General features: G+C 33.2%; 1 protein-coding gene across 2 annotated transcripts; it reads right to left on the bottom strand.

Annotated features, from left to right (window-relative positions):
• Positions 1-759: 759 nt before the first annotated feature.
• Positions 760-30,401, bottom strand: LOC132760422 (sodium- and chloride-dependent glycine transporter 1-like). 2 transcript variants are annotated; one of them, XM_060752401.1, is made up of 16 exons: positions 30,289-30,401; positions 14,959-15,073; positions 14,541-14,672; positions 13,574-13,783; positions 12,814-12,868; positions 12,156-12,288; positions 11,422-11,556; positions 10,167-10,270; positions 9,399-9,523; positions 8,552-8,664; positions 7,250-7,387; positions 6,292-6,391; positions 4,986-5,113; positions 4,524-4,791; positions 3,779-3,832; positions 760-2,811 (listed from the first exon to the last, which is right to left on the bottom strand). In XM_060752401.1, the coding sequence occupies exons 1-16, from the start codon at positions 30,301-30,303 to the stop codon at positions 2,732-2,734; spliced, it is 1,905 nt and encodes a 634-aa protein (XP_060608384.1). In that variant the 5' UTR covers positions 30,304-30,401; the 3' UTR covers positions 760-2,731. The 2 variants fall into 2 exon arrangements, with proteins under 2 accessions (XP_060608384.1, XP_060608383.1); XM_060752400.1 differs by having other exon boundaries at positions 3,779-3,838.
• Positions 30,402-52,769: the final 22,368 nt, after the last annotated feature.

Genomic DNA, 52,769 nt, shown 5'->3' on the forward strand with positions numbered 1-52,769 from the left:
ATCAAATAGCCCTATGAACCAGATTCATAGTCAAATCAATTTCTAGTGCTTATAAACATTCTACACTGTTCTAGATGACCATTGTGGAAAAAACACCAAAGATTTACATAGAAAATGGTGCTGCTATACCGTCATCGAATTCACATGTTTTCAATTACCAATTCTGATGAGACTCGTATATCATTGTTGGATGATTCGACTGTTACTTATAGTCGGCTTACAGAGTCACTGTTTGAGAATAAACAGCTTTATACAAAACCAACACAACTTTAAACTTTTTTATTAGCAGTCATTTGTTCTCTTTCTTTAAAAAGGTTTTTGATTGCAAAAAATGTTGATGAAATTCAAACACTATGCTTTCCTGTCAAAACAACTTTATCCATATGAGCCGCGTCACGACAAAACCAACATAATGGGTTTGCGACCAGCATGGATCCAGACCAGCCTGCGCATCCGCGCAGTCTGATAAGGATCCAGGCTGTTCGCTCACCAACTCTATTACAAGTAGAGAAACTGATAGCGGATTGGACTGACAAGTTGTTCACAACTTGGGCACGCGAACTATTTTATTTGATGTTTCACATAAGTATTTAAACAACGCTAATAACACTAAAACATTATGTACGACAAAAAACTGTACACATTTTTGTACCTTTTCATAAAGCTAATTTGATTTAACATACATACATGCTGTAGTTGTTCAATTCCAGTGGCATCATTTTAATGTTGCTTTTGTCCAAATTGAAAACAAAACACGAGTTTAACAATATTTACAAACTTTATTGACATATTTTTTGTATATTTATAATTTCTTTTTACAAAATGAACACTTAAGCTAGGCAAAATGCGTATTTTTTTTAGTTTTTCTTGAAACAAGATGTAAAGTAAAAATGTAGCAAAATATTAACGGTTCTCACACATAAATCGAAAAACTCACACATAAATCGAAAAACATAGTTACACTTTTTGTCAATTACAACGAATTGAAGATTTTGCATTTACTTTAGCTCCTGAAAGTTCGGGTAAAATCGTCTATTTCCGTATTTTACAAATGTGAGCGGTAAATATTCGGTACATGAAGCAAGTTAAATGTACACGTTCTGGAATCAGTACAGTGAATTCCCTTTATGTCCAAGAAATGCTTTTATGCTTGAATCATTTCATTTTCGATGTCGTTATAGTTTTGTATGGAAGTTATCTTTGTTAACATTTCTACTACTTTTATTTTTAGTTCTCTCTCTTTTTCGGAATAGTCAAGCCAAACTTTGAGCAAGACCACCTGTATTTTAAATCCAGGGGTCTAGCTGACCACGTGTCAAAAAAGATGTGTTGTGGCCTGTAGATATGCATATCAATAGATTTATAACATGTTAACATGTGGCCTTTCACCTAATTTTGGTGAAAATAATTGATGTTTTTAAGCTTTTTATTTTGGCGATACGGGGGACTACCGCCCCCTTCGCCCCCCAACAGAGGCCAACCCCCTGATGTATCATTTTGATGGGGCGGCACCGAAAAAGTGGTCACTTTTTTAAACAACATTTGTGAGCAAAAAGCCGACAAAACACGTCTCTATGAGGGAAAAGGTTAAAAGCGAGCAAGCAGAACATATTATATATTAATTTGTGATATGTTAATTTAAAACTCTGAATTATCAACAAAAGCAATAACACATAAGCGCACGTGCATATCCACGCATGCGTATTCGCTACAAAATACTTACATATATATTTATATAAATTTATTAGGAGAAAACGTCTGAATAGTATACGAAGCTACTAATGTTATAAGTGTAAACTTTAAATTTTAACTATAATTTGAGCTTTGGCATATAAATGTACTATGTATATAGCAAATAAAAAGAAAAGAGATCGTCTTTTATTCAAATTATATACATTACGTCATTCGTCTGGTTTGATTGTTGAATAAAAACGATAATGTATAATTAATATATTATTTAGTTATGTTGGACCTACGACAAAAAAACAATAAATCGTGTATTTTATACAGTTGAAATAGTGGTGTTAAACCTACGAAAGAGAAATATTTGTGCATTTGCTATAATTTATTTAGTGGCGTAAGACCTATGACTACGCCAGTCAAGTGTATGTATCATACAGTGCAACTATTCTATAACCAAGTATTGGTGGTGTTAGACCTATGAGAAAAGTCTTTCACACGATGTGATGCTAATAAAGGCAGTGGACATATTCGAACTTTGGCCTCGAGGATTTTTTAATTGTACAGACACAGTGTTTTAAAAGGTCTTGATATTTTTCAATATTTCTGTCTTTGTCAATGTGATCCGTTCTTATTTGAATGTAACATAGCTAGGTGTTTACACGAAATCAAACATTTTGATAGCTTTGTATGTATTTATAACTCTCAACCGGAAGCCCAAAAAAGACAGGGCGTTACAAAATCTAAATGGATTACTGACATTTTATTTGGCATTTTATCGCTTTTATCAGTTATATCTTTTATTCTTTTTTGTATCAACAATATATTTATGCAGTTCAAATGGCAAATTCAACGTGCTTTTTACCAACATTGATCCACCCCGGTAACAGCATTCGTTTATTTCTGTATGTAAATATATTCTACCCGTTTGTTATCAACCTATTGGCTATGGAAGACCAAACACGTGACCATACGGAAATTACCGAATGCTATTACGGGGTCCGCGACCATTCGTAAATATATGTCACGTGTTTATTCTTTATGACGTCACTCAAAATTTCTCGGTGGTATAGCCCTCGTTGTCAAATTGTGTTAATCCATTGCCAAATTTGCCGTTAGTTTCCTCTAGCCCTGGAAGACAAAAATTGCACGTAAGTGAATGGTTACACAGAATAACTTGCAAATAACTGTCTTTAATAGTCTTACATATATTTGCGTTTAAATAGCTGATATTTAAAATATGAAAAAAAGTTCTGCTGGCGTAGGAATACTTGCTGAAATTTCACGAGCTTGTATAATAATTTACAATGCAACAACGCCCCCCTGTTGTCTATAAAACAAGAGATTTTAAACCATTCCAATATCAGATCACAACTAACATATAAATCTCTCTTCAGGATTGTTATTTTAAGCAAAATTTATTGTTTTTAAGTAAATAACCTTTGACATAGTTGTTGACATATTTACAAAACGTAAACTTCAATCTCTTTTTTTTTTGTACTATTTTTTTGGAACAAAGAATAAACAATACATATGCGTAGGAGTACAGAAGATGAAATTTCAAACACTTCCTTTTTCTTAGAACGAAACAATTGAACAATTTCTACAAAGGCAATACACTTACTAAAATAAATGAAATAAAACCAAAATTGTCAGAACAGGACAAATCAACCACGGTAATACTGCATTGCAGAGCTAAAGACATGTATACATAGAAGGTACTCGGATGAGTTCTGTTTTGCACGGTTGGACTGGAAGCAGTTTTTTGTCGAGATTTATGTAGTGTTTATGAACAGGTCTAGGCAGTCCAAATCCAAATCCAAATGATCCCTTGGTTGTTTTTTTTTTTTTTTTTTTTTTTTTTTGTATAACAATTATATTCTGTGAGAAAATTACCAAAAAAACGTGCAGGCTCAAAAAAGCGCAAATACAATCATCAATTCTGAGTATATTTCTTTCTTATTTGTTACATGTCTTTCTGTTTTAATTGTCCCAGTTGATCTATGAAAAAGATTCAAATTTTAAGGGTTTTTTTAGGGGGTGGGGTCATACCACAGTGGAGTTCCTTCAAAAATTTGGAACTTATATAAGGACTTACCTTTTGATGAGTCATAGCCCAAGTCACTATTCGAATCATTCATTTTGAATTTATCTGAAACTAAATTCATTAATATCTTTATTTTAAATAAATGTCCAAATAAATGTATTGAATCTATTCGAGTCAGTTTGGCTTGGTGCTAAACAGCTGCGTTAAGATAAACTATACATGTTTATTATAGAGTTTTGAATTAAAAACATTTATTCTTACGTTGATCATATAAAAAAATAAACAAAACTAGCAAAATACTGCTCTGGTTATACTGAGGGCTTTATTTTTTTAACCAACAAGCGTCTACATAATTTTGAAAAGAACTCAGATTTTAGATTGGTAAATATACTTTTCGTCTAGCAAGTGATGCTAGAAAAATTCTGTTAAGATGTATATAACAGCTTATTGTACATATCTGGCCAGTTTTATATTGATGTGCATACCAGTTTGTATATAACCAAGTGAAAAAGGTGCCGTAAAGGTTCATAAGCCTGCAAGTCTACCTATGAATTTGGGCTCAAACCAACCCTACTAGGGTAACGATAAGGGTTTCCTCTTATGACACCAGTACTTGTTTGTTCAATAAAATTGACCCGAGAGTGGTCCTAAAAGGCTTCAAGCTTTGTTCACAATCGAACTTAAACAAATACACAAATATTTGAAACCCCAAAACACGATATATTATTACTGTAAATAATCTGTGATAAAAGATAAACTTTAATCAAGGCCCTACATGGGTTTCGTTTCCACTTACCGAATCCTGATGGCGTCATCTCTAGATCACCATAGACTCCAGCTCTGTTCTCCTTCAACGCTGGTCCCCATGTCGGTTTCGGCGAGTTTACATCACAGAGTACTCGCCAGGCTCCATTGCGGAAGAAATATGCCAGGAACCAGAATGGAATGCATAAAACGGGCGTAAGAACGATCAGCCACCAGATGACGTCTGCCCATTGCGGAAAAACTCCAGGATCTTCTTCGTGTTTAGTTTTGTACTGTATACATTTGAATACGATCACGGCCTATAAAAATAATTATAATTAAAAACTTGCAACGTGATATTAAATGGCTGCAATGTATTTTTATGTACGCTGAAAAAATATGTGTATTTATAAACAAATGATAAGTTACTACGTCATCGCGCACCTGCAAAATGCTCCCAATCGTACGAGACGAAACAAAATAATTGGATCGATATTGCAGATGATAAACTTACCAAAAGACAAAGTGGCGTGAAGACCATCCACATTGGGCCAAAGTAGACGAATGAAAACTTTGAAATAGATCTCAGTAAGGGCGTGTCACCAAGCATCATCAGTATGTCTTTTCTGAACCTAACAAATCCTGGAAAAAGATATGAGCCGCGTCACGACAAAACCAGCATAGTGCGTTTGCGACCAGCATGGATCCAGACCAGCATCCGCAGTCTGATCAGTATCAATGCTGTTCGCTTACAAGCCCTATAAAAGGTAGAAAAACTGATAGCGAACAGCATGGATCATGATCAGATTGCGCGGATGCGCAGACTGGTCTGGATCCTTGCTGGTCGCAGACCCATTTTGTTATTTTGTCATGACGCGGCTCATATACGACTAATCATAATTAACAGAAATAATTAACACACATACGGATGGTAAAATACAGAAAACTTATAACTACATTTGTTTACAGTCGCATTATGTGGTTAAATACATATCTCTACGGTTGCCTCCCTTTAGTTCGTAAATCTCGTAATATTATTTTCTGTATTTTTCTTAGAGTATAATTACGGCTATCATAGTAAAAGTGATATGCTCTTAAAGTAAGGATAATTATATCATTTGTGTCTTAGAAGGTCCGAGTTCAAAACTTATCATCCCCGTTAAGAAATAAACTGAATTTCCATATAATTTTCATATTAACAATTCCTTTGACTTATCTATACTATAAATCAAAGGAACTGTTAATATGACTTACCTATACTATATGGGGGGCGTCCGTGGCCGAGTGGTTAAGGTCGTTGACTTCAAACCACTTGCCCCTCACCGCTGTGGGTTCGAATCCCGACAGGGACTTTGGATTCTTTCATGTGAAGAAGCTATCCAGCTAGCTTACGGAACGTCGGTGGTTCTACTCAGGTGCCAATTTTCGTGCCTGAAATAATGCACGGAAGGGCACATTAGGTCTTCCTCCACCAGTAAAGCTGGAACGTCGCAATATGACCTATATTGTGTCGATGTGACGTAAAACCCAAAACAAACAAACCTATACTATAAATTATAGGCGATTGCGATGACTTGCCATGTAAATAGACAATTGCGATGACTAACCGTTTATTGTGGCATTTGCAATGACTTACCGTATAGATAGGCAAGTGTGATGATTTACCGTATAGATATACAATTGCGATGATTTACTGCAATCGTTGCAATTGCATATGGTGACTTACGGTGACTTACCGTATAAATAGGCAGTGATTTTTGACTGTATAAATAGACAATTGTGGTAACTTACCGGATATAAAGGCTATTGCAATTACTTACCGTATATATAGGCAATTGCGATGACTTCAAAGAATCCAACAAACAGTAAAGGAAATCCGCCAGTTGCGTTGTCAACAAGATCAAGCAAATGGAATCCGCACTTAAATGTAAACATTAATTTCACCCATAAAAAGAATCATACAACAATAAAAAAATAGTGTTAAATTAATAAATGTTCGATATGCAGAAGAAACTTTAACTTGCGATAGCAGACACATCAATCTTCGCAATTGCCGAGACGTCATTGCTATTAAAAGTTATAAGGGCCTTCTAAACTTTGTTTTTGTCGAGAACAAATACAGGACCATTGTTTGGTTCAGAGCATAATTATTAATTTACGTTTGCACACAATCTAATTGCTTGACAGTTGAAATCACATCGAAGAAGATAGAATGTTAGTAAGGACTTGATAAAATCATTGTTTATTAGGGAATAATGCAAGTGCAATTTATTCGTTGATGATTTGGGGAAAATAGTTAAGAATTAAACTTGTAAGTTAAAAATTTTACAGTATCGGATATTTTAAATGAGGACAACAACTATGATAATATCTAAATTTAGTGTTCGCCAATTTTTTTAAGCCAATCACCGACGAGGATTTTTCCAATTCTCAGGTTTCAAATCTTAATAGAACAGATTTTATATAAACTGGACGTTTTATATTGTAAAACGCAAGTGGGCGGAGCACTAAGCCGGTTAGAGTGCATATTGGATGTTCTTCGTAAATAAGAAAGCTACAGTCGCTTTGCAAGCTCCGCTCCTTTTTAGCTTTCTTATTTACGAAGAACACTTAATATGCACTCTAACATATACTTGTTTTTATTTAACACAAGAATTCACCCTATGATACATTCTAATATAAAGGGAGACTATTAAACACATGCTAATTGTGAGTGAGTATTGTCTCCAAATTCTCAATGAGTTATCCCCCTTTTTTACTTGATGTCATATAACTTACCCCAGTACACATCGGCAGGCCTAACACGAATCCAACGATACAGTAAGAAGCTCTGAACAAGATGGCTTTATACTTTGACCTTCGTATGGATGGAAAATCATCGAGTACTCCAGTAAGAACTGTCTCAACGATAGAAAACTGTAAAACAAGAAATCAGATTTCCTAATTCTTTTATTTCAGTAACTTTATCCCTTAACGATTTAATTTCTACCGATTTTGACCAAGGTCATTCAGTGCATATATTCGAATATTTCGATAAGTTAATTTCATTGTAACTTTACCGAGTCTTACAGTCTTTACCGTTTCGTAAGATATTTACCGTTTCTTTAAAACTTTACCGTTTAGTTAAATATTTACAGTTTCGTTAAATCTTAATCGTTTCGTGAAAAAGGATTATATTTAAAAAATGTATCTATCTACATCGTTCTGTATTTGCAAAGCTAAAACTGTGACATTGTCGACCCGGTTATTACACTTCAAATACTCGATATTGAAACGCTTCTGATAAATACTATTTACTTGGAGAAAATTTATACACTTTACCTTTTCATCATAAATTTCACCCAAGATTTTAATGAAATTTACGTTCTTCATTTTGTACAACGGTTCGTTGCTACAAGATGGTCAATTGTAACATCAAATGAGCCGCGTCACGACAAAACCACATAGTGCGTTAGAGACCAGCATGGATCCAGACCAGCCTGCCTATCCGGGCAGTCTGATCAGGATCCATGCTGTTCGCTTACAAACCCTATTACAAGTAGAGAAACTGATAGCGAACAGCATGGATCCTGATCAAGCGCCTTTGAACATTTTATTTTTTGAGAAGGGCGCTATAGAAATGTGGTAATTATTATTATTATTATCAGACTGCGCGGATGCGCAGGTTGGTCTGGATCCATGCTGGTCGCAAACCCATTATGTTGGTTTTGTCGTGACACGGCTCAAATTAGTAAAAAGTATGCAAACGTTTTAGTAACATAAACTGGTCTTTTGTACAATAGAAATTGCAATACAACTGCATTTTTATCATCTAAATGTTATAATACAATAAATGTTAACACCAAGAATCAATTGTCCGGAAATGAAATATTTGGAGATGTTTTGACAATACCGATATTTCAAGTGATAAGTAAATACTATTAGTCATAGACGGAAACACTATAACAGTAATAATCGAGTCAGTGAGGAAAATTAGTTTGTATTGTATCGACTTCGTGGTGATAAAAATTACCTAATCTCATTAAAAAAAATTACACACACACAGATCACGTGATTAACCTCTCAGGTCACGTGACTTACCTCAGAACTGAATCCCAGCATCATCATCATAAGAAAGAAAAGAACGGCCCAAACCGGGGACGCTGGCATTTGCGCAAGAGCTTCTGGGTACGCAACAAACGCTAATCCAGGTCCTTAAATCATAAAATACAATATAAAATACAATCACTTTATGTTGAAATGTAAACATATAATATTTCAAGTTTTAAGTTGACACGAGGATTTATGGAAACGCAATATTTCAGTAATAGCACGTGAAGATGACATTTATAACACTGAATTACAACGATTACTTTTGGAAAAGATAACATTTAAACAATTTAAGGCAAAAACTTTCATCCACATTCACTAATAAAGCCGTGACTTTGGTAAATGTACGGGTAAAGGCACTAGTATTTGAAAGTGTTTCATTTATCTGTCTTTGTGAAACCTTCCAGAAGTATTTTCAGATTTCGTGAGACTTTGCAATTATAGTATTATCCGACTTCGTGAGACCTGTCAATGGTATTATCAGATTTCGTGCGACCTTACAATATTTTTGACATATTTTCGTGAGACCTTACACTAAACTTTTCAATGTTTTGAGAAAATACAATAGTATTGTCAGATGTCATGAAACTGTCCAAAAGTATTATCAGATTTCGTGAGACTTTTCAACAGTACTGTCATATTTCGTGAGACTTTGAAAAAGTACTGTCAGATTTTATGAGACCTTAGAATAGTACTGTCTTATTTTGTGACATTTCACAATAGTATTGTCAGATTTCGTGAGACCTTAAAATAGTATTTTTAAATTTCGTGAGATTTTACTGTACTATTTCGTGAGACTTTAGAATATTAATTCAAATTTCGTGAGACTATTGCATACCTCCGGCAGCGACGTCCTTCACTGACACGCCTTTTTGATTCGCCATGAATCCGAGTGAAGCGAAAATAACAAATCCGGCATAGAAACTTGTTAGACAGTTGATAACTGGTACAAGGAACGTATCTCTAGAAAAAATCAAAAATGAAAATTATTTAAAAAACAAAATCATTTATGTCTCGTGACTTCAAGTGGCTGATTTTTGTTGTTGTTTTTTATTATTATTTTATAGAAAATACATGGTTGATGTGAGCAAAAAAAAATACAAAATTCTATCCTAATGTTCAACATAACATCTTACGTCTTTGGCATATTTCGTAACTTTCCGTATGTAAATAACTCACAACATGACTACGATCAAGCCTTGTTAACTAAACACTAATCAAATAATACTAAAACACGGAAAGAACTGAAAAACGAAATATTAAAGGCCCATCATGCTTTTTTTATTTCCCTTAAGTTTTAGCTGTATAGTTTCGAAAAAGTTACTTATGGGTCAATTATCTGAACTATGTTTTGCTCTGCTGCACTTTGGTAATTTGTATAGTTGTAGTGTATTTTGTATGGAAGTCGAAATTCTACTTTTTTTACATTTTCTACTTTTATGACAAATCATTTCACATTCAGAAGAATTTTCTGCAGGTGATAAGTATCTAACATGTCCTAAATTCATTATTTCAACGTGACAAAACTAATATATGTCCTTTGCAAATAAATGAAAACATATTTCTGGGGGATAATGTGCCTTTAATAGAAAGAGAATAATGTTACCTGAGGACATTATTCCGGAAGTTGTTGTAACTGGCCATAGCAATAAGTCCTCCGGAGCATGCGCTTAGCGAATAAAATATCTGTACAGCCGCGTCCGACCATACCTGGTGTAAAACATAATTGTTATATGTATATTGGTTGTAATAAAGATTTTGACAGATATAATAAAACAGCAAAATTCCATTTTTTTTTTAGAAAAAAGAGAGATTTCTTAGAAAATTGACAGTAGTCCTGTAGATAAAACTATATAAACGTCATGAAGGGACGTCACAAACATGCAGTATTATAATGTTGCTCATTCATCATTAAACAACAACACGGTATATCATACACGAGTGATTATATTATGTAATATGAGATGGAAAGGAATTCATTGTTGGTTTGAGTGTAATGCTTGCTTTCAAATCTATACATATTGTGATGTAAAAAGATACCTGCTTGTAAATTTGCTTATTTAAAAATGAAATAAGTTTAAACTAAGAACACGAGATTTTGTGCCTATGTGTAGCAGTTTCTTGGGCGGGTTTTGTGATTTATTTCACAGTAATATAGTAAATATGTAATGGCGACTTTCCAACATAATCTTTGGTTGAAATAGAAGTAAAAACCCTTATCCCTAAAAACAAGACAAATAGGATGAAAATATATTTTATCTTGATTTTCAGAAAATTGGACATAAATTAATCATTAAGCAGATGACATATTTTGGCAGACGACAATTTTGATTCTCCCGGCATGCAAAGGGTTAACACGTTATCAGTTGAAAGTATGAAGTCTTCAAACAGCGTTATTTCGTCGCCTCATGCTTTTTTTTAATATTAACTTTATAAATAAGATCACAACGTATTATTTTCGAATATTTTCCAAAAAGGATACATTCGTAATATTTCAATAGAAAATGTAATCTGTAATCTTGTGGTTAAGGACGAAAGTATGATGTGATATTTATACAATATATCATTAGGCCTATATATATAATGTCTTCGTGTATTCGACTTTGCATGAACAACTTATTAAAACTCATTTAGAAAACGAAATACTCAGCTTAAAACAATATTCAGGGAACACTCGAATTTATATCGTTATATCCGGATATCTTCACAGCCGAAATTCAAGCAATTTGAAAACTAGAGTCAGAATCACGTCAGCAGCTTCGTTATAAGCAGTATATCGTAATATGCGATATTGTTATAAGTGGAGTTCATAGTAATACAATAAATGACCCATAAATTGATCGAAATGCAGAATAACATACCTTTGCTTCACCAAGCTTCGTAATATTTGGTGTCAGGTAAAAATCAATTCCATCTTTACTTCCATCCAAGGTGAGGCCACGAATCAAAAGTGCAGTTAACAAGATATAAGGAAATATGGCGGTGACGTATACAACCTATAAATAGCAAGTAAACAGAAAATGTACGAAAATATACAAACAAACGAACAAAAAAAAGCACTCGGATATTCCGGACAGGTGACCAATACGGCATCTATTTATTGTCGTATTGTTTGATTTAGTTAAACGTCACACCGACACAGTATATGTCATATGACGACTTTCCAACCTAACCGGTGCAGCAAGACCTCAGATACACTTCCGTGTATTATTTCAGACCATCACGGGCACCTGAGTAGAGACATCGACATTCCTAGCTATTTAGTACATTATGCTATAAAAAGTACGATTTGCAATTTTGCACCATACTCTTTTCTTACAATATTTAATTTAAATTCGGCTACGTTTCATAAGTAAATGATATATTCATGCATTATAGAAATCATTGCCTTTATGGTTCCCTTCCGTTTATTAAACCCGAATTTGGGTTCTTTTGCGCATGCGTAAATTATAAAATTTCATGACAAGCTCCGGATGCCTTCCATATTTAGACCGTATTTTATCTGTGTATCAAAAATGTTAGTACGTACATGTATTTTGTATTCTTTCATGTGAATGCCTATTTCATTGAAGTAAATCGTATTAAAACTACTTACCTTCCCCAAAGATTTAATGCCCTTTGTTAGCACAAGGAATACTATCGTCCATGCCAGAAGAAGGCAGAGTGTGAGCTCCCAACTAATTCCTCCCGTAACGTCAAGGCCTGAAGTCTGACGTAGCACTCGGTTTCTGTAATTCGATATCATTAGATTGTAAGTATATTTTATTATGAATATCTGTGTAATGATAAAATGGTGCGTATTCATACTGGAAACGGTATTGTAACAGTTATCCACAACAGACAATAAAGCCAAAATCATTTTTTTAAAAAAGAACAATCATCGCTTCATAATTTTCAAACTTTAGAAAAGGTTTTTACTAAATTTATTTTAAATAAAGATGTCGAAATTTTTTAAAAATGAAATTTACATAAAACTGCGATTAAGGACTGATTTTTTCAATATTTTTTCAATAGTTATTTTTTTGCTTGACTAAGCATTAAGCCTAAAACTCCAATTTTGTCCTCCTTTTATAAAATTAAAATTACATATACCTTTGCAATGGGGCAAATTACTTTCTTTGTTCACTGCATAATATTTTACTTCTAAATACATTTTCAAAAAATTTCATGAAAATTAGCATGAATCTTTAGAATGCATTAGACAATAACATACTTTCTTGAATGTTAACCAAACATTTGAAACTCATACTTACGAGAAATACTCTTCACTTGGATTCGTAACTTTGCTCTCATTAAAAGTGTAATTCACTGAAATCAGAGGCACATTACTAAATCATTACTGCATTATCTTTTATCAGATCAAAGTACTGGAAGCACTGATGGAAGGCGACTTTTTGCATCTTGAACGATTATTCATCAATACTGTTTAGTTCCTATTTTAAAGAACTACTAGTATTTGTTTATGACGAAATATGTTCGGGTAAAGTCGTTCGTGCAAAGCTTCACGAGTCTACATTCTAGTGGTCCCAACTTAAAAGTTACTATTCACGCTTTTCTTCTGTACTGATAAAGGGAAGTAACCACTTCTTACGCCAATTTTGGTGCACAAGATAAATTATCCTAGCGGATAAACATTATTTTATCTTTAGAATCACGTGATCTGAACATGTTTATTTTACGACACATGTTTGAATACAGGACCAAGAGAAAGAAAAACAAAATTATTTAAGAATATAAAACTGAATGTTTTTGCCATAACTGGTATATGTCAACGCTGAACGAATTTTTCTTCCGAGCGCTATATTTATTATAAATATGCAGATTTCCTCAACATTTACAAATAAGCAAGTACATTCAGTAGCATATGTAATGATAATCATGTGAAGGTAAAATTGAGTAGGTGTGCTATCTAAAATAAATATTAGCGACTCAAATACCTACTTCCTCATACGTAAGTATTATACATATTTACATTTCAGGTCACATGACAACACATTCTGATGTATAACTTACAACAATCTTGTCTGGTTGAATTCCAAGGGTCAGGGTCACTTTTGTTCATCGTATTGTCACGACACAAGCATGACGCCCAATCCGGGTCACATGACGTCCACAGAAGCGTACTGCGCATGCTCGCGAAAAAGTAATATATGCAGACGGCAATGATGACGTTATAGTATAAGCTGATGAGTGCCGACACTATTATCATAGAATATCCCAAACCTGTAAAACAAATCATACATGTTTCATAAACGAATTATGCACTTTCCGTTAAAAGAAAATAATAATACAGTTTAAGTGAAAATGTTCAGTACTGGATACACAACCTTTTACGTTCTGTTTTAGATGTGGACAGAAGTTTGTTAAATACTTGTTAGTAATATTCTGGAGGAGAGATATTTATAATTTTTTTCACTTTTTTTAAATTGTAACCTCTGCAAAGCGGTCGTCTATAAAGCCACCACCTCTTTACAACATCAGTATCATTTTCTCACTTCAAACTATATTTAACCTGCACTGTAGAGCAACACCTCTCAGATGCAACCGCAAACTTCATCTACCAAGGGGTGTTGCTCCTACCGAGGATGTTCATTGAAATTCATAAAAATGCTCTTTTTATCATCGCTGTATGCTTTCCAGAGACAAACATAAATGTATATCAATGAGATATCAGTTCTCATATCTCAATGGCTCAAACTTAGTGAAATATAAAGTTTAATTCCTCGTTCTGAACATTTAACAGCATCGCAAAATTTAACGCACACCTTAAACGTAAAATTTCAAATACGCAAGTAAGCGTCATTTTGGCTTCATATTTCGTCCAACTTACGTCATCTTCAGAAGGATGTGGTCCATATTTATTGTAACAAACAAATATTTTCTATAAAGATTTTTTATGATAAACCTAGATTCTAAGTCACATGACGTCCACAGCGGCGTACTGCGCATGCCCGCGATAAAAGGATAATGGTGTATGTACCTTTCATTGCAGGGTTAATAATCCAGATCTTAACTGGCCCTAAGCTGGCAAACTGGCCGAAACTCAGCTCAAGGTAAAACAGAGGTATACCCATCACAACCAAGCAGATAAAATATGGTATAAGAAACGCCCCTGAAATAAAAAAGAATTACATGCAAAGAATATAAAAAAGCACATGATTTCAGTTATTTCAAAAACAGTGCTATAGGTCCTACTTCATTGTATGTTCTTTTAGTAAGTAAACGAAAATAAATTTCGTGATTTGTGAAAATGTTGAAATTACGCGCGATTTCGATCATAATATTCACACTTGTGAGAATTGTCTACGAATATGATGCAACCTATATATAAACCTTTTTTTTTTCTTATTAAATAAAGATGCACACATTATTTAATCATGATTTCAAAATGTACTTACCGCCGCCATTTTCGAAACACAGATACGGAAATCGCCAAACATTTCCGAGTCCAACAGCAAAGCCAACCAGAGTTAAGATAAACTCCACGTGACTGCCCCAGTTAGCTCGTTGCTTCTGTAAAGGATAAGAGAAACTATTTAATATTGTAGCTGATTTGCTTTTCATCTGCCGTGTCTTTTCTTGTTCGAGGTGTTATGCAAAAAACACTGAGTCACGATAAGGGTAAAATTTGGTCTCTCGTTCGTGTTTTGATTTAGCCTTTTCATATTGTTGCAATGTCACATATTCGTTTTCCTGTAGTACGGGCGCATGCGCGTTGCAGTTGCACATATGCCTAAGTAACAATGGATGAATTGATGATCACTAAAGTATCCCTTTTCAGGATTGTTATTTCCTCGACATATGGACGCTTATGTCAGTTAAAGGAACATTATGCCTAAGAAATCCATATTTTTAATAGTTTGAAAAGGTCAAATATCTGTATAAATGTATAGTAATATTTTAACTATTGATTTATAACAATCCTATCAAATGTTAATCAACTAAAGACGGAACGGGCAATTGTGTGCTGTAAATGTAGCTTAAATGTAAACAAAGTAGTATTTTCGTTTCCATACACAATATTAAATCAATATAATTATACAGATTGCCAACACAGCAGAAGTAGCAAAAGATAATAAATCCAAATGGCAAATGGGTACTTTTTGGTCCTTGTAACAAGATTTCAAAAAAAAAAAGTTTATGGAAAACAAAATTGATAGCATTTCTATAACAAAATGGAAATTGAAGTTGCTCGTTGACAATTGGCTAATTTATTTCAATATACAGGCTAGCAAGATTTGTCTTTTGAGTTATAAATCATTATTTTCAACTGTTCATTCTGTGGAACTTTAGTTTAAATTATTGAATAAGAGATAATATTAAATCTAAAAAAACTCTTGTCAACTTTTTCAGACTTCATTTGAAGAGCTGACGAATGGTGACATTTGCCGGAAGTAGTTATTACGAACTACTTTTTGTGCGATTCGTCACATTTCAAGCGCACGATAAAAAAAGATGCAATTGACCTTAATTGGGGTGTATGAACACGTATAGATACCGATAAAAAGTAAGTTATCACATGTTTGTTTACATTTCGTTGAGGAAGACCGACATGAAAAGAAATATATGTGTGTCACAATCTGAGATAACTGCCTAACGACCAAAGTATATATTTACTAACAGTACAGCGTAAATCATTTTAGATAAAGGACTTCAGCTGTTATATTAAGTACAACGGGTACTTGAACAGAAAGAAGTAATTTTGTTAATCCTGCTGAAGAATTGCTGAGTAAAATTCTACTGCTTAGCTACAAGCAGTTTGTTTATTAGTACCAGGTGTCCTACTGCATAGGTGACAAATAAAGTACTTTGTTTATCCTACAAGCTAAATGCTAAATTGATCCTAGTACGCAACTACTTGTTGATGCTTCTTCATACCGACTTTGTTAATCCTTCTTCATAACTGCTTAGTTTGCCTTCTACATATAAATAGTTTGTCCCTCTACATAACTGATTAGTTGGTCCTTCTACATATCTAATTTGTTTATCGAACTGCATAATATCTTTGCTGATCCTTTTACTAAACTTTTTTGTTGATTCTACTACATAACTTCTTTGTTGATCCTACTTCATAATTCCTTTGTTGATGCTTCTACATAACTCCGTTGTTGATTCTACTACATAACTTCTTTGTCGATCCTACTACATAACTTCTATTTTGTTGCTACTACTTAACTTCTTTGTTGATGCATCTACATAATTCCTTTGTTGATGCTACTACATAACTTCTATTTTGTTGCTACTACATAACTTCTTTGTTGACTCTACTACATAACAGCTTAGTTGGTACTTCTACATAACTAATTTGTTGATCATACCACATAACTTCTTTGTTGATCCAATTTCACAACTTCTAGGTTGATACTACTACATAACCTATTTGTTAATCTTGATACACAACTCCATTATTGATCCTTCTACATGTATAACTAATTTGTTGATCCTACTACATAACTCCGACTGTTGAAGATCCCAATTTAAATTTTATATGCCTCTAATAGCTTTCGGTTCGAGTCCCACTAGGGATTGTAAAATCTGTCATGTGCGCTCAATTCGTTGGTTCTTCATGAAGGAGTATTTTTTGAAAGCGGAGAACCTCTTTTATTATCGTAGCAGTATCGGGTAAAGAAGATCTACATGTCAAACATATTACATATAAAATTTTGTCAGATGTTCTTCCTATTAAAATGTATTTGTTTTTATTAATGATGAAGTTAAAACACATATTTAGGACTATATGAAACGATTACATTAATTGTCTGAAGTATTTAGACGATTGTCAATAATAATCCTTGAATACCATTAAAATGTTATTGAGTGGTGCGCAAATTAAACATGCGCGTCTGAACACGTGATTTCATGGTGCAAAGTTGCGTCATGCGCGGTGTATGCGCGACAAACTAAAAAAAACTTTCAATAGTTTGCCCAAATCCAAATTTTGATACGCAAATATAGACGGTATTACGGAAGACTTTGCGATGAACCTACAGTCATGTAAAGGAAGTTGACGGACGCCAACAAAACTGTGTATTTGAATACACACCGTATTACCGGCGGCAGTGATAGCAGATCACTGCAGTGATGGCAGATATCTGAAAATTACTGATCGGTACAGGTAGGTTATAAATTTGGTTGGTTTAATTATATTACACAAATACGGCCCATATCATTGCTATAAAACTATTGTCCATTGAATGGAGATACTGTAAGGTAATTTTGGACTCGTTTTTTCCTGTTTTAAGACTATTTTGAGCAGGTTAAAAGTGACAGCCTCGGAAAAATCCGTGAAATTGTCTTTTTTCTGTTCAAAATATCTCAAGTTTTAAGTAAATGGCAGGATTTCTTGTTATCAATATAGACGTTTAGCCATTGGGGTCACGCAAGCCAAATATCTACCCCGTGAGTCTTTTCTTGAAAGTTTTACAGACGCTCAATCTTGTCCGGTCGAAGAAAAAATGCTGCCGTTGTAGGCAGATACATATTATAAATGCTGCCGTCGATGGCAGAAATACCATGAAAGTGGCTTACATTCTGACAGAAAATCAAGTTCAATCTTTTATCAATTCCTCTTTTCTTTGCGTCCTTTTAGTCGGAATTGAGACGTTAAACTATCATTTCTAATATTTTCTCAAGATAGAAAAGTTATTAATGCGGTGTGCATCGAAAAAAGCTTTTTAGCAACATGCAGTTACAATACAAAAAGTGATGATTTAGTACGACAAAATTTTACTATAAATAGAGAAATGAACATGAAAAACTTCATTTTTCTATATTCATGCATGTGTGCTTGAACTGTTCATATGAATTGAAAGGTAAAAAAAGAGAAAAAGAATATAACAAATAAAAAAAATCTAGTTTATTTCCTATAAATACAGGATTTATTTTTATCAAGTGATATGAATCATCGAAAGGTCCATCTTAATAAGTTGTCATGGCTACAACTAAAATGAATAAAAAAACATATAGTTAGATGGGAGCACGTGATGTTAGAACTGTTGTTAATAGTTTAGCATAGTAAATGTAATTCAAAGGCAAACTACAATTAACGCTATTACAGACATGAAAATTTAAAGAAATGAATCCACATTGTCGTGTTTTTCAACTTGATAATATAGGAAAATATTTGAACTGTCAATAATATCTTTCCATTTTACATTAACATACATTGTTTTATGATACACTGATGCCAGTTGCGAGGTTAATAGTCTCCCCTTTATTACATCAATTTTATAATTTATAATCTGCGCCGATTAAGTAAATTTCAGCCTTTATTTGTCATAAAGCGATGAACATTATTACCTCGAGAAAATAATGTCATATGCTAGCAAATGAATATCCACTTAAAGAAATTACTTGCTGTAATATGCAATTGGCGTTATGTCTTAAAAAGGGAGTGCGCTGCTAAACTTAAGATACATATAGTATTGTATACATATAGTATTGTATGCATGTAACTGACAGACACACATGCATGAATATAGAAAAATGAAGTTTTTCATGTTCATTTCTCTATTTATAGTGAAATTTTGTGATACTAAATCATAACTTTTTGTATTGTAACTGCATGTTGCTAATAAGCTTTGTTTCGATGCACATACCGCATTAATGAAAAAAATCAAAATCTACAAAACAGCAATTTTTCTTCAAAATTATATGTGAGGCCTTGTTTTAACATGGAAAAATGCGTTTTAGGGTAATTTCGTTTTTTTTCATCAGTTTCTATTAACCCATTACCAGATATATACGCCTTTCTACGCCTTTTTCACCCCCCCTCATTTTTTGCTTTCTCAAATGGTGAAAAAATGCCTTATTTAGGCCCCAAAACACTTGTTTTTGTTTGATAAATGTTGTTTAAAAAATTGACCACTTTTTCGGCGCGGCCACCCACCCCCATCCAAAAGATACATCAGGGGGTTGCCAGAAAGGGGATGTGCCCCCTTCTGTCTGGGGGGTTTGAAGGGGGGCTGAGTCCCCCTCATCGCCAAGAAAACTTTGGACTTGTGGGAGGCTAAAAAAGGTCCCAGGTCAATCATAAGGTAACGTGTAACCAATGCTGAAAAGCCATTGACTCTATCTCAATCCATTGAGAAGTGGCAGCACTTTGAAATCAATTTTGATGGAAAAAATCAACTCAAAATAGTGATTTTTGGCAATTTTGAGATGTCCCCTAGTTGCTATGGTAACAGGGTAACAGGAAATTTCAGACTGAACATGTTGTTACAAAGGCAATGGTCCAGTCAACATTTGTGCCAAGTTTGATTAGTATTGAAGCAGTTTTTATAGTTTTATAGCAACTTGAACTTGTAACGGGAGACCTTTCAATGAAAACAGCCATTTTTCACAAGATGCTCATGGGGTAATTGGTTAATAACTTTTCTATCTTGATAAAATATTAGAAATGATAGTTTAACGTCTCAATTCTGACTAAAAGGGCGCAAAGAAAAGAGGAATTGATAAAAGATTGAACTTGATTTTCTGTCAGAATGTTAGCCACTTTCATGGTATTTCTGCCATCGACGGCAGCATTTATAATATGTATCTGCCTACAACGGCAGCATTTTTTCTTCGACCGGACAAGATTGAGCGTCTGTAAAACTTTTAAGAAAAGACTCACGGGGTAGATATTTGGCTTGCGTGACCCCAATGGATGAACGTCTATATTGATAACAGGAAATCCTGCCATTTACTTAAAACTTGAAATATTTTGAACAGAAAACAGACATTTTCACGGATTTTTCTAAGGCTTTCACTTTTAACCTGCTCAAAATAGTCTGAAACAGGAAAAAACGAGTCCAAAATTACCTTACAGTATCTCCATTCAATGGACAATAGTTTTATAGCAATGAAATGGGCCGTATTTGTGTCATATAATTAAACCAACCAAATTTATAACCTACCTGTATCGATCGGTAATTTGCAGATATCTGCCATCACTGCAGTGATCTGCCATCACTGCCGCCGGTAATACGGTGTGAATAACCTAGCCAAATTGATGGAGTGTTTCACGCAATCGTAATACCCTGATAAGAAGGGTCATTCTATCTTAGGGGGTCAACATGCAGGACTGATAAATGCGATGTTTACATTGATAAAGTCGCTGTTATTAAATTTCAATTTGCAGTATTACGTAGTACATGTTGAAGTTTTTGTTTTGGTGTGTGTTTTTTTGTTGTTTTGTTTTTGTTTTAAATTTTCTTTTTTTATTTATCTATTTTTGTGGTGGTTTTCCCACTTTTTCCTCGTAATTTAGGAGGGGGGAGGGAGTAAATGTATGGGTTTTTCTTAAATATAATGTGCTAATTGGCTAAGATAATTCAGACACTCTAGTAACGATCCATTCAAGTATGTAATTTTGTCTTTGTATAGACCATGAAATCGGTTCCCTGAGTTATTATAGAAGGTATAGTAATTGTACTTGTATTAAGAATGCACTCACATATGTCAAACCTTATACCCATGATGGAACAAAGTGTATATGGTTATATGGTTATATGGTTTTATAAAATCTATAGTTTCAACCCAACAATAGGCCAGACAATATATTCTCCGATCTTCAATAATTAGAACCATTTTACCAGACGTAACAAGATGTTGAAGAAGAAAGTGCTAAAAATTGAAAATTTCATTCTTACAATTTGTCTTTCTTTCTTTCTTCTTTCTTTCTTTTTCTTTCTTTTCTTTCTTTCTTTCTTTCTTTCTTTCTTTCTTTCTTTCTTTCTTTCTTTCTTTCTTTCCAACTTCTAACATTTGAGCAGTCTGGTTTTTTTTTTTTTGTGTTTTTTTGTATTTTTTTTTTTTTTGTTGTTGTTTTTTGTTGTTTTTTTTTTTTGGGGGGGGGGCGAGTCTGGATTTTACACCTATTTTAACACATGTTGGTCATATTTCGGCGACTGGTCTACCTGGCAGGCTTTTCTGTATAACTTAACCAGTAATTAACAATATCTACCCAAGTGACCGATTACTTATTCCACATGATTTCTGAATCAGCGATGAGAGACAAATCACCATTAGACTCAATGTCCGTGACGAAAAAATATGCCTCGCCAGGGTATCGAACCAGCAGGCCTGTGCTGATCCAATGATGTCCCTACTGAGATAAGCTGACGGTGAAAACAATCAATTATTTCATTAAATATTTCATCATTATTTTATCTGTTTTGTTACGGTGAAAAAAAAAGAAACATGTTTCTTATCAATGACAGTATAAAACTTTGTTTTAGATAAATGACGTAAAAAGGAGAAAAATATTGACAAAAACATTTTATCGACTGGGTTTGTGTAAGAACATTCTTATCCCTACATTTGTATCCAAAAACAGAGCGGTAATTTAAATTATGTCTGACAGACGGAAGAAAGAGTTATACTTGACAGATTTTTTTTCCTTCAATTTGGCAAATTTATGAATGTCAGTGTTACAAGTACGGATATTTTTCAATGTTAAGAATACATTAACATAGGTTTTGTCTGAAGTGTCGTCTGGTGAATAAAAAAAAATATATTCATAGACTTGTAAATTAACGTGCAAGGCTCGTTTCGCAAATATCAAATTTTGTGTAAAATATATGTCTTGAGTTGGTTGTAAGATTTGCTTCTTTTAAGGATTAAACCCACACGGTCCTATATTTGAACACCTTATAGTATAAAATCTGTATTAACTATATTGATTTTTTTTTTCGCTTTTTCGGCTCAGCTCGGGTAACGCATGTTGACCTTAAACAATCTCAACGTAAACGTTTAAAAGAATGGAAAAGAGAACATAAAGCGGAAAGATGATGGTAAAACTTTAAAAAAAAATGTGTCTAAATGAGTTTAAATAGTTGGGGATTGCACATATAAGTGGTTTCAACTCCTATCCTTATGGACATTTTCAACACACCTAGAACAAAATCGTGACTATATAGACCTTGTTGTTGTTGTTTAAAGTTGTAATATTGAAACCACACTATCGTCAGAGACCATTTGTACCTTTCACATTAAACATCAAACTTCTTCGCAAAACCAACCATTGGTGACATTCTACTTTCATGAATTCATGATGATTTCAACTTAACAAAGTCATTATTTCAACGTAATGATTTCATGTTTTCCACTTCATGAAATTAAGTTCTCACTATTTAACATCACGAATCCATGAATTCTATTTCATGAATTCCTAATATCAGCCTCACGAATTCAAGTTCTTACAATTTCGACTTTTGATTTCATGATTTCAAATTTACGAATTCACGTTTTCATGATTTCAACTTTATGAATTCATGATTTAAACTGCAGGGTCACAATCAAGAATTCATGAAGTTTAATTCGTAAATTCATGAAGTTAAAATAATCGTACCGGTCTTCGCGTTAATTAATGTGTCATTTTTGTTTTTCTCGTATTTCACCTTTTCACTATTACACACAAGACTAATAAAAACAATAAGGGCATACGATATTAGATTAAAACATACCCTAATATGTCATTTACCAACGAAATATCGCTGTTAAAATATTGAATCGTCCATTTATTTATGAATTAATTTTGTCAACTTTGGTGTCATATCTTCATCAATGGATCGCTTTTTATAAACATTATTGCGTAACCAGGACGCCTTTGGCATAGTTACAAAAAATCATATATTGTGACGCAAGGCACAGCCTAGATACAGATACAGACAAATAGCAATATCTATTACGAAGTTGTGAAAAGTTTAACTTTCGGCATGTACGGAATTACCCTAGGATATAGAAATGACAGAACGAGACGCTACTAGCTTTTTATAAAACCATTTTACTATGATATCTTTATTGTAATCAATCGATCTTTCACGCGACCTAGTAGTATATTAGATAATCTTGTCATCATGTCACTTGAAAAAAATAATGCACACAAATAGTGAAAAAATTGCTGATTTTTAACGAGTTTACGATAAAAATTGAGCTATAAACATTCATTTCTACGGAGTCCGAACAGTGGCATAAACACACACGCACCGTTTGCTGTTACGTATATTTTATTCCGTCCAGACGTATTAATTAATATCAAGTTTTAAAGGTACATTATGCTTCAAAAATGCTTTTATTTTAATTTTATTTCGCAAAACCTGAACAATCTTTTGCATCTGCTGCTTTTTGCCAATTAGTACAGATATAGTGATTTGTTTCTTTGAATGGAAGTCAAAATTCTATTTTGTTTACATTTTGCTACTTTTACGACAAAATTATTTCACAAGCAGCGCTTCATTCATCGGGTCCTAAGCATACAACATGCTCAAAAACCATTATTTAATGGTTATAAAATAACTCTTTGCCCTTTCTTTAGAACGAAAAAAAATTTCGTTTCTGAGACATAATGTGCCTTTAAAAGAAATAAAATACATATGGCAAAAAAGAATTTAACATTACGTTACTATTTAACAGAAGCACACACTGATGTTTACAGTAACAAAGCAAATCCTTTTCATAAAAATGCTTAAAAATATTCAGTTTGATTTACAACTTCTCAATCGAATTTGAAGAAACAATTTTCAAAATGTTTAAATTTCCACATATAATTATTGGATTAGTATGTCAGTCACGTACGTTTGTACATTGTTAATCTTAGAGACATCTCATTATGACTGCAATATCATCAAATTTAATTGCAAATTTGAGCGGCATTAATTAATGAAATTACACGGCCTGTCTTTGTATAATTAGCCGACACGGACAAACTTTAGGACAAAGTGACTTAGATTCAATATTTAATATCTATCAACGCAATTACTATCAGTTGAATCTTTAAAAGCTAAAACTATTCGTTCATTTGCCTTAAGTTCAAATTTTGACACTTCTGGAAAAGCAAATGTTATTATATTTTGTCGCGCATGCGCAATCTGACCTTTGCCTCACACTAAAATATATAAATGTTTGTGAACAGTGCAACATGTATATGCAGTTATTTCTTGCAGATCTTTCCGTATTTTTGTTTGTAACTTTCTGTGTTTATTTGTTTGTTGGTTGGTTGGTTGTTTGGTTGGTTGGTTGGTTGGTTGGTTGGTTGGTTGGTTGGTTGGTTGGTTGGTTGGTTGGTTGGTTGGTTGGTTGTATTTTCTAAGATTAACCTCATCGCTGTACTATTATTATTTCAAATATATGTTATGATGTATTGTTTTATCCATGGTAAGTTTGCACTTGAAATTATCTAATTAGATTAAAAAATTAAAGTATGTTTTCCCATTGTTTTGATTTTTATTTTCATTTTGTAACTGTAAATTAATGATAGCATATGTGATATATTAAAATTTATCTTATTTGTCTAGAACATAAGTTTATTTTGGTCAATTTTAATTAAACCAGCTTTCGTATTATGATAAAAGATATCCAATGACACTCGGCAATTTTTGCTTACTTCCGGTTTTTATTCGGTCTGCTTCGGTGAAAACGTACGACAGTTTGTAAAATTATAATCGAAGAACGCTAACATAAAATTATCAACCACAATTATGACGTCATCAACCGGATATAACCGACGTTGCAAGCAAATTAACAAAATCATGTAAACATGGTAAACGACATTTCATGAATTTGATATCATACATGTGTTTCTTAAAATACAAAAGTAATCATATCAGCTCATGTCATTATAAGTAATGTATAATATACATGTATAGATACTATATCTCATACAGTATCACCAGAATTCAGTATGAATCTGAAGCGGATGTTAATACCATTGGTCACCTTTTGGGCATTTGGTTTTGAAATTATCTTAAATATAATGATAATAATTTGTAAACAGAATAGGATGTTGGATAGAAGAGGTAGAAAAACATCATACATTTCCTGACATGGCACATGCGTTTAATTTAAAGTACAAAAAAACCTATGTTTGGTGTTTATTAAAAAAAACGCAGTTATACTAACGTGCACGAATCCTTTACTGAGGCCCATTTTGGGAGCATTAAGCCCTAGAAGTGCTTTCTTTTAATTTATCTTTACTGTTGGTGTCTTGTTTTAAATGCAAAATAACTCAGCGGTCATTTAACTGAACCGTCTTTTGCGTATGTTGCTTTTTGGCAATTAGTTTGGTGAGGTTAAGTAATTTGTATAGAAGTCAAATTACTATTTTGTTTACATTGTTGCATTTTTATAACAAATAATGTCACATTCAGCACTATGTTAAAGTATTATCTATGTCTCGCGTGAATTATTGTCTACGGCAAAGACTGTGACGTCACAGAAACGCGACGTCAGCGACATGTTTCATTAAATTGAGTTTAGTGCGGCACAAGTTGAAAACTGCACATTTTTACTAAGTAAATGGCATTAATAGGTGTAAGTTAAATGCTGAATTTATTGAACGAGTTGAATAAAATGATATTATGCGAGTCAGATTTTTTCTTAGTGAAAATAGAGTCTGGTCCAGATTATTTCCTAGTGTGCATGGAGTTTGAACAGTATTATGTGTAGCTGACTTCACATTTATGGTCCTTTTGGATCATTGAGTCCAGCACTTTGAAGTGTTGAGTAACGTTGGTGCTAGTGGACGTGAGGGATGTTTCACTTATTTGACCCAATCAAACCGAGTCTGCAATGTTCATTTAATTTTGCTGTTTTAATATTCACATTTAGGTTTTACACAACAACATATATACATGTACAATTTCACTATTTCGAGCTATACCTTTATTTATTACATGTCATATAAGCGGAGGTTCAATATTTTATTTCAGTTTTATTGTGGCTATTTCAAGAACAACAGTTTCATAATCTACGATAGCCAACAAATGTAAACACTTTCACCATCTCAATATTATTGTTAAATGACTCTTAAATGGAACATATATAACTCAACACTGGGACAAATAACACTTACACTGTCATACCTTAAGATGGTTCAAGATAAAAATAATATTTCAAAAACGACTTGAAGTCTGGTCTATTTGTTTTTTGAGGCAAAACCAAGGAATGAAGGTCCCTTTACTTCAATACAATACATAAATATCCTTAAAAACGATCAATATATCCTTGGTGGGACTTTATCATTCTGATGTCTAAGCATTATCTCTGATTTGGAATACTTATTTATATTAATAGTCTAAGGAATATTCTATCCGTTAACATTTCGTACACATTCGGCTAATTTCGCAGCTTTCGTACCATGTAGAAAGCAGCCAGATGACAAGATCTTTACTATACAGACGCTCATTTGAGTAAAAAGCGGAACATACTTAAATTTAATTTGTTATTTATACATTGCCTCTAATATAATATCAGTATCTTAGATATACATGTACCAGCTTTGATCAAAATAAGTAATAATTCACTTAAAAAGAGCTGAGCATTAGATATTTACATTGTTAAGCATTTCAAATTTATCATGTGTGCTTTTCAATAAAATGAAAAGTTTTCAGCCATTTCCTTGGTAAACAGTGCTTAGATTTGGAATCCGATTGTACATAATTGAAAGAAATGACTGGGAATGTCAATTCAATTTCGGCTTTCTGATTGACATATTTAATCATAAATGTTTGATTAGTAGCGTATGATTCAATCAACGCCGATAAAAACCCATTAGTTGACATGGTTTTTGTATAAAAGGTCAGATAACTCTGTTTACATTCGGCCGCCATTGAAATTCTTCCGCCCATGAGTATAGATCAATAAATGAGATATTATTGTTTGAAAAGTGACCAGTTCACGATACCTGTCAACGGTCAAGTGCAGCTTGAAATCAATCGGACAACCGTGATGCAACACTTACTCATAAATAAGGAACTTCTTTTATGTTAACAAACTAAGTACTATAAATCACTACGCAAAGTTCAACATAGGTGAAACATTATTGTGCAAAATTTAACGCTGCTTAGAGAGGACAACTTTCATTAAGTTCTTCGATAAAAACTTCACAGAGTTTGGACATTTTGATTTTAAAATAATAAGAAAAACTGTTATAATATATCAAATACGAAAGAAAATAGTTCCGCTCTTTTATTACAGAGAGGAATTTCAGCTGTAACTAAGATACATGTAAATTAAATGATTTTGAGAACTCGTCATAAATACTTCGCTATTAACTAAACAACCACAATGTCGTTCAGCACAGATAATTTAAAATCGTCAATTTTTTTAAATTGAAGATTTCTTCATTTACTTTTTTCATCTTTTCAATTTTATTAAGTTTTCGGTAGAAATATTGTTGATATTGTTTTTCCTTATTCATTTAATCTGTCCCAGATTTAATCATTACTCCTCCAGGTCATACAAAATGTATTTTTGAGAGAGAAAAAAATGCCTGAATATTAAAAAAAATATGGTAGAGTCTATTTATATACACTTGCAGTTTGAATGCTTTAAGACATAAAAAGTTACCCTCATACTTTGCAGATCTGTAACGGAGTAGAAATACGTATATCATTATCATCATCATCATCATTATCATCATCCCCATAATAATCATCATCATCGTCATCATAATTTTCATTATTTTTTACTCTTTTTTTTTTTTTTTGATGTTTTTTTTTTTTTTTTTAAAGAATGAAATGACAGTTAATTGTACATTTTTAATCTATAATTTCACAGAATTTGTTTAGAAAAAAATCAGACCTTGCAAAGATTGAATATGAACAGCACTTTAACAAATATGTCAACGTCTAAAACGTATCACAACCTTGGTGAAATAAAATAACTAGGACGGAACATTTCTGCATAAGCAAATCACATTTGATTACTTTACACAACATGTATTTCGAAATATGAATGAAGAATGTTTTAATAACAATATACATCGAACCAAATTCTGTGCTAACATATTATCTCGAACCAAATTTGATTAGGTTACGAAGCGTATTGAACTGTAAATCTATATCAAAATTATATCTGGTAATATCTTTAACACCATGTACTCGTTCTTGCCTTCTTAAGGGCAGTTCTATATCTACTTTAATAGATTTTTGTCATGTGAGTGAGTAAATGCCATTGTGACGTCATTTTATGATAAAATAACAATATGGCTGCTTACATGCAAGCATGCTCCCTAGGGTTTGAAGCATTAATGTCGAGAGTTGGCAAAGTTCCAGATTTACAAACTGCTTTGTTCAGGTCTGTTCTGTTCTGTTCTGTCCTTTTCTGTGTCTTGAAGATTACTTGTTTATTTACATTATGTGAGGATTTCAAGGAGGCAATAAAGCATGCCTTTCTTCTTAGCCTCCAATAAATTTATAAACAATAGGTGACAAATTGCGTGTGTAAGCTGTTTGTCTGAAACTTATCATATGTCTCGTCTTCATGTCGTCTGCATGTTATTAATTGTGATTGGTGCGCAAGCATAAACTCCAATATGTATGATGGTGATAATGAAGATTTTTTTTTTTCAATCTATCGTAACATTTTAGACTCATACTACTTATAAACCAGTATTGAGCGTCTTGTTAAAATTTCACTATCCTACAATCTAAACAAGCGTCCTCAAATCTATTGAACTCTACTGGAAAACAATTCATAATACTTTAAAAATGTCGGGCCGACTTTAAAAACAGATGCAAAATATAAATATATGCTTATTTTGTTGGGACCAAAATGGAACCTATGCGGTTCCGTATTCAAAGCGGGTTAAGGTTTTTTTTTAAAAAGTGATACCAATGCATATCACGTGACCAAGGAGTTTCATGTAAATTCTGTATAAATCTTATATAATAAGTTGTTATTAAAAGTAACTGATAACTAAGCTTATTTTCATAATGTAACACTTTCATTTTTGATTTATATTTGCCATGTAATACATCAGCATATTTCGTGGATATCTCTTTATATGTCATACTATATGTATATATTATAGTATATGTGACTGATGCCTCTATGAGGCCCAGCATTTTCAAATAAACTGTTCAAACTGTTCAATTTAATTATATAATGAGGGGTGAAAAAAATAGTCCAGGACGCATGTTCCGTTTTAACTTGAAGGAATATAGCGTTGCTAAGGTAATGTGAATAATATGAGAAGGTACTATTTTATTATTATTATTATTATTATTATTATTATTATTATTATTATTATTATTATTATTATTATTTCGATTATCATTATTATTATTATTATTTCGATTATTATTATTATTATCATAATTGATTTTATTGATATTTAATAATATTCTAAGAATTCAAAGTGGAATTGTAATGCTGAGTAGTAAAAATTTTCTGCATTATGTAGTATTTTTTACGACAATCTAAATATATATTCAAAATTACCATTATCTAAATATATGCGTAAGTGGATAAACGAAAGAAAAAAAATATTTTCTTAAAAGTAACATTGTGTGCACATTTTCATTTGCTTCTTGTTCCTTCGAATTATATTGTTGATGACAATTTTGATGACGATGATAATAATCATCATCATTATCATCATAATCATCATATTATATTCATCTTCATCAAAGAGATGATGACTATTATTATCATATTTACAATAAGACATTAGCGCTCTATATTATATAGATTAAATGATAATTATTATACAAATAAATACAATAATTTATAATTATAAAAGGATTATAATATAAGAGAAAATATGAAATTCAAATATAACTTTTCTGGACAACAATATCTAAGTTTAAAAAAAAATGGTATTCAACAAAATATGAGATTAAAGTAATAATCTGATAAAAAAAAAACTGTTTAAATGCACCTGCTAAAAGGCGCAAAATTATTAAGGGGAAAACAACAACAACGAACAATCGGGGTCAGAGTTATAAATAAACAAAATAAAGTACCTCTGTTTCGGTCATAATTCCTTACTACTCTGCTTTGTTCACTTTATTAAAGTCGGATCACGGAGACAAATGCGCATGCGCAAAGCAATGATAACCTGTCCTGATAAGGGTTCCGGTAGTACCCGCCGAGATAACAGCGTAGTTTTATTAATGACGAAAACAAACTAAGTCGCTTTTATCAATGTCCTGTTAAATTAGATATTTTACAGAACTCATTTTTAACACAAAATGTGAAGGAATTTGATCGTTAATATTTTCATTTTCGAATTTTAGGACAATAGGACAGTCAGTGTTTTGCCAACAATGCTTATTCTGAATCTGAAAGAAATATACCTCATAAATACTTATACAGCAGTTTTCAAATGTTTTTATTTGGCCAACAACTAGTGTATCACTTCTTTTGTCCAACAGGGAAGCCTCTAAACCACAGGATGTCTCAAGGTGGGCATAAACCTAAGAATAAGCAAGTTAAGGCATTCCCTTGATTTTTTTATACATGGCAAATATTGTCTTAATAGAAAGCCTTAAAGATTTCAAATAAGTATTCATCAATGCATCAATAAAGTAGGTGAGAAAAAATTTTCTTTGAATGTGAAGACAGGATGACGGGGACAGGAAAATATATAGAATAAATGTAACTTTTTTAATTAACGCGTTTCAAAAGTTATTGAATCCAGAAAACTGTTATATTAAAAATAAAATAGCTAATAATTTTTGTGTATGTGATCTATCTTAACCCAAGTGTCATGCTATCGTCTAAGTAACTTATTGCAATGTTACTTAACCGGATATTGCTGACAGTGTTTCGGTAACGGAGCCTGTAAAAAATTACATGACATTTTGATAAATAAAGTGTGTTCCTAGTGAGTTTCCTGTTTGTTGACAAGTGACAAAAAACTTATTGAAAAGACTTAAAGGTTTCAAGAAACACAAAATATGATTAAACAAAGATCAAAGGTAGCGGCATTCAATGAACGCATCCAAAAACAAAATCCGACAACGCCAAACCACCTACACGGAATCCAGCAGGGCATCGGACAAACGCAGAAGAAGGCGCGAAGACCAGGCGTTGCAGGAGTTAACAATTAAATTAATGAAAACTGACGAAACTCAAGAAAAACCAAGAAAGCAAGGACAACGTAGTTATCCTGGAAAGTAACTTAAACCTTCCAGTACCGTCCATGAACAGGTTCAACCAAACCAAGCCTGCAACAGTTTCAGTATTGTCGTTTTGGGTTGGTTTTCTTTACGGATTTCTTTTTTTTTTTTTTTTTTTTTTTTTTTTTTTTTTTTTTTTTTTTTTTATCGACGAAGTCAAATGACGTGTCCATGCACCCTATCATGCATTTGTTAAATAAAACTTGTGGAATTGTAGTTCAAATATTAAAAGGGGAACGGAATTGTGGAACTATTTCCTCAGTGCGGGAACTTTTTGACTATACCTCGTATAGGGCAACTTGCGACTTTCCAGCTTTACAGGTGGAGGAAGACATCAGACGCCTGTTCGTGCATTATTTCATGCAAGAGCCAACATCTGTGTAGAGCCATCGACGTTCCGCACACTAGCTGGATTGCTTAATCACATGAAAGAATCCAAAGTCTCTTGCATAATTCGAAACCACAGCGGTGAGAGACAAGCGGCTTAATCAATTCTTATAATCAATTCTTAAGTATGATTACTTGGTATATTTTCTTTACCAGGTACACTGAATGTTGTAACATGGGTTATACCCCTTTCTTTTGAATATTGTCCTAACGACTACTTGGTTGATTAAACTCAGGATAGAAATCTTAAATTTTCACATGAAGAGTTTATACATCATTTGCTAATCATTGCGTCTTCCTTGATGTTAGTGAAGTTGGCAGTGTAACAGCCTAAAGTCGGCTGCCAACTTCAGGCTACTAGGCTTCCAACTTCACAAACATTCTTTCTTGTATACATGTATGATTATCATGATTTCTTTTCCAGATCCCTCTAACAGTATCAAACATGAAAACAAACATCAACACGGAAAATAAAAGGCTGAAAATTATCACTGCTTATCAATTTGATAAGGTTACTTCTTTTTTTATATAAAACTCAAGCAAATAATTAAACAACGTCTTTTGTTATGGTTTCTTTAAGGGAATTTTTTTTCATAATCTAACATTAGTTTAAAGTCTATTTATTCTATAAATTGTGCAATATTTGAAGTTATTGTATTTATATATATAAATATGTACAGAGAAATTGTACAATATTTGAAATGTCTCGAGGCTGTTACTATAGAGATCTTGTCTTGAGGCTGCGTTTATTCCATCTCGAACGTAGAATGTTACACCAGCACCAATTTTTGTCTCGTATTTCTATTACAACGAAGAGAAATGCATAAGTTACGAATCTTGGTGAGACCCACGGACATGTTTTTACATTTGGTCTATTTTTCTTTATTTTTTTGTATATCATTTTGCTATCAAGGCACCAGAAGGCATCTTTTATGCTATGTTTTTGCTTTTAAAGAGGTCCCCCTAATCCCCATCGGAGGAAAGTAACATCCCTACCGCACTTCCCCCTCCGGCATTTGTGCTTCAAGTTGCTTAAACATTTCAAAAGCTTGGCTACGACACTTTTATTTTTAACATTAAAATACATATGGTCAAAGATGACTTTTTTCTTTAGTCTGCAAATTTTATCAAAATTGTGTGGAGGTTAATTTACAAAAGACTTACCACACCAAACATTATGATTATGGCAGAGACTTCCCCTTAAAATTGAAAATGTCAAAGTCATTTCCAAAACCAATGCTGAAAAAATAACTTAAAGGAGCAAAAAGGGCTTAAAAATGGGGAAATACAAAGTTTAAGATTATAGAAAAGCCTCAGCTTTCAAATTTCAAATATTAGATATTTCAGATTGAATTAAGGAAATAAAAAGACAAATGTTATTTCCCTTTAATGTCAAGAAGTTTTCTTCCTTTAGATAGTAAACTAATTTTGTAAAAGCGAATTCCTCTAGCGTGTTCAAGGGAAGGAAATCTTTCTTTACTAAAACAAATAAAGTTATACTGTTTTCCCTTTAAAACGGGGACTATTTTGTATTTTCTTTAATTATATTTTACTGTGATGTGATTGGTCACCTCAGTTACTGTGGCGATTTTGAAATCTCGTGGCAACGAGAATTTCTGTAAGAAGATAATATCTAATGAAAATAGACGTCATATAAAAAATGTTGAAAATGTTGGGGAGATGTGGGAAACCTTTGTCAGGAGGAATTCATATTCATTAGAAATATAACGACATCGAAAATCTCGTCGTTGATTTTTTTTAACTTAAGCTCAGTCTATAGATGTTTATATACCGAAATCATATAATTTTATTCAAATCACATTTAGTTATTCCTGTAACGTTCGTAACTCATGTCGTGTCATTTAAACTCTATTGTTAAGTTTAATTATTTTTGACTTGGGGATTATCAGTTCAAAACTTGATTTATAAATATTATGCTTTGTGTTTATCAAAACTGCATCAGATGAATGGCATCGTGAAATTTTGTGTTACTTTCTGTGATACCCTATTTTGGCCAGTTAAATGATCAGGTTATTTAAGCGCTCCATTTTTGCAAAAGTGTCCATTAAATTTCGGCTACGATCAGAGTTTTTGCTACGATCACTGGTATTTTCGGAGAGTTTCGGCTACGATCACTTTTACTTTTATAAGGGTTTCGGCTACGATCACCGATACTTTGGTAATGTTTCGGCTTCGGACACTGGTATTTTCGGAGAGTTTCGGCTACGATCACTGTTACTTTCGGAGAGTTTTTGCTACGACCACTATTACTTTCGGAGAGTTTCGGCTGCGATCACTGTTATTTTCATAAGGGTTTCGGCTACGATCACCGATACTTTGGTAAAGTTTCGGCTTCGAACACTGGTATTTTCGGAGAGTTTCGTCTACGATCACCGATACTTTGGTAAATTTCGTATACGATCACTGGTACTTTTGGAGAGTTTCGGCTACGAGCACTTGTATATTTGGAGAGTTTCGTCTACGATCACCGATACTTTGGTAAATTTCGTATACGATCACTGTTACTTTTGGAGAGTTTCGGCTACGATCACTATTACTTCCGGGGAGTTTCGGCTACGATCACTATTACTTTCGGAGAGTTTCGGCTACGATCACTGTTACTTTCGGAGAGTTTCGGCTACGATCACTATTACTTTCGGAGAGTTTCGGCTACGATCACTATTACTTTCATAAGGGTTTCGGCTACGATCAACGATACTTTGGTAAATTTCGTATACGATCACTGGTACTTTTGGAGAGTTTCGGCTACGAGCACTTGTATATTCGGATATTTTCGGCTACGATCACTGTTACTTTCGGAGAGTTTCGGCTACGATCAATATTACTTCCGGGGAGTTTCGGCTACGATCACTATTACTTTCGGAGAGTTTCGGCTACGATCACTGTTACTTTCGGAGATTTCTGACAACGATCAATGTTACTTTTAGAGATTTCTGACTACGGTCACTGGTACTTTCGGGGAGTTCCGGCTACGATCACTATTACTTTCGGAGAGTTCCGGCTACTATCACTATTACTTTCGGAGAGTTTCGGCTACGATCACTATTACTTTCGGAGAGTTTCGGCTACGATCTCTATTACTTTCGGAGAGTTCCGGCTACGATTTCTATTAATTTTGGAGAGTTTCAGCTACGATCTCTATTACTTTTGGAGAGTTTTGGCTACGATCACTGTTACTTTCGGAGAGTTCCGGCTACGATCACTATTACTTTCAGAGAGTTTCGGCTCCGATCACTATTACTTTCATTAGGGTTTCGGCTACGATCACCGATACTTTGGTAAATTTCGTATACGATCATTAATTGGTACTTTTGGAGAGTTTCGGCTACGAGCACTTGTATATTCGGATATTTTCGGCTACGATCACTGTTACTTTCGGAGAGTTTCGGCTACGATCACAATTTCTTTCGGAGAGTTTCGGCTACGATCAATGTTACTTTTGGAGATTTCTGACAACGATCAATGTTACTTTTGGAGATTTCTGACTACGGTCACTGATACTTTCGGAGAGATACGGCTACGATCACTATTACCTTCGGAGAATTTCGGCTACGATTTCTATTACTTTCGGAGAGTTTCGGCTAGATCTCTATTACTTTCGGATAGTTCCGGCTGCGATTTCTATTACTTTCGGAGAGTTTCGTCTACGATCTCTATTACTTTCGGAGAGTTCCGGCTACGATCACTTTTACTTTCGGAGAGTTTCGGCTACAATCACTATTACTTTTGTAGAGTTCCGGCTACGATCACTATTACTTTCGGAGAGTTTCGGCTACGATTTCTATTATTTTCGGAGGTTTCGGCTACGATCTCTATTACTTTCGGAGAGTTCCGGCAACGATCACTATTACTTTCGGAGAGTTTCGGCTACGATCTCTATTACTTTCGGAGAGTTTCGGCTACGATCACTATTACTTTCGGAGAGTACCGGCTACGATTACTATTACTGTCGGAGAGTTCTGGCTACGATCACTATTACTTTCGGAGAGTTTCGGCTACGATCTCTATTACTTTCGGAGAGTTTCGGCTACGATCACTTTACTTTCGGAGAGTTCCGGCTACGAACACTATTACTTTCGGAGAGTTTCAGCTACGATCTCTATTACTTTTGGAGAATTTCGGCTACGATCACTATTACTTTCGGAGAGTTCCGGCTACGAACACTATTACTTTCGGAGAGTTTCGGCTACGATCACTATTACTTTCGGAGAGTTTCGGCTACGATCACTATTACTTTCGGAGAGTTTCGGCTACGATCACTATTACTTTCGGAGAGTTTCGGCTACGATCTCTATTACTTTCGGAGAGTTTCGGCTACGATCACTATTACTTTCGGAGAGTTTCGGCTACGATCACTGTTACTTTCGGAGAGAAAGGCTACAATCACCGATACTTTTGAAAAGTTTTGGATACGATCACTGGTACTTTCGGGCTTTTCGGCTATGATCACGTTTATTTTCGGAGAGTTTCGGCCACGGTCATTAGTACATTCGGAGAGAGTGGAGAATACTAGTTTAATTTTTTAAAATATTTTGTCAGATAAAATCTAAACATCATAATGTTTATTTTGAAATATTTCTATGCCATATTAAAAGATGTAGCACTTTAAATAAACTTTTTTGCTCAACATTTGTTTATACTGTAAACAATTTAAATGGATCATACTTAAGAATATTAATTTAGCGTCAAATAAGGACAATAAAACATAGTAGATAAACATTATTACTGTATGAATAACTACCACGGACATTTAAACACGGTATTGTGTTTTCTGTGGTATTCTTTTTTTCAATAAAACAACATAATATATGAAAGTGTTTATGAAAGGAAGGGCTGGTAAAAATGTTCTTAACATATGTGTTTTCAGTCGTAAAATATTTATGAAAATATCTTGTGATTGACGATTGTGGTTTTAAATAATGCCTGTAATTTGTTCACAGAAATTGTTCTCGTGATTCGAAATAGTTTATTAGAATTAGCTTAAACTTCAATTATAATAATAATAATAATGATAATAATAATAATTTAGCACAAACAGTACCAATTCTTTCAATCGTGTGACTTTACAATGCAAGTAAAGTCTACAGTTTCTTATGAATATTTATAGAAAATTTAATTTCCAAGTGGCAAATAAAAAATGTATGCATCTTGTCACTTGGAAATGACCGTACATTTGTTTATAAACAATCCTTAATACATTTAAAGAGCAGCCATGCTGTTGTTGTTGTTATTATTTTATTATTATCATTATTATTATTATTATTATTATTATTATTATTATTATTATTAATTATTATTATTATTCGTTTTTTTGTTTGTTTGTTTGTTCGTTCCATCATTCATTCGTTCATTCTTTCATTCATTCATTCATTCATTCATTCATTTATTCATTTATTTATTTATTCATATTTTTATTTATTTATTTATTTATTTATTTATTTATGTATGTATGTATGTATTTGTTTCGTTTATTTCATGTCGATAAATACTGAGTGATTATCGTTTTAATTTGTGTAACAAGACCTTTAAGAATTACTTTAAAAAAGAGCTTAAAGATAGAACTACTTACATATTCTTAAACATTTTTACTTACCCATTTATTTCTTTGTATAAATGGGACACCCTTGCCTGTGAAAAAATTCGTTTATTTGTGATACTTAGTCTTTTTACAATGGAATCTGAGGAATATGACATTATAATGGAAACTTGCACGTAAGTCACGTTATTTCAAATTTTGCATCACCATATGCATAAGTATAATTATCTAATCATGTTAAATGCACGCGTCATGCGACAGTCACGCTTTTTCCCATTATCCGGCCGCTCCACGAGGACTGTCGTGTCATGGCGGGGAAAAATGAGTTTGGTTTTTACCTATTGACTGTTCTAGTACTGCCGTGTAAAGACAGTGCCAAATAGCCAAGTATATGGCGGAAGATTTTTCCGTGATTGTCCCTCGCAATGTGGTTTCTTATTAAAATACCAGTTATATGTTGATGCTACACATCAAAGACGCCGCTATATGAAGTGAACAGTCACAGTCATGTACAAATCAGCATTGACAACAGTTGAATATCCGAAGCACTTTTTCAATTTTTCTTAGTATGTGCTCGTTGTTTAAGCAGTTGCATATTTGTGAAAAAGTAGAACCTAATGCATAAATCCACAAAGATATGTCTTAAATTTTGAAAAAAATATTTGTCTGTTGTCTGGTCTATGGCGCCGTTATATGTCGCAACGACGCTAACAGTCGTAATTGTCTCTAAATGTCGCACTTAAGCCGCTAAATGTCGCATTCGCTTCCAAACGTCTCAAAATGTTTTGCCGTTAAATGTCGCTGTAATGGCGACAAATTATTTCTCTGGGCGCACCTACAATCAAACCAATTTGTAAGTCTTCCATTGATTTTTATGCATGCCATGGTCCTTTCGTATATTGCTCTAATATTCTGATAAAATATCCCATCTACATCGTAACAACATCATATCTCTCTGAACAATGTCAAATGCTTTTCTTAGGTCTATGAAAGCCGAGTAAATACATGGTCTTCACATGATCTGTCTTTACGATTTTTTTTTTCATATAATTCTAATTAAACGTAAAAGTTACATATTTTTTACCCGAGATTGTACTATTGCATAACTGTACTGTAAAGAAAAATGTTGAAAATACTCCTTCATTGTGAAAATCAGTCAATTTAGATTAAAAAAGTAATATTCTTATTTTGCTAACCATACATGTATTAACAGAAAAAGACAAAACTGTCACGTAATATGAATATATGCGAACTCTCTGCAGTGTTATGTATGCAAATTCGCGTACTTTTATTGTTATACGATATTTTATTGTTGTTGTTGTTGTTGTTGATGATGATAACAAAATAATGTTAACTTACGTTGGACTTTAAACCGACTGTAGTTTACATAATGGGTTTGCGACCAGCATGGATCCAGACCAGCCTGCGCATCAGGATCCATGCTGTTCTCTTACAAACCCTATAACAAGTACAGAAACTGATAGCGAACAGCATGTATCCTGATCAGACTGCGCGGATGCGCAGGTTGGTCTGGATCCATGCTGGCCGCAAACCCATTATGTTGGTTGTGTCGTGACGCGGCTCATTTGTATGTTATGTTATCTAAATATTAAATGTATCCTATATAATTTTATCGTAAAATACGAATAATACTGATTAAAAGATCCTGTATGTTGTAATCAAAGTGGTTAACCACACTTAGTGAAAATATATATATGAGCCGTGTCATGACATTTCCAACATAGTGGTCAAATGACGTAATCGTAGAAACGCGACGTCAAAATTGACGCCAATATTTCTTAATATATTTATTTATTAACACGTCAATTGCAAACTGATAATATCGTCAATGAATATATACAAGCGTCCGGCAATGTACTTGTACATTTAAATATCTCTTTATCTGTATAAAGATATACTACACATCACATCACGGTCAAGTATGCTTGGTTCGTTTTTGGCCCATTCGTGTTTGCCTATTCATTCGGTTTAACTCCCACAGACATGCATTTACACAATTTTAGCATATTTCATGTCTGAAGTACACATATTTTGAGTTTTATTGTTCTACCATACATTTGGCTATACAGAGAATAAAAAACAATTGCAATGGATGATTTGATCAGTTAAAGGTTTTGTGTTCTGCTTTTATGGCGAAACCTGATAATTTTAATTTTAACATTGTTGTTTTCTTTATCGTATTGATGTTTTAAAATGATAATCAAAAACAGAGATATTGTTTAAAATATGTTTTAATAAATTAGGAATCGAACGTACTACCTCTGTAATCCGCCGACTAAGCTACCTGTTTAGGAATTACTGTTGCTTAACGATAAGATATTTTTTGTCAACAATTTGGGCTGTTACTTGAAATTAATTATAGCTGTCATATGTTGCTGTACAGATCTTAATATCCGTCCCCAAGGGACTCGCCAGGTTCCCGAAGGACGGATATTCCAATCCGATTGAAAATTTATGTCCTTACACCCGTAACTATTTTCGTAGAGTAGCGTATGAAATTACAACTTCATTCACAACGGCGAAATAACGTCATCCAAAGCATGCCATTGTATAGCACGCGACTCATCTGGCACCCCCATGACAGATGAAATATCCGGCATGGGTAAAATTAACGGAAACACCAGTCTGATATGCAAGAAATACTCTGTCAAATCAGTGTAATAGTTTGTTTATAAATGAAAGTCTGGGTTTCTATTTAGTGATATAAAACCCATAGTATTCAGAGTATATTACTCATAGTGTTGTTAACATAGCTTTGCCGATTTTTTTGTGGCCTACGTATTAAGTTATGATCCTGTAAGTTTCCCTATAAATGTATTGTTCTTTCAAAACATATTTCTCGATTCAATGACAATTACTGAACTAAAGTGTTTTTTCCTCCGCAATGATGACATTATTCCGCTGTTAAACTCATTTTTTAAGTAACAACTGCGCTGATAAACTTTTTCGGGAAACCTTTAACCCTTAACAGACATTTGCTCAATCGTATTTTAAGTTCCATAAAAAAGAGAATTTCAAGGAAATTTATGAGTTGACAAATTTAATCTTCTGTTCAAACGACACTTGATATATTGTCCTTGCGACAGTGAACACTTTCAGGGCTTACTTACTTTAAGGAATTAGACAATAATCCCATTTAGTCTTTCGATTGTTATTTTATTTCCAATGTCAAGTTGTTATCCAAGTATTTCTCTTTAATCATATACATGTATATAGTAACATGTAGGGGCTGATATACATTTTATAAATCGGAATAAACACTTTAATGTCAATAGAATAAGGAAGATATTTCATTACGTTGGTATCATTGTTAAACTTAACGGATATAAAATAATAAGAGTATATAATTAAGAGACAAGTGTTCTGTTAAGTGAATGTGAGTAAGACACTTGAAGTTGTTGAAATACATTCCTGCTTTATATAAAATTAAATAGGAAGAAAATAAACCGAAATAATTTTGTCTTGTTTTATAATACATAGAGGATATTCAAGTTTTTTCTATAAATACAGGATTTATTTTCATCGAGTGGTATGAAAATACATATTTCATGAGTGGCGGTAGCCACGAGTGAAATATGGTAATTTTCATGCCACAAGATGAAAATAAATCATGTATTTATAGAAAGAACTTGAATTTTCTGTTTATTATATACATTTTTCTCCTTTTTGACAGTAAAATTTGAAAGACTTTCCCTGAAATTTTGTGTACTGGCAGAATTTAAAAGAAAGTAGTCCGGCAACACACCAGTGAAAATACGGAAAATATGTTTCACTGCAGTGAAAAATAAATTTTTACAGTGAAAATACGGAAAATGAAAATATGCATTTTATTTCATCAATATTTCTCAATATTTCATCTATAAGTATATAATAAATGTAATTATTGCAATACCAGTTTTGGTCTCTGAGAATATGGCATCGTAAATTGTTGAAAGAAGCCGGAAATGGATGATAATCAGGTAAAACTGAATGAAAATTGAGTGATTCTGACTAAATTGGATAATTTCAGTAAAATTACAGCTACGTGCTGAATGACTCCGAAAAACATAGTGTCATGATATCGTTAAAGCAGCATACCTCACGGAAAATGTATTTAAATGTACAATATTGTGAAGTGAACAAAGGAAGCAGTTTTCACATTGCAAACGACAGTTACAATCTACGTAAAATAGCCCCTACTGTATTATATTGTTGATTGCTTTGTTTTTCTTTTTGTTCTTGTTTTTTTTTTTCAATATGGTATACATGTATACATATACAGTCAAACGTGTATTAAGCGACCGGGCAATGTCGCATTTATGTACATTTATATAATCACACAACGACGTGTCAAACCATCAACATGTCCATACGCACTCGTGAAAAATAATTCTCTTACTTCTTTGTGTGATATAACATAGCATATTTACTCAGAACAACTCTAATATCCTCTATTTACATGTACGCACATCTTTGGGTAACACGTTTGACTATTTACGGTAATAACGCCGTCCTTGAACCTATCAGATGACCTTCCTATCGACCATTATTCCAGAACAATTTCTCGTAAAGAAGACGAATATAACCGAAGCTGGACTGAGTATATAGATTTTTTTCACCATATTTCTACTGCGTTACTAACACAGTAAGGGCTATTTTTTATATATCTAAAATTTTCATGAAAATTAGAGCAAAAATCTTGAGCGTGCTGCTTTGAGGATATGATGTCACAGTTACGCAGTATTTAAATTGCATGTTTATATCATGTCTTGGAATAAGATAATTCTTGAATGTAAATTCAAAAAAGTGATATCTCATTTTTTATTTATTCCCTGCAATTTTTTGAAACATAAATGTTGGTATTTCTGTGCACATTCATTACCTGAGTATTTTGACCTTATATAAGGATGGTTCCACATACTATATTCAAAAATGCATATCGTATAATGATATATTGACATCATATAAAGACACAATTGACATCAAATATTGTTCAGTTGACTACATATAAAGATGGATCCATATAATATATTAATGAGTGCACATTGTATACGGAAAAAGGTGACTCAATATATTGCTTGTTGGACATATCAACGTTCAGGTTTATAATAATAAGACAGTCAAGGCTTTCCATATACTTGTATAATATCTATTCGTGCAACAAGTCGTTACATGTACTTAAGATGGCCTACAATTGACACGGTACTCTTTAACAATAAAAATGTGAGCTTCGTCGTTAGTAACGTTAATAATTTACATACTAAGATACATGTATATAGGAGTATATGTCAAGCAAAACGATGATTTAGTTTATTCACGTTGCATTTTTAATCCGTCAAATAAAACGACGTCACTTATAATGTTAAAAAGCGTTATAAATCAAGTTTTCTTTGTCTAAAGATAATAAAATTTGTCTTGAATGATTTAGAAAAGATTGCATTTTGAGAATCTTTGAAAAAAGTAAAATGTCAAATTTGACCACTATGTTGGAAATGTCATGTCACGGCTCATATGTACATAATTATGCAAATAAAACAATTTTCAAACATCGAAGAATATGTAAAATATGTACTGCAAATATTTGCGCATATTATATGTAATCATTAAAATATATGCATTCATTTCTTTTTGAATAATTTGACTTAAACTTTATAGAAAATAAATTTCTAATTATCTCCCTTTATTTACATTAAATGTTAAAGTCGGTAAAATCTTTGTAAATAATGCTTTTTGGAACCTACAATATTGATAAATCTTAATTTGAGCATCATATTTATTGATTTAAAACGATAAAAAAATTGTGTTACAGGATCTTTACAGTGTGTATCTTAAAGATTCAATATTCAATCTTTTTCTTAATTTTTTTCTTAAGTTTTACCAGAAATAAATAAAGGGGCTACTTTTGTATATTCAAATATACAAACCGGGACGTGACGTTTATGCAATTTAGTGCCCCAGGTATGCAATTCGGGAATTCTGTCTTCCCAGATTCAATGTATGCACAAGTGCTTCATAAAATCGTTATAGAAAATAACAAATTATATTAGTCCAGATTAGGCGTAAAACAAAGTAATTTCTCCCTTAGATATATTATCTTTTTATATTATATAATACTTTATTATTTCAAATACGTAATACTGATAAAAAAAATCTTTAAACATTCAATATTTAATATTCATTAAACACCTCCTCGATTGTTTGTGACAGGTCTATATTTTTCGGATAGACCTGTTTAAACAAAAGAAAGTCCGTTATAAGGTCTATCTTTTGCACGTGCGCAGGTCAGTTCTAGACAGACAGACCCGGTCATGAAATACACGTGAAAAAATAGACCTGCCTATGCGCAGACAAAGAAAACATGAAATGCAATCAAAAATTACGAAATACTATCAACATAATTATTCAATACTTTTTATAACAGATCTATTCACTTTATTATTGACAAATTGCACATTTAGCTTTTTTTGATTTTAAAGGGGAAAGCAAAATATATATTGTATTTAACGTACTAGAAGACTATGTGAAGTTAGGAGTCGATGTATTAATCACAAAGCTTACCTGTGTTCTTTTGCTGTTGTATTTCATGTAGATATATAATAATTATGCATGCAATTTTACTATCAAATTTTCAAGCTCAGCTTTTTAACGGTGTGCCTAAGTTTTCGGATAATCCGGACGGCCTCACGATACATTTCTCAGATCTTTTCGTCGTATATGCGAAAAGACCTGGTAAACGCTTCGTAATTTCATGAAACAGCACGCTTTTTCTCGTCACTAAGCGGCGCTCATTATTGTCAGCTTTGCTCCATCTTGGGTGATCACATGCTAATGAGTAGCTCGGTGGACACTCAGGTGTTTTATTTCATAAAGACGCTTTAAAGTATATATTGTATTTAACTTACGATATAAAAGTAACCCCATATGTCTAAGTCGTCTCGTATGGTATAAGTGATATCTTAATAGATTTAGTTTATAGAATAGAGGATTCGAATTTACGTGCATAGTAACGACTCAGCCGTCTCTTGTATTAGAATGTCATTAATTGATTTAATGTAGAACTTTTCGCTATTCATTCAAAGCATAATTATGATATGCTCAGTTAATTAAATGTATTTATGATTAATCAGTGAAGGTCATTATATAATTATACTTACCTCATAGTCAGGCGGGTAGTTATATTGATATATGTATCGAGACTCCATATATTACGTGAGTGATCAGTGATCGTATATTCTATATTCGATTAATTTTGGAAATTTACACGAGATGCTGGGTAGAGAGATCAGTATATTCGAACGATGTATCGTATTATAAAACCTTGTAATTACTTGAGCATTACATTTATGAGCTCATCGATGGATACTCTATTGAGATCTCATCTCTTTTATGGTATTGAGTATGTAACGAAAACATATCGCGTACATTCATAGAATAATATTTGAGTAGAAGGCAGGTATTAGAGTAATGTTAGGGACAGTTAGGAGATTTCGAATGTGAAAGTACTTTCTTAACTGGAATGTGTTATTTTCTGTAATGTTAATACAAGGTAATTTCATATTTTATACTCTTAAGCACGTTGATATAGCGCATAAATAATGGAATACCAGTGCAGTTGGAAACGTTACCATTTTGAACCCTTGCGTGCAGGCAACCAAAACTCGGTCTTGCTGGACCGTTGTATTAATCTTTGAGCTAGCGCTCATTCCCACTTTAAAAATTCCCACTTTCGATTATGTATTATACCACTCTTCGGTGTACAATGGTCAGCACTTAGGGTATCAGTGCTCTGCTGTGTGGTCAACATTTTTTAGATCATATATTCATATGTAGATTAGTATACAAGCAGGGTGCACTCGAGTTAAAAACTTACTTTGTAATGCTAATAATGTTATATGAGATGTAATGATCAAACGGGTGGATACTTAAAACAATAGATAATAAAGGAACTAATCAATCCGTACGCAGTGTAACTTAATCCTGCAGAGCTATCACTCAGAATAGTTTTTTTGATTAAGCTGTCTCAGAACTTTCGTGAATCATTCTATGTAAATTTATTGATATATACGAGTAACGCTTAAAAGAAGAGTATGATAAATTTGATTGTCAAGTATTTGGAAATCATCTAGACGATATAACTGACACAATAATAGGACATATGAATTCGTGTGCATTGAGGAGTATCGATTATGAAACTGTATTGAATGAATAAAAGTACAACTGCTAGAGGAAGTGCTTGTTGGATAATTAATAAAGTGTCAAATGCATATTGTACGTAGGGTGTTAGCCGGCGTACAGAAACGTGATTGAGAGATCGAAAGTAATGGGTGTTCTATTTTAGTGACTTTCAGATCCACCATATTTTAAGTTTTTGTGACCTCTAGAGTTTTAGTAACTCTGCAATTTATTCGCTCTCTTTGTCCGCGAGATGATATGATTTTAAATAAGTACTATATAGAACATTACTAAATTATTTGTTTCACGATGCTGCAACTATTAATTATATGACTATAGAAATTAAGAAAAAAAAAGGACGCGCTAGTCATGTGTCAGCACTGAACAACGCTATGTCGTAGGGTGAGTTGAGGTTGGTTTTTTAAAAACTGTCATTGGCGTTTATAGTCAGAGAGACTGCTTGATTTTCTTGTGTCATGTCTCTGTGAATGCTTAAGCTAATTGTTACTATTGGAGGATTGAACGGTGGCTACACGTTTGACAAAATCAATATAAACAAAATATGATAAAACAACATTGAACTGAAAAGGAAGATGTAAATTACCTTGTTGAGATTTAAGTAGCAGTGTCACTTTATCTAGATGTATTACATTCTGTTCCATTATTATATTGAAAACATATATATCTAAGCTCATTAGGATTGTTATCGGCTATATTGCATGGTTTGTTTTTTAGGTAGGATTCAAACGACAGTATAGTGGCTACTGTTGCATTATAGTTATGCGAGAGTAGAATTGGTGTGCCGCTTTTCAGCAGAAATTGTTCAGCAAAGGCAGGAAGAGCGACGATAAATGTGGAGTTGAGTTTACGCCACCTTATGTTTTTTGAATGACTATATGCGTGGAGTTTTATATTTCGGGATGTTATATTTTTCGATCGTTGAAGATCGTTCAGCGTCTAATCAGACATCTTGTGCTCTTTAGATGTCATCTGGATTGGTTATTTCTTAGATTAGTATTGTCAGATTTTTTTCGGGTCGGTCAGTGAGTGCTTTTATGATGGTTCGTAGGATGGTTAATACCTTTATTATCTATTATATCTGATACTAAATGTTGAGTAACATTACAGACACCACACTCTCACTTTATGGAGGTGATTGATCTCGCTCCTGTCTATTTTAAAGTGGTTCGTATTCTCATCTTTTGACGTTTGGTGTCTATAGCATCATGTCGATTTAGGTCAGGCACTTAAGCTCTCATTCATCACACCTCTCTGGAGTTCTTCTCCTCTTTGGAAATATTCCATCCATTAATTTTACAGTTTCCGCCCACTAGGCTCGTATATCTCCAGTATATCGCGGTATTGAGCAGTTCTTCTCCGGGTAACGAATAGGGAGACGCTTTTGTGCATTTACTGTGCGTGGAATACAAAGTAAATGATTTGTGCCAATCATGCATCTATAAGTCAACAGTGTGGCGCAGTCCCATGAGATGTGAAGTTTACACAATATAGCATAGAACTAGCCAAGATCCTTGTGGAAAACATAAAAAATTGCAACTCATGATAAGAGGTGTAGACTGCTCGTTATTTAGAAAGGATATAGTGCGAGAGCATCGCTAGATCGCACATTTCGCACAGGTTGAGCAAGAATTGTGCAATAAAACCTAGCGAACGCTCTGAAAATCTCTACATATCTGCGATGGAGTTTACTAAGGAATCAAAATGTAGTAAACTCTTTAATAAGTAAACTATACAAGAAATTAAATTAATGTAGATGACAAGTGTTCTGTTCGTTCAACGCGTGCTATGTTAGAAGGCTGTGCGCACCGAGATAACTTTTTGGACTTATCGCTATCTCTCTTAGTAAATCTGGCAATTGTCCATGACAGGCTCATCAAACGAGCCCTGCAACATAATATCATATTTTTGTCAGTGTTTGAGGTGACTGTCTCATTATAAGAGAATTCCTGTTTTTATCTATTTCATAGAGTGGAAGACACACATTGTGACTATTAGGGTGGGTGGTGGAAAAAATGTTTAAAACTTTTAAGAAGGTGTTCAAATAAGCCCATATGATAATAGTTAGTTAACAAAGCGATGGCAACTATTTATTTTTCTATTTTCAAATGGATGCCAATATAGTTTGGTCAGAACTATAAAGCATTTTTGTTTTCTGTTAGTGTAAGCTAGATTAATAGATAGAGAGTTAAGGGTTGGCTAACAAAGGGTGACAAATAAATGATAGGTGAGACTGCCAACACTGAAACAAATCACGACTTTTGAAACTGTATGTTTGTGATTTCGCAGATACTTATGGTAGCCCATTGTAGTAATGTGTAGAATATTTTGCATCTTATATATCTTATATTTGTTGTTATGGGATCTCTATTTTCAAGGGCAAGGTAGAGCTTCAGGAGTTATACGGGTAAATCTTGGAGTGAATTTGGGTCACTCCACTATAGTGTTAACATTCGCATGAGAAGTGCCATTGATTTTTTCGTCACCTATCACTTTGTTTTATTATATTAACTTTGTTATGATATGATCTACAGATGCAAATATATTATCATCGTTGTGCCTATCTTTGTCGTCTGTGTAGCGAAACAAAGGGTGAATGACTCACTAGCTGGTCCAGGTGTTTGACACCTCACGGGTATGTCAGGTTTCACACATATTAGATATCTATCGGGCAGTAGATGGCCTTTAGATCTCATGGAGGACAAACTAATTCATTTTTGTCTTTATCAGCATCACTAATGTCTTTTGCTGAGGAAGTTGCTAAGGAGCATGAATCAACCCATTGCCTGCCTTACTGTGTATCGTGGTCGTGCAAGATACACAGTACATCATTAGTTGACAACCGGCGCGTAAGTGTTTGAAAATCATGTTTTTCGATTATGGGTGACGGATGTAAAGAGACATTTAAGCTCTTATTCCTTTGGCATAATTAGGATTGGTTCACATTGTATCTTGCGCTACACACACACATTGCCGAGACAATATTGGGTGCATATCTCACCTTCAAGGAGAGAGTGTTATTATCTAAAACGACGAGTTGTCTATATATTCCCGCGATAGGTTTCATTAAGGGTTTGTCCTAGATATAAGTAGAATTTACCCTAGTTCTTCATCACCTCCATGACTCTAATGAGACATAGAACCACAGTCATAGAGATCAAATCTGTTTATTAGCTGCAAGATGACGTCTCTAAATATGTATAGTACTATATGATGAAACATTGTGTATCCACATTTGTAAACTTGTGGTGACTTGGTCACTGGATAACGGTTATAATCAAAGGCATTAAACACTATTGTTGAGTTAATTTTTAATAAATTCATTAAGTGTGTATAAAATTTAGAGTATGCATTGTGTTTTTTTATAAATATGTGACATGTTTACTTACAGAGTGATATATTAAATGCATTGTGAAGAGTTGAATTAACATATGGGTCGAATATAGTGAGGCTGAATAAATGTATTCCTAGATTTTTTGAAAATTATATTTTCCACTTAAAAAGTTATTTTACGTGCAGAATAAAGTTTTATTCAACTTTGTTCACTCGGTTATATCAGAATTTAAGATATATTCACCAATAGACTCATACTATATACACGTAATCTCGTGGTGATAGGTAATCCTATATTTTGTTAAATTTCAATATGATATATTAATTATAGGAAACTGCATATATATATCTTCGTGCATGGTTTATATCATGGGCTGATTGGAAATCTTAATTACACTGTGTGTTGATTATAGATCAATAATAAATTGAAAGTCCATATTATAACTTATTTTATATAATAAGTCTAAAGGATGTGGATTGTTAGACTATATTTTTAATATGCTATACAGAGTTAATTTCAATAGAAATAAATCCAGTGTGCTACTTTTACAAATTTTAGAAAATTAAACTTAAGTGGTATTCGTGCAATCACTGTAACAAATAATTCTATTGAAATTATTAGTTACATATGAGAGGAGAATATATACATTGTGTTGAACTTGTATTTGCATACACAAACGGATATATTACTGTAGTATGACTAATTTCATGTAGGATTTTAAAAAGGTATCCGTGCTAGGTGTATCTTTTTATACATTTGCTAGACACTGATACTAAATCTATAATATTTATTACTCTGGTGATGTTGATTACTTATTTTATTTCGGCATCATAGATACTTAAACTTTAAATTACGATAAAATGAGAAATGTAATCTGATATAGAATCACATAGGTGACTAAAACACGCATTCCGCTGAGGGATAGTGTATAATCAAAGGGAAGATTTAAAAATGAGCTCGTATTAGAAGTAGATCGAAAATAAAATTGGCCATCTCGAAATATTATATTTATATATATACTCGTTATACGAAAATTATTACTAGTAACTACATAGTATACGTACATTGAATTATAGGTGGAGATGATTAAGAAGTAATTGATTAAGAGATGACGACTAAAGCGATGTATAAGGCTAAATATTTTGAATAAAACAAAAGTTAAGTTGAATTTATTAAAATTGCTTTTGGATCGACAGTGTCACCAATTAATGGTTATAATATAATGCTGGTCATACTTGATAAATTAACACATTTATGTTGATTATTTCATATAACAGGAGAGAGATTTCGTTTAGTTTACACTCTTTTTATATAGTGGTATTTTTATCAATTGTCTTAAGAGGTCACTTTTTTACAATGTCGCTAGATCCAGGTATCATCAAAAATGAATGAAGTCTCTCAACAGTATTGAACGTAATTAAACTTAAGATCTCTTTTAATTAATAATATAGCTTATTTCATCGAAACGGGTTAGATATTATTAGGTGATTTGAGTTATAAAGAATATGTTTGACTAATTATACATATTTGAATTTTTAATGTAACTATTTGGTGCCTCAGTGTTATTTTTAACAATACGTATAACATATAGATCTAGAAATTTTATGACACTTAAGCACATTCCGTAGTAGTTTAATCATGGTGTCGAGAAGATCTTATATTAAGAGCACTTGGACAGAAGTTTCTCTAGATAAGGTGCCATATATGTTGGTATAGTCTTTTAATTCCTATTGGAGCATTACACATTACATTTAAATTGGGTCTGCATTAACGCAGGTAGTTAAAAAAGCCATAACTAATCGGATAAAAAGTTTATATTTCATTAACCCTCTTCACGTTTCCATGATAGTGCTTTTTTTATTAGTCAATTATTTTACAGTGAGTAGATCTTGGTGAGGTGATAGTGGCCTTATATGTTAATTCGAGAAATGGAAGTTAATACGCGAGATCATTCACGAGCACGTATCAGGGAGATGGGCGACTTCCACTCATAAACCCATATTGCTAGGCGACTTAAGAGATAATATTGGTTATTTTATTATATCCCTTAGATTCAGGTTCCATCTGCTGCTTTAAATTCTCATCACTCTCTTTTTTCGGTAGTCTGTTACTGCATCTATATTTACCTTTTTCACTACACATTTCTCATGTTAATACATTCATCACCTGCAGTTATCATACCGTATCATCAGACATTTTTCCAGCATTCATCATACAATTAATATAATCATATAGGCTCATCCACCGGTCCGTCTCTGATCATCATAACATTATGGAATTTTGATATCTGCTCTTTCAATCTGCTATCATTCATTTCGTCAATAAAGCATCATCATCATAATAATCATCATCATTTATTCCTCCAGTCAGTGGGCATATCAGTTTGCTCGGTCTATTTGCTCATCATACAAATCATAATTTTATGTATCCTACATTAATTCTTCTAGTCATCATCGATCTATACTTAATCATCCATCCGACCATATTCAATTCAGTGAATCATCCGGATTCAATTTCCATTGATTGAACCATCTAGTTCCGAGTTTTTCACTTAATCAGTGTATACACTCATGTCACTATCATTTTTGTTTATATCCTATATTATCATCGATTAATGAATAGCAGGGTTAACCAGATAGGGATCTACAGTCTCCGTTCCATCCGAGACACCACCCATGGTGGCTTCGGTGTGCCCAGATCATCCGATCTTAACTATCTCGAGTCTTTACATCAGTTATTCCAGGTGTATTTCTCATTCAGCCCACCATTCTACTGACTAGTTCATACTTGTGTGTATTGTCTTGTTTAGATTTTTGTGTGAGGTGCAATTTCCTAGTTTGTCGATTCATACTTTGTGTGTCTTGGCGTCTACCCTTTCACTGTCCATATGACCAACAACTTCTCGTTAATCTATCCTGGTTCTGCGATCATTGCCCTTCAAATGAGAGAGTAGATCATCAAACTATAAACTGCAACTTATATGATATCACTATCAAATATCATCGATTCGGTAATCCTGGGTATAGTGCCTTATACTTGAGATTTAGAATTCAGTATTTACTGGTTTGGCTTCTATAAACACGAATACTTTCCTAATTATGAAATAGTAGGTTTGCGCTTATATTATACTGTGTAGGGTCTCAGTATTCGTCATCTATAAGGTCAACGGATAGATAGCAGCTGACGCCGCTGCGGCTTAGCCCAGCAGCATACCATGCTCAGTAGTATGGCAGTTAGCTAAGATATATTAGCTGCAAAATATTTCTGAATTCTGGGCATCCAGAACACATGTTTTAGTTTTGATTGATTATGGTCAGGTTATAAATAATATATTGTGAAATCATTTTATTACAGGGACCAGGTATCTTTGACGGGGGTCGACACGAGGTCCACAGTATGGCTCTCCCAACGTCACAAAAGAGTGACTCATCCTGGTGTTCGCGAGCGGGGTTTGCATGTGCAGGGTAAGTTGACCGTTTACTGGTTTGGGCGTGTGTGAGTGAGGTTGATGTGGCGTAGGTGGTGGTAGCGGCTTAGTGCACACGCTATACTGAGTGTGTGTACTGATTACATCTTTCATTTGTAACTTCTGTAGTGGTCTACAATTTTGATGAGAGAGATTAATTGCCGCATGGTACACTTGCTAGAGATGATGTATAATTGGCAAGACAATCTATCTGCATTTCATCCTCATGAGATAGTAGCGAGGTCTTAGTTTTGAGAGTATTCATTCTGCTTATAGACTGTGGATTTGTTCATATCAATTAGACTTAGTAGAAAAAATTACGCAAAAATAGAGGATGAGTTATTTAAGCTTCTCTGTAGAGTGGCGGAACTTTTCTATATAGCAGAAAT

Source organism: Ruditapes philippinarum, unplaced genomic scaffold, assembly GCF_026571515.1.
Source record: "Ruditapes philippinarum isolate M1 unplaced genomic scaffold, ASM2657151v2 ctg2415_1_1_1_1, whole genome shotgun sequence".
NCBI lineage: Eukaryota > Metazoa > Mollusca > Bivalvia > Venerida > Veneridae > Ruditapes > Ruditapes philippinarum.

Coding starts and splice junctions, on each gene's coding strand:
- LOC132760422 (XM_060752400.1), bottom strand. Junction 7,388..8,551: donor TGCTGGGATTCAGTTCTGAG/GTAAGTCACGTG, acceptor CTTGTTTTACAG/TTTTCTATCGTTGAGACAGT. Junction 3,839..4,523: donor GATGACGCCATCAGGATTCG/GTAAGTGGAAAC, acceptor TAATGAATTTAG/TTTCAGATAAATTCAAAATG.